This window comes from Amaranthus tricolor, chromosome 15, assembly GCF_026212465.1.
Source record: "Amaranthus tricolor cultivar Red isolate AtriRed21 chromosome 15, ASM2621246v1, whole genome shotgun sequence".
NCBI lineage: Eukaryota > Viridiplantae > Streptophyta > Magnoliopsida > Caryophyllales > Amaranthaceae > Amaranthus > Amaranthus tricolor.
In genome coordinates, this window is record NC_080061.1 from 3,621,342 (window position 1) to 3,693,430 (window position 72,089).

A 72,089-nucleotide genomic window follows, 5' to 3' on the forward strand; every position below is an offset into this window, starting at 1 on the left:
AAGGAAGCAAAGCGTATATGGAGTCAAATGACTGTACAATATAGTCAATATGTCTATATGTCAACAGATACGTAGGAATAAATTAAGTAGCAGCAAAAATGTTATCTTTCACATTATGAAAAAAATAATTTATTCCTTATGTTGGAATATTAAGCACAATTTATTCTTTGTGTTGGAATTATTCGGTCACCAACACGCCAACTACATAGAGATAGAGCTATTACATTAAGATTTTTCATATTATCACTTTTTATTATGTTTACTTTTTATCATGTACTTTTATTAAAATCGTAAGGTGATATGTTAATTATTCGATCACTTTGTGTTGGAACAAGCGATAATGATGATAGTTCAAAGCAAATTTTTAAAGGAGGTTTTACTTTCGTTTGATTAGATTACTGGTTCAAGCTCTTTTATAGCTCGTTTGCTTAAATGGTAGTGCAATTCATGTAATTCAGGGTTTATACTCTCTTTGGTGCCTCATTCGTAGTAATGATACTGTGGCAGCTGTGATTGCGTTGAGAATTTCATGCTACAGACATATAACAATGTTAAACAGAGCAAAAATATGAAAACCTTCATCCAACTTATTAATTGTGTACATGAACCAAAGCAAATTAACGTTAGAGTTTTTCGGATAATTTTCCAGGATTTTAAATGGCAGAATAATAGAACTCATTGACTAAAATTTAAAAAATGAGCTTAAAACTGTTTTTAAAAAAAAATTTTACAGGAGAGATTCTGCTTCTTAATCTTCTAGCTGCATAACTTTATTTTGGTTCTAGCTTTAGGAGTCCTATGTATAAGTACTATTGAATGCATATTTGTGAGACTTTTGTCATGGTGTTTTTCTCTTGAATTGGACTAGTTTGGTGCTGATCCTCTCCCTAAAAATCCATTCTGATGACTGCTGGTGAGTATTTGCATCAGAAAGTCCATTTAAATAGTAATTTTTAGATGGGTGAAGGAAGCTGCTGTGAAGTTCCCCTCCAAGCTCTTTTAAGTCTATTCTGCATTGAAAGTGACAATTTTTGTCTTTAGAAAATGATAAAAACCTCTTTTCTGTTGAAATTTCTATTTTTAGCTCTATTATTGTCATCATTCAGATGATTTGTATAAATGTATATTCTACAGTTGTTGACTTATTAGAGCTTTGACAAATAAGATTTGTGTAGGATTTTGTTTAGTTTTCTTGGTTGTCGGATGCTAAAGCTCAGATTAGCAAGGATATGCGTGACTATGGATTAGATTATATTTTTTCATGGAGATAGACATAGGAACTTCTTCTAAAACAGTTTGTTTTTGATGTTCAAATGACTCGAATGGTTGGTTTAGTATCTTAGGGAGGAAATGGTTTGGGAAGTGGAAATTAGACAAGAAGTACATCTAGTCATCTTGTGGCTGCAGGTTCTGTTGTTTTTATGGAATATTTTGCCAAGGGGGATTGATTTTACCATTCAGAAAGGAATTGATTAACCTTATTCAACATGAATTTAGCATACGACCTACGGGATGAAAACGCTCAAAGCAGGTCAGACGGAGAAATACTGAAGATAGAGTAGGGAGAAGGGCGCAAAGTAAAATAGAAATTAGAATAAGAAAGAGAAAAATAGAAATAAGAGAGTTAGAATTCAAATCTTATTCATTTCATATATCTCATTCGTTATTACAGTACAGGTATTTAATATTTATAATAACCAAGCCTAACAACATGATTACAAGATTCTTTTAGAATAATGTATTCCCTAACAAACTCACTTGACAATCCATGTCAGTAATGAGTCATTCTCCTGCTTAGTCATTACTTCCCTTTTAACATATTTGTCATGTCTTTGCCATTCATCACATATGTGTGCTGCAGTTTGAGAGGCTACTGAAATACCTTATATTTTTGTATTAGCTGTTTTCAGGAGATAATGTTAGTATCACTGCAATCCTGCTCTTATATTTTCAAATTTTAAGGATATAAACCTTGTGTTGTCAGGTGGAATATCTATAATCTTTTTATTATTGGATAACATGATCTAATCTTGGGAAGGAGAGACACTTCTGCAGTAATTATTATAACACCGAATTTTGTGGGTTTCCATGAAAAAATTTCTAATAAAGGCATGGGTGTTCTTAGGCGCAGATCTAGGGAGAAGCAATGATGTCAATTGACATCACTTAAATAAAAAAACAAAAACACATCATAAGGAAGTAGAGTTAGATGAGTTGGTTGAAATATAGTCTTTTAAAGTGATGTTGTGGGTACGAACCAACATCTATTTTGTTTCTCTAATTTTAAAGGGTTTAGATTTGCAAATGATTATTTTTCTGGGTTTGGTTGTGCTGGTTGACTCCTAACGCCCCCTCTGTTCTTTTTTTTATTTTTTATTTTTTGGGTAAAGGATTTAGATTTGTTAAGTTGGAATATTTACTTGTTAAGTTTTGATTAATTTTTCAGGTTTTGGTTGAAATGGGATAATCACTTTAATGGTATGTGAGGGGTTTTCTTTAGGGTTTCTGAGTGCATAAAAATAACTTCTAATTTGGAGAAATTTTAGATACGGAATATAGTAAGAACGTGAATTGGCAACGTCAAACTAAAATTTCTGATATTGCATTGAACGATGAAACAAAGTTGTTTACTGATCCGAAAAACAACGATCATCTTTCCATTGATTACACTTGCATTGAGACTGAAGTGGGTGTTTTTAAAACTATGGAAGAACTTGTAGGATAGGAGGTAAGGGAGAATGAGGAGTATGAGAAAGAAGAGAAGCATATTTTGAACTTAAATTGTTCAATTATGCTTATGTCATTTAAGGTTGTGTTGCTTGCTTGCTTTCTTTTATTAACTATTTTTTCTAAGATAATGCTCCTTTTTCAATTATTTTGAGTTGTGACGCTTCTGAAATATGAAAATTGGACAGGAATAATTGTCTTAACAAACATTATTGAATATAATTTATATATGTAAATTCTCTACTTCACTTGATTTTTTTCTGGATCCGCCTCTGGGTGGTCTGACATTTGGCATTATAGATGTGTCTTGTGAGTTGTGACACTTGTTCCATGAGCTTTCAGTTCCCATGATTCTTTTGATATTAAAATTTCTTTTGCATTATGATGCTTAAATTAACTTCAATGCTGTCATTACTCTGTCAATTGTGCAGGAAGTTCTAAGAATTAAGAGTGAACATCCAAATGACAACCATTGCATAGTCAATGATAGAGTAAAAGGTCGGCTTAAGGTTACTAGAGCATTTGGAGCTGGGTTTCTAAAACAGGTTTGTGATTTATATGTTTTCCTACTGTTTATTGTCAATGTTACTTGTATTGGTTGCCTTATTCCAGTGCTGTGATTCTGAAATGTCAAATGCTCTTATGAAATTAATTCATCCTATGTAATGAAGCCATTCCTTTGTATGGACACCTATCAATGTGCAGTATCAACAGTACACCATGCCTCTTTCCCTTGTTGAACTCTTAGTTTTTCTTTTCTTGCTGGGATAGTGGGAATGGGAATTTTGCTGCATAAATCCTTATTAACTGTTTTTGTCGCTTACACATCCTTGTCACAATATACCTCCATTTTTCCAGGCTTCTCAAAATGCAATCAAAGCATCCACTTTGACGAACAAACTACGCCAAAATAGCTGATTAATAGTTTTCCTTGATGCATACAGGTATGGATTTCATGACTTATTGGATATCCCACAAGGTGATCGCCGGAAGTACCATGACGATGTCACTGTTATGGTCATTTCTCTTGAAGGCAGAATTTTGAAGTCTTCTGGGAAATATCCTTAAAATAAGTTCATTTAAAAAGTAACATTGTGGCTCTTTTTATTCACCCAAGTGGAGATGGATACAACAAAATCGATAAGGGAAAGATCAAGTTGAACATATGTTCAGCCGAGGAGGTACCTTGGAAGGGAAATCTAAACTCAGTTCTCCTGAGTTTGTCCCAAAATAAGTCCTAGAGCTTAAAGGCAACCATCAAAAGACTGCAAAAAGGTACCCAAGAAGGTGACAGTTGGGCATGGAGAAAGTTCGAGAAAAAATACAGGTTGGGATTGTTGGGAATTTGAAAGGAAGGGGTTCCATTTTTTTTTCTCTCCATTGGCATTGGGGATTTTGCTTAGTTAGAGTAGTTACTAGCTAGAGGCTCTTTCATTCATTTTTTTTCTATGTTTTTTTTTTTTTTTTTTTTTTTGCCTTTTTTTTTTTTATTTTTATTTTAGAGCCTAAAAGAGGGGTATAAGGCTTAGGGGGAACAAAAGGAAAGGTTACAGAATCACTAATGTAATTTCTGTAATTTGGTGGGCGTAAAAAAGGTGAAGCATCTGTAATTTCAAGGGGTGTATTTTCACTAATATAATGTAATTTCTCTCCTAGTTGATATATTCTTTAAATTAGTCATGTCCCAGAAAATCTGAAGAAATCTAAACTAATTTTAGGAAACTTTATTGACAAATTGCAAGTTTCATAAAATTATCTCAATTTTTTCTGGCGAAAGGCTCAAAATCCTGTAAAACATCACCAATTACACTTGAATACAAGCTTTCAATTTAAATTTTGCATTTCTGTGCATTTGAGAATCTTCAGTATGTAATTTCCTTGGTGGTAGTGAGAATAATTTATAGTGTAATTTTTTTTGAAATGTAAAATGTCTTTTTTAATATTTAATAATTTTTTTCCCAAAAAGTACTTAATAAAAGAATTTTTGCCAAAAAATACTTAACAAATTTTTTTTCTATTCCAAAAAGTACCAAATAACGTTTTTCTTTAGTTGATCGTCAAATATAAAAATTGACCGGTTAAAATCAAAAATTCTTTTTTCCAACTTCAATTTCTTTTCGAATTTAATTTCCTCACCCATCTTCTTCCTCTACTTTTTACTCAAAATTTCTTTTCCAATTACTACCATTAATGTTTCTTTCATAGCAGCGTAGAATCAAGAGATTTGGTTTTGATTTGAAGCTGATTATATTATTGTTTGTTTCTTCAATTATCAATGGCATCAACTTTGGATGATACTGCTCAATTATCTAAGGATAACATCAAGGGTTTAGTTCTTGTTCTATCATCCAGTTTCTTTATTGGTACTAGTTTCATTGTTAAAAAGAAAAGCTTGAAAAAGGCTGGTGCTTCTGGTATTAGTGGTATTAGTGGTATTAGAGCAGTTATTCTTAATGTTCATTTCTTTTGCTTGCTTTAGCTACCATTTTTACTTGCTGGGTAATTATCATTTTGCAGGAGTTGGAGAGTATTCTTATCTATATGAACCATTAATGTGGATCCCTATGATTACAAGTAGCTAGTTCATTTTTTTTTTGTAAATTACGTTTGAGTAAAAAGTAGACAAAGAAGATGAGCGAGGAAATAGAAGAAAGCTTTGATCTTTTAACAAATGGGTATTTTTCAATTTTGATGAACCAATTGCATTAACATATTGATTGAATCAAGAATTTTTCGATTTTGAGTCAAAAGTAGAGTACGAAGAAGATGATTGAAAAATTGAATTGGAAAAGAAATTGAAGATGAGAAAAAAAAATTTGATTTTGACCAGTCAACTCTTATATTTGACGGTCAACTGAAGAAAAACATTAAAAAATTTTGTTAGGTATTTTCGGCAAATATTTTTTTATTAGGTACTTTTTGAAAAAAAATTTATTAGGTACTTTTTGACAAATCTTCTTTTCCAATATGAAAGTTGATTACCAAAAAGTTTTTTGTTCACAATTTTGTCATTATCATCTAATATCACATCTCCAAATAGCAATGTATTGTAATAATTTTTGTGAAGAAAATGAAAAGATCAAAGAAGAATAGAATGACCATTATATTAGGCCGTGGCAGATCGTCACATAATCTCACCGTGGTCTACTTGTGTGGACACGAGACACTCGTGGATTCGGGTCTACAAACCTGCGGGTCAAGAGCATTGACTTGCACATACACTTGGTGAGGTTCATTGTTTTCCAAAACCATATGGTAGCATGAAGATTAGCTCATCCGATATATATACAAATCAATAAACCACTATTTTTATCGATATAGGATCTTGTTTCACATGTAAAGTATCTTCAACACATTAAATTTGTCTTGAGATATTATACCAAATTTATAATAAATTTTAATGACCGTTGCTATTATTTATAACGACAAGCAAGTATACCATTAAAAGTCCATGATAAAAATACAAAATACCAAGTAACTTATTCCCTTCGTTATTTATAGTTGTTCTCATGGGTCGTTTTTCATTTGTTGTTCTAATGACAAATTTTTTTATTTATATTACAAATTTTAGACATTAACCTTGTTTATTTTTATTTTAATATTTTAATAATAATAATAATGATAATACTTATGGTTTCCTCATATTTTTCACTAAATTATTGTAATATATTTAATTTTATAATGCTTATGGTCCCACTTGTTTTCCACTAATTTTATTTAAATATTTTTTTAGTTGTTATACCCATATATTTTTTTTAATAACTCTATTTTAATACTATTTTTTTTACTTATTGTCTTTAGTTTTCCTCAAGTTTTTATACTTAACCAATAAAATAACATATTTATCATCTCAAAGATTACATTTTTCTTATTCCAGTAAATATTCCTTATCAAACAACTTTAAGGAACGGATGAAGTATTATTTTTCATTTTAGGATTTTTTGACAATCCTATATCAGTATATTGTATACTCATCCTTATTCACCTTAAGTGTCTCGTTTACTTTATCTAATTTGTTTTTATCCAATCCATTTATTCAATCCCTAATATATTTAATTATGTATAGCTAAATTTATAAAATGTTGATATTAATAAACTTACAATAACACAAATCAAATAAAATCTCAACTAACAATGTTATAACTTATAAATTAATATTAAATTAATAAAAATATAATTTAAAAGTAATTAATAAATAGTGACTAAAAGTAATTAGGACATAGACATAGACATAGACATTTAAAGATGGATAAGATGGAGTATAAACTTATGGTGTTGCATAGTTTCGTAGCATTTTAAATATCTAAGTCATCTAATCAATTCATTTATAACCACTTAATTTAAATGAAAAATCAATGTAAAGACGCCTTACTTGAATTTTTGGAGTTGACCCAACTTGACCCCAGTGTTAGCTGTCCACAATTATCTCTTTTCCATTATTTATCATGCGATGTTCTTCTTATTAATTGAACTCTTTCAAAATACAATTCAATCAGAAAAAAAAAATTTAAAAATCTCTGAGAGGTAAGAAAAGTGAAGAGAGAATGGTTGATTCTATACTTTATGGGTTATCTGAAGAAGCTTTGAAGAAACTGGGAGGTAGCGCACTGAATGAGATTGCCTCCGCTTGGGGCTTCAAAGCTGAGCTTGATAAGCTCCACGACACCATCACAACAGTGAAAAATGTGTTGTTGGATGCTGAGAAAAGGCAAGCTGATGAACTTGATGTTCGTGGTTGGATTGAAAGGCTTACCTTAGTTGTCTATGCTGCTGACGACTTGTTCGATGAGCTCAACACTATTGCATCTCGCAGACAACTCATGGGTGAAAACTCAATATCCAGGAAGGTACGGGCTTTCTTCTCCCATTCCAATCATATTGCTTTGGCCTTAAAAGTTTCCAGAAAAATTAGGAAGATTAGGGAAAAATTGGATGCCATAGACAAAGATGGTAAACAATTGAAACTTGTGCAATCTCTTCCTTTGGGTAGGAAATCAATGAAGAAGAGAGAACAAAGTTATTCATTTGTTGATGCCCAACAAGTTATTGGTAGAGATGCTGATAAGAATGCCATCTTAGATTTACTCTTAGCCTCTAGTTCCAATATAGACCCTCAAAATGAAGTGCTCCCTGTCCCTGTTATCTCAATTGTTGGAATTGGAGGCCAAGGCAAGACCACTTTAGCTCAACTTGTTTACAATGACCCTAAGGTTGAGAAATCTTTTAATTTGAGGTTATGGGTGTGTATTTCGGAAGTCCTTGATTTTAAGGGAGTTTTGGAAAAGATCCTCAGATCCGCAACCAAAGCTGAAACTCCAAAATTAGATATAGAGCAGTTACAAGCTATGTTGCGAGAGGCGATTAGTGGTAAGAAATACTTTCTTGTTATGGACGACGTTTGGGATGACAAGCGTGAGAAATGGCTCAAGTTGAGGGATTTATTGAAGATGGGTGGAGAAGGGAGTAAGATATTGGTGACTACTCGATCCAAGGAGGTGGCTAGAATAATGGACTCTCTTGCTATATACGAGTTACAGGGCCTAACAAATGAGAAATCCTGGGAGTTATTTGTTAACATGGCATTTGAACCTGGACAAGCTCAACAGAAGCCACGTCTTGTCAAGCTAGGGAAGGAAATTGTAAAGAGGTGTGCAAATGTTCCTTTAGCTATAAGAACTTTGGGGAGTCTTCTTTATGGCAAGGAGGAAAAGAAGTGGTCATCATTGATGAACACGAGTCTTGCGAAATTATCTGATGGGAACCAAGAAGTCAATGATATTTTAAGCATACTCAAGTTGAGCTACAATGATCTATGGTCTCCACTGAAGAATTGTTTTGCTTATTGTGCTTTGTTTCCGAAAGACTATGAGTTTAATAAGGAAATGTTGAAACAGCTTTGGATGGCAGAGGGGTTCATTGTTGCTGATTATGAAGGAAACCAGAGTCTAGAAGACGTTGCTGAGGATTATTTTCAAATTCTGCTGCAAAGGTGCTTCTTCCAGGACATAAAAACCGAAGAATTGGGGGCTATTATTGGTTGCAAAATGCATGATCTCATGCATGATCTTGCTCGAAGTGTGGCTGGAGCAAAGTGCAAGGTTGCAAGTCTAGAAGAAACAAGATTTGATGTCAAAATCATCCACTTGTCATATGCATGCCGACTGACTTCGTCTTGGAAAATTCAAGACTCCATGCGAAATATGCAGCTGTTGCGCACTTTTCTTATGCCAGAGCATAAGTTTGATGGCTCTCTCTTCGGCGAACTTATGTGTAAACAGTTAATATCGAGTTTTAGTTGTTTACGAGTGTTAGATCTCCACAGCCTATGGCTCAAAACTTTGCCAGATTCTGTAGGTAATCTAATTCACTTGAGATACCTCAATCTCTCAAAGACACCAATCCAAGAGCTCCCTAATTCAATCACCAAGCTTCTAAATCTGCAAACATTAAATTTATACCGCTGTCGGAATCTTGGAGCATTGCCTACAGGTATCAGAAAACTGGTAAATCTGAGGAGCCTTGATGTTGGTGACTGGGACATCAATCTCTTACAAATGCCTTCGGGAATAGGAAAATTGACTTTGCTCCAAAAGCTACCTCTTTTCAGAACTGACTATGAGGTTAGTAACCGAGCCAAACTAAGTGAACTAAAGCAACTCAATAACCTGAGAGGAGAGTTACACATTATAATATGTGGAAATATGGGAAATCCAAGCTTTGAAGCAAACGAGGCAAATTTGATCAGCAAGCAAGGTCTAGATAAACTGGAAATTAGTTTTACCTTTAGTGAAGATGATGAGGTTCTGATGGAAGGCCTCAAACCACATTCCAACTTAAGAAAGTGGGTGATAAGGTTTTATCGTGGTAAAAATTTTCCAAGTTGGGCAACCATGGATAATTTGAGCATTAGTCTTCCAAATCTGGTATGTATTTATCTTGAACATGGTGAATCCTCAGAAGTTCCCGTCTTAAGTCAATTATGTTTCTTGAAGTATCTTTATGTTAACCATTACAGCAATGTTGAATACATGGAGAATAACGATATGATTAACCAATTCTCCTCGTCACCATCAATGCCAACATACACAGAAACCATTTTCTTCCCATCTCTTCAGGAACTTCATTTGTCATGGATGGATTCTCTAAAGGGATGGTGGAAAGAAGACGTAGAAGCCGTGGTTAGAAATGATGATGCAAAAGAAGCTTCGTATCTTCAACAGGGGAATGAAATGTCAATGCTCTCATTTTCTAAATTATCAAAATTGAGTATATATCGTTGTCCGAAGTTGAAAACACTTCCACTTTGTCCTAATGTGGAGGAATTAAATGTAAGTGATATTGATGAGAGTCTCTTAGAAATAATATTGAAGATAGCAACAACAAGATCAAACTCATCGTCTCAAACTACATCAAGGCTTAAAAAATTAACGCTCTCAAATGCAGAAAAACTTATGTCCCTGCCTATGCATTGTCTCCATCAGCTTTCTTCTCTTACCATTGAACATGATCCTCATCTGAAGAGCACAGACACATTAGTCGAAGTCTTTGCACGACTATCTTCATCCCTCCGATATTTGAAATTCCGTTTTTGTACTAAATTGAGAAGCATCTCGAAGGGCCTGGGACATCTTACTGCCTTAGAAACGTTGAACTTAGAGTCTTGTTTTGAACTTGACCTTTCACCAAACCAACAAGAAGCAAATGAAGAAGATGAAGATGACATGCCATGGAAAGCCTTCAAAACTAATCTACGTTCCTTGAAGTTATTTCGTCTTCCTAAATTAGTGGACTTTCCAAGTGGTTTTCGGCATTTGACAAACCTTCGTTCTTTAGAAATAACATACAATGTTAATTTGAGGGAACTACCAGAATGGATAAGCTGTGTATCTTCGCTGATAAATATGAAGTTGTATGGATGTCCTGAATTAACTTGTTTGCCAGATGGATTCCGCAACCTCACAAACCTAAACAGACTAATGATTGGCAAATGCAGTCCAATTTTAACGGAAAGATGTAAAGGTCCAAATGGTAGCGACTGGCTCAAGATTCAACATATCCCTTTTCTTATTATTGATAATCAAGATGGGGTTAGTTCAAGTGAAATATATTCATTGGAAGATTAAACATTGGTTTTTTAAAAGTAGCCCATAGTGTTGTATTTGACAAATGTTGAAATAAATTACTTTTAAATTAACTTTTTCTAATAAGTTACAACTCAAATTAAGTAAATAGTTTTTGGAAAATTTTACGTGGTAAGTCTGAGGTATTGAGTTTTCTACGTGGTAATTAATTTTTTTTTTTATAATTTACGCGGTAATCCTAAGGTTCATCCAATTACATCTTCGTCACCCTTTTTATCAAAAAATGTTTGAAAATTTTCTTTTAGTAAGGAAGCCATGTTTGTGAGATTCAAAAATCATCCAAAAGATCACATATCCTTTAATTTCTTAACCTTGATTCCCCAATTTTTCAAAGTTTGAAAACGAATTTTGAACATTCAACTGAAGGTATTGATCAACTTTACCCAAAATTTTTCAAGGTTTTACAAGAATTTCGTTTGGTTTAGCAAGAAATAAAGGTGAGTACTTAATGTACAAGAATCTCAATTGTTGGTGCATGAATTTCGAATGTTTTTGGGCTTATTTTGATTCTTTTACCAGAATATTTCGTTAATGAATTGTTGTTGGTCAGATTTTAATTTGTTGCTGGGTCAATTGGATTGTTGAATTTTAGTTGTTGAATTTTGATTCCTTCTGGGTCTATTTCAATTTGTTGCTAGATCAATTGAAATTAGGGTTAGGGGATTAGGAGTTGGAAAATTAGAGAAATGGGAGAATTAGGGTTAGGAATTAGGGAAAATGTGATCTTCTGGATACGAATAGACGATTTTCAAACGTTTTTTTAGTAAAAAATGTCACGGAAGTTAAATTGGGTAAACCACAAGATTATCGCGTGGATTTTAAAAAAACTTTAGTTACCACGTGGAAAACCCAATATCTCAGGGTATTAGGGTACCATGTAGAATTTTTCATAGTTTAACCTACTATTTAATCATCAAACATTCAAAAATAATCTAAATTAATTATTTTTCCACAAATACCTATTTAATTTTTTAGTTTAATCAAGTTAAAAATCAAAAAAACCATACCCATTGTTTCAAATCGATGATACAATTTATTTACCCATGGTTTTAAATTGTTTCAATTAAAACCAAGTCAAATCAATGTTTTCTTATTTTCTTTCAAATATCACAACTCACTAAAAATACTATGTTATCTAACCAAGTCAAGACTCAAGAGTAATCATGTTCATACCCATTGTTTTACGTTGCAAGTCAAAGTACTTATATACGAAAACAAATTGAAAGAAAACAAATTGAAACAAATTCAACCAAAAAGAAATTTTTCATTAAAAAAAATTGAAACAAATTCAATCAAACAAATTACCTAAATCAACGGTAGAATTAAATTACTAATCAATTGAAACTCTAATAAATTCCAACAAATTAAATATGAAACCATAAACTTATAAATTTAAACCAAAAACCATAAATTAATTACAAATATGATTTGGGGTATGGTATAATTATCAATCATAAATGAACTAACAATATTTGACAATTAACAAATATAAGAGTTTTGAAATTTTGTCCAATAATTATTCTTTTGTCAACTCGAATCATCCTGACGCAAAAATTACTCAATGCCAAACAACTCAGACCGAAAATAACTTGATCTATACTGATTTTGTTCATGAATGATATATAATTTGTTGAGTAAGATTCGATTTCTTTCGCTGCCTCTATGAACTACAAATAATTGTAATTCTTCATAATCTTCATCTGTTCTTAGTTTTAATCTAGGAAGTTGAATAACATAATCTAATCTTCCAGGAATATTGCTTTTCTTCAAATGTTGTGATTCTCTCTCGATCTCTTCTTCTGATCGAGGTTCTGCATTGAACAATTCAACATTTCTGTTATGCTTGTATGAAGTATATGAGTTAGGTATGCTTGACAATTGACATTTACCCGACATGAAATATCTTATCCAGTCCAGCAGATTTGTCTATTCATGCATGCTCCTCGGGTTGAACACATGGCAGCCTTACATCGTATTCTACGGTATATACAAGGTACACTTGATTTCGGTCTACACTTGTATAAGTCTTCTATTTCCTCGTTGTTGTCGTACACAAATGCATACTGGGTCGGTTTTCTTGCTGGGATAGCGGGAATGGGAATTTTGCTGCATAAATCCTTATGAACTGTTTTTGTCGCTTACACATCCTTGTCAGAATATACCTCCATTTTTCCAGGCTTGTCAAAATGCAGTCAAAGCATCCCCTTTGACGAACAAACTACGCCAAAATAGCTTGATTAATAGTTTTCCTTGATGCATACAGGTATGGATTTTCATGACTTATTGGATATCCCACAAGGTGATCGCCGGAAGTACCATGACGATGTCACTGTTATGGTCATTTCTCTGGAAAGCAGAATTTGAAGTCTTCTAGGAAATATCCTTAAAATAAGTTCATTTAAAAAGTTACAATGTGGCTCTTTTTATTCACCCAAGTGGAGATGGATACAACAAAATCGATAAGAGAAAGATCAATTTGAACATATGTTTAGCTGATAAGGTACCTTGGAAGGGAAATCTAAACTCAGTTCTCCTGAGTTTGTCCCAAAATAAGTCCTAGAGCTTAAAGGCAACCATCGGAAGACTGCAAAAAGGTACCCAAGAAGGCGACAGTTGGGGATGGAGAAAGTTCGAGAAAAAATACAGGTTGAAATTGTTGGGAATTTGAAAGGAAAGGGTACCATTTTTTTTTTCTCTCCATTGGCATTGGGGATTTTGCTTAGTTAGAGTAGTTACTAGCTAGAGGCTCTTCTATTCATTTTTTTCCTATGTTTTTTTTTTGCCTTTTTTTTAATTTTAGAGCCTAAAAGTGGGGTATAAAGCTTAGGGGGAACAAAAGGAAAGGTTACAGAATCACTAATGTAATTTCTGTAATTTGGTGGACGTAAAAAATGTGAAGCATCTGTAATTTTAGGGGGTGTATTTTCTCTAATATAATGTAATTTCTCTCCTTAGTTGATACATTCTTTAAATTAGTCCCAGAAAATCTGAAGAAATCTAAACTAATTTTATAAAATTATCTCAATTTTTTCTGGCAAAAAGCTCAAAATTTTGTAAAACATCACCAATTACACTTGAATATAAGCTTTCAATTTGAATTTTGCATTTTTGTGCTTTTGAGAATCTTCAGTATGTAATTTTCTTGGTTTTAAAAATGTAATTAGTGTTGAGTTGTTTGGCAAACCGGAAATTAATGATAATATATCTGATCTGTATTTAACTTAATTAAGTAGGTTTGAGATAAGAGCTTATTATGGGTTCAATTTGACCATGTGAAAAAAAATTGTTTGATCCACTTAGTGTTGGGTCAACCAATTCTTAATATCTTCTTATTAATCTTATGGCCATTTGTGTTATATTGATATACTCCCCTTTTCTTTTTTTTTTATTTTATTTATTTTTTTTTTTGTTTTTTTTATCAAAAGTCTGCAATGGAACACTACGAATATTAAAAAATTAAGACAAAATTAAATTGTCTGGATATGATCAAAAGTGGAAAAAATTGAGAAAAATAATGTGGATAATAATCAACCAAAATAATGAAAACATTACAATTTATAAAATAGAAATATAGAAAGTAAAAGAAACATCCTTGGCAAACTCATACTTTTTCCGTTTCAAATTAGTTGTAATATTTGGAAAATAACACTATTCATTTATCACTCTTAATTTGTAATAACTTTTTAATTTATAGGTTAAAACATAGTCAAATGAGATCTTGCTTGATTCGTCTCATTGCAAAGATATTAATATCAAATTTTTATAATTATTTATTATACATAATTAGAGATATATATGATTAAATTATTGCATTGGGCTACGTGAAAAAGTAAACATTGCAAGTAAATAAGACGGAGAAACTACAATATAAACGAGTTAAAATCTAGAAGTTTGAAATTGGGTCAACAAAATTGCAGTCCATGTTAAAAAGCCTAATAAAGAATCATAAAAGGTTACCACTTTGTTTAGTTATTAGGATTAGATGGTGATAATGATAATGATTTATAGCGTATTTTTTCTTGAAATGTACAATGTTTTTTTTAATATTTAGGCTGGTGCTTCTGGTATTAGTGGTATTAGAGCAGTTATTCTTAATGTTCATTTCTTTTGCTTGCTTTAGCTACCATTTTTACTTGCTGGGTAATTATCATTTTGCAGGAGTTGGAGACTGGAGAGTATTCTTATCTATATGAACCATTATTATGGATCCCTATGATTACAAGTAGCTAATTCATTTTTTTTGTCAATTACATTTGAGTAAAAAGTAGAATAAGAATATGAGCGAGGAAATAGAAGAAAGCTTTGATCTTTTAACAAATGGGTAATTCTCAATTTTGATGAACCAATTGCATTAACATATTGATTGAGTCAAGAATTTTTCGATTTTGAGTCAAAAGCAGAGTAAGTATTGGAAAGCATTTCACAAATGATACAGTTACACCATAATAAGCAGTTAATATTAGGCAGTTATCACAATAGGCAGTTATTCTTATGTCAATTACATTAATCAAATAGATGCTCATGTATATATGTAAGATGATAAGAAGAAATTAAAAACAATAAGAAAAGATTCCAGAAATCATCAAATCTTCATGGTATCAGAGCCATAAGGTTTAGATCCGGGAAAGACTCATCTACCCTTTCTTACCTTGCAAATGGCGGATGTCTCAGAAGAACAAACTCAGCAAACCCTAATGTTACTGGAACAGATGGAACAAATGTTTCAAATGTTCCAGAAACTTCACAAAATAAACAACCAAACTAAAAACCCAACATCACTCAAAATTTCAGAAAAACTCACATATCACAACTATACGAAATGGTGCAAGCTAATGCACGTAGCAATCGGTGGTCGGGGGAGGCTCAATCACATCACTGTCCCCCACCACCATCAGACCCAAATTACACCCAATGGGAACAACGAGATGCAATGGTGATAGCATGAATTATTGAGAACATAGATGGGGACATTGTCAATCAATTCTTAGACTACACAACTGCACATAGCCTATGGCAAGGAATTGAAAGTCTCTTGGGATGTGGTAGAGACGAACTGCAAATATACGATCTCAGTTCAAAGGCAGCCACTTTAAAGTAAGAAAACGACACCATTGAAACGTATTACAGTAAACTCAACACTCTATGGAAAGAAATTGATCGACGAATGCCGAATCCAATGACATGTTCAAAGGATATCACAGAGTTTAACAAATATATTCAGAAACAGAGATTATACCAATTCCTCACTGGGATTAACAACAACCTAGACAAAGAAAGAAGGGACATCCTCAACAGTGAACCCTTGCCAATGGTAGAAACGGCTTATGCCTCAACTAGGCGAGAAACCACACGCCGGAGAATTATGAACGACGCCTCATCACCGAGAACCAGTCCCTCAGAGATTGGATCGGGGTTAGCCACACGAAACAAACCATTCCAGAGAAGCCGAGAAGAGGATGACCGGAGAAAACTCCGGTGTACTTACTGTGGTGGATCCAGGCATACAAAGAAGGGTTGTTTCAAAATCGTGGGATATCCCCAGTGGTGGGACGATCTACAGAAGAGGAAATCCGCCGCCAAGGCACCGGAAAGCCGGACCGGCGGCAAGGCTAACCTCAGCACCGCTGATCAGTCAACATCATGGAAAAGATATGGAGGAATAGGAAGCCGTAATAAAGATGAAGAAGACGCAACAATCACCATTGAACAAGGAGACAAATATGGTGAGAAACAGAGACGAAGAGAGAAGGACAACCCAGCCGTCAAAGAGGGAGAAGGGAAAGGGGTGGAACTATACCTACCACACAATACCCCATTTTATACTAAACAAAACCTAAACCCTACCTCAGCCGTCACACAGGGGGAAGGGAATGGGATGAAACCTAACCCACCATCTTTAAGCCCAATATCACCCTCCAGGCCCACTTCCTCCTCTAGTCCACAAAACACTATCTCCCAAAGCCTTCTTATTCATAACACTAGATCCCAATGGATATTTGACTGCGGGGCGACCGATACGATGACATTTGACCCCAATGATCTTTTATCCATCCATCCTACTAATAGAACCCACATCCAGACAGCTAATGGGGCGTGTGTACCGGTCGCCAAAGCTAGAGCAGTCCAAATCTCTTCCTATCTTCATCTTAAAAATTGCTTGTTAATTCCTAGTTTGTCTCATAAATTATTATCGGTCAGTCAGTTAACCAAGGACTTAAATTGTACTGTTATGTTAACCTCTGATAATTGTATTGTACAGGATGTTCAGACGGGGACGATCATTGAAAGTAGTACTAAACGAGGTGGACTATACTATGTCGATGAGGTGATTCAAAATGGTGGTGCAATGCTTGCTCATGGATCTCCTGCTCACCAATTGCGGACTTGGCATCGCCGTTTAGGTCATCCATCCTTAGGTTATCTAAAACAACTTTTTTCTTCACTTAGTAGGTGTACTGCATCCCTAGATTGTGAAACTTGTATCTTAGCTAAGAGTCACAAACAGTCCTATTTTTCAAATAATACTCGTGCTCCCACACCCTTTGATGTAGTGCATTCTGATGTATGGGGCCCCGCCCCACATACTGCTTCTCATGGTTTTTCATATTTTGTGGTATTTATTGATGATTATTCTCGAATGTGCAGGATTTATTTTTTGAAACACAAATCTGAGGTTTTTGATGTCTTTGTAAAATTCTATAACATGATTCTCACTCAGTTCCATGCAAAACCTAAAATCCTTCGATCAGATAATGGTGAATATGTCTCAGTTGCAATGAAACAGTTTTTCCTTGAACATGGACTTATTCATCAAACATCCTGCCCCGACACTCCACAACAAAATGGGGTTGCTGAACGAAAAAACCGTACCCTTCTTGAGATAGCACGGGCCCTAATGTTTGAAACTCATGTACCTGTACACTTTTGGCCCAAGGCCATTGCTACTGCCACCTACCTTACTAATCGCCTTCCCACAAAAATCCTCCAATTCCAGACCCCTCTTGCCACGCTCAATACGTTTACTCATGTCCCCTCTTCTCACTCTCTTCCTCCTTGCATATTTGGGTGTATTGTGTATGTCCATCTTCCATCCCGAGCTCGGATGAAGTTTGAACCTCGGGCAGTCAAATGTGTGTTTCTTGGGTATGGCACTACGCAAAAGGGCTATCGCTGTTATGATCCTATCAATCACAAACTTTATACCACCATGGACTGTGACTTCTTTGAACAATCCCCCTACTACAACCAACCTCGATCTCAGGGGGAGAGTAAGAGTGAGGATCTCAGCTGGTTGACTCATCCCTTGGCTGACAGTCGAGCTCCCGAAGAGCAAGTAGGCACTACCACCGATATTTCCACTGACATTGTTCTTGAATCATCTCCTTAGATTACCACTCCAGCCCCTGAGCTTCCAATCCCTGAGCATCCGGCCGAACAAGAGGTAACACCGAGTCCTACTACTCTTTCCATTGATACATCCACTGACTATATTGTGCCAAGGAGTGTTGTTGTTCCCAGGAAATATAACTTGCCACCTCGAAGTACAAGAGGAATGCCCCCGAAGAGGTACGACCCTGAGTATGAATCACAAAGATCTCGATATCCTATTGACAGACAAGATGATGAACAACTATCACAAACAGCTATTGCTTTCAATGCATCTCTTTATTCCAGTACCATTCCGAAAACCATTGAAAAAGCTCTCCAAGAATCAAAGTGGAAGCAAGCTATGGACGAAGAGATCATGGCTCTCCAGAAAAACGGAACGTGGGAGAAGTGCAGATTACCAGGTGATAAGAAGACAGTTGGCTGTAAATGGGTCTTCTCAGTCAAGTATCATGCTGATGGAACCATTGAGCGGTATAAAGCAAGGCTTGTTGCTAAAGGGTACACTCAAACTTACGGGGTAGATTACTCGAAAACATTCTCATCTGTGGCTAAAATTGATACTATTCGAGTCCTCTTCTCCGTAGCAGCAAATCAAGAGTGGCCTATGTTTCAATTTGATGTAAAAAATGCTTTCTTACATGGAGAGATTGAAGAGGAGGTGTACATGAAGTCACCACCCGGGTACTCAGATGGGTATAGTCAAGGAGAGGGGTGTCGACTTAAAAGAGCACTGTACGACTTGAAACAATCCCCTAGAGCGTGGTTTGGGAGATTCACTGCAGCAATGAGAAGATTTGGCTACAAACAGAGAAACTCAGACCATACTCTATTTCTCAGGCGGAGTGGAAAACAAATTACATGCCTCGTGATTTATGTGGATGATTTGGTGATTACCGGAAACGACTCCAAAAAAATTGATCGTCTCAGGAGCAAATTATTCCAAGAGTTTGAAATGAAAGATTTGGGACAACTGAAATACTTCCTAGGAATAGAAGTTCTAAGATCAAGGAAAGGGATATTCATTAATCAGAGAAAATACATTCTAGATCTCTTAGTAGAATCAGGCATGTTAGACTGCAAGCCAGCAGATACCCCTACGGTAGCTAATCATGGCATACAAATTGCTGAAGGGGCAGAAGCGGCAGATCAAGATCGTTATAGACGGATAGTGGGAAAGCTGATCTACTTATCCCACACGAGACCGGATATTGCCTATGCAGTAGGGATTGTAAGCAAGTTCATGCATCGACCTCAAGTGGAGCACATGGCAGCGGTCCTGAGGATCCTGAGATACTTAAAGGGAACCACTAATAACGGAATTTTCTACTTGAAGAATAATAATCTTGATCTTATTGGTTATACAGATGCAGATTGGGCTGGTAATCGGGACGACAGGAAGTCTACTTTAGGATATTTCACTCTTGTTGGGGGTAATCTAGTCACCTGAAAAAGTAAGAAACAGAAGGTGGTTGCTTTGTCCAGTGCCGAAGCAGAGTTCAGAGGGATAGCAAAGGGAGTTACAGAGATTCTATGGATTAGGAAACTCCTAGGAGAGCTAGGTTTTCACCAAACACAGGCAAGCCTTTTATATTGTGATAACAAAGCAGCAATAAGCATCTCCGAAAATCCAGTTCAACATGATCGAACGAAACATGTAGAGATCGATAGACACTTCATCAAGGAGAAACTAGAAAGCAAGGTCATCCGTCTTCCCTTTATTAGATCTAAAGACCAACTAGCCGACATTCTCACAAAAGCAGTTTCATCACAGGTCTTCAGTAGTACATTACGCAAGTTAGGCATCGGTGATCCCACGACCTAACTTGAGGGGGAGTATTGGAAAGCAGTTCACAAATGATACAGTTACACCATAATAAGCAGTTAATATTAGGCAGTTATCACAATAGGCAGTTATTCTTATGTCAGTTACATTAATCAAATAGATGCTCATGTATATATGTAAGATGATAAGAAGAAATTAAAAACAATAAGAAAAGATTCCAGAAATCATTAAATCTTCAGTAAGAAGATGATTGAAAAATTAAATTGGAAAAAAAATTGAAGATAGAGGAAAAAAAATTTCGATTTTGACTAGTCAACTTTTATATTTGACGGTTAATTGTAGGAAAACGTTAAAGTACTCCTGGGAAAGGAAAATAATTTTGTTAGGTATTTTTCAGCAAAGATTTTTTTTATTAGGTACTTTTTGGAAAAAAATTTATTAGGTACTTTTTGACAATTCTTTGTTTCCAATATGATAAAAGTTGATTACAAAAAAGTTTTTTGTTCACAATTTGGTGATTGTCATCTAATATCACATCTCCAAATAACAATGTATTATAATAATTTTTGTGAAGAAAATAAAAAGATCAAAGAAGAATAGAATGACCATTATATTAGGCCGTGGCAATTCGTCACATAATCTCACCGTGGTCCACTCGTGTGGACACGGGACACCCGTGGGTTCGGGTCCACAAACCTGCGGGTCAAGAGCATTGACTTGCACATACACTTGGTGAGGTTCATTGTTTTCCAAAATCATATGGTAGCAGGGAGATTAGCTCGATCAAATATATATATATATATATATATATATATATATACAAGTCAATAAACCACTATTTTTATCGATATAAATCTTGTCTCACATGTAAAGTAATTTCAACACATTAAACTTGTTTTGAGATATTCTACCAAATTTATAATAAATTTTAATGACCATTCCTATTATTTATAACGACAAGCAAGTATACCATTAAAACTCCATGATAAAAATACAAAATATCAACTAACTTATTCCCTTCGTTATTTATAGTTGTTCTCTGGGTCATTTTCTATTTGTTGTTCTAATGGCAAAACTTTTTATTTATATCACAAATTTTAGATATTAACCTTGTTTATTTTTATTTTAATATTTTAATAATAATAATAATGATAATACTTATGGTTGCCACATATTTTTCACTAAACTATTGTAATATATTTTATAATGCTTATGGTCCCATTTATTTTCCACTAACTTTATTTAAATATTTTTTTAATTGTGATCCCCATATTTTTTTTAATAACTCTATTTTAATACTATTTTTTATTACTTATTGTCTTTACTTTTCCTCAATTTTTTATACTTAACCAATAAGATAACATATTTATCATCTAAAAAATTACATTTTTCTTATTCCAGTAAATATTCCTTATCAAACAACTTTAAGGAACAGATGAAGTATAATTTTTCATTTTAGGATTTTTTTGACAATCCTATATCAGTATATTGTATACTTATTCTTATTCACCTTAAGTGTCTCATTTACTTTATCTACTTTGTTTTTATCCAATGCGTTTATTCAATCCCTAATATATTTAATTATGTATAGCTAAATTTATAAAATGTTGATATTAATAAACTTATAATAACACAAATCAAATAAAATCTCAATTAACAATGTTATAACTTATAAATTAATATTAAAATAATAAAAATATAATTTAAAAGTAATAAATAAATAGTGCCTAAAAGTAATTAGGACATATACATACACAATTACACATTTAAAGATGGATAAGATGGAGTATAAAGTATAAACTTATGGTACTGCATAGTTCCGTAGCATTTGAAATATCTAAGTCATCTTATCAATTCATTTATAACGAAAAATCAATGTAAAGACGCCTTACTTGAATTTTTGGAGTTGACCCAACTTGACCCCAGTGTTAGCTGTCCACAATTATCTCTTTTCCATTATTTATCATGCAATTTTCTTCTTATTAAATTGAACTCTTTCAAAATACAATTCAATCAGAAAAAAAAAAAAAAAAAAAACAAAATCTCTGAGAGGTAAGAAAAGTGAAGAGAGAATGGTTGATTCTATACTTTATGGGTTAGCTGAAGAAGCTTTGAAGAAACTGGGAGGTAGCGCACTGAATGAGATTGCCTCCGCTTGGGGCTTCAAAGCTGAGCTTGATAAGCTCCACGACACCATCACAACAGTGAAAAATGTGTTGTTGGATGCTGAGAAAAGGCAAGCTGATGAACTTGATGTTCGTGGTTGGATTGAAAGGCTTACCTTAGTTGTCTATGCTGCTGACGACTTGTTCGATGAGCTCAACACTATTGCATCTCGCAGACAACTCATGGGTGAAAACTCAATATCCAGGAAGGTACGGGCTTTCTTCTCCCATTCCAATCATATTGCTTTGGCCTTAAAAGTTTCCAGAAAAATTAGGAAGATTAGGGAAAAATTGGATGCCATAGACAAAGATGGTAAACAATTGAAACTTGTGCAATCTCTTCCTTTGGGTAGGAAATCAATGAAGAAGAGAGAACAAAGTTATTCATTTGTTGATGCCCAACAAGTTATTGGTAGAGATGCTGATAAGAATGCCATCTTAGATTTACTCTTAGCCTCTAGTTCCAATATAGACCCTCAAAATGAAGTGCTCCCTGTCCCTGTTATCTCAATTGTTGGAATTGGAGGCCAAGGCAAGACCACTTTAGCTCAACTTGTTTACAATGACCCTAAGGTTGAGAAATCTTTTAATTTGAGGTTATGGGTGTGTATTTCGGAAGTCCTTGATTTTAAGGGAGTTTTGGAAAAGATCCTCAGATCCGCAACCAAAGCTGAAACTCCAAAATTAGATATAGAGCAGTTACAAGCTATGTTGCGAGAGGCGATTAGTGGTAAGAAATACTTTCTTGTTATGGACGACGTTTGGGATGACAAGCGTGAGAAATGGCTCAAGTTGAGGGATTTATTGAAGATGGGTGGAGAAGGGAGTAAGATATTGGTGACTACTCGATCCAAGGAGGTGGCTAGAATAATGGACTCTCTTGCTATATACGAGTTACAGGGCCTAACAAATGAGAAATCCTGGGAGTTATTTGTTAACATGGCATTTGAACCTGGACAAGCTCAACAGAAGCCACGTCTTGTCAAGCTAGGGAAGGAAATTGTAAAGAGGTGTGCAAATGTTCCTTTAGCTATAAGAACTTTGGGGAGTCTTCTCTATGGCAAGGAGGAAAAGAAGTGGTCATCATTGATGAACACGAGTCTGGCGAAATTATCTGATGGGAAACAAGAAGTCAATGATATTTTAAGCATACTCAAGTTGAGCTACAATGATCTATGGTCTCCACTGAAGAATTGTTTTGCTTATTGTGCTTTGTTTCCGAAAGACTATGAGTTTAATAAGGAAATGTTGAAACAGCTTTGGATGGCAGAGGGGTTCATTGTTGCTGATTATGAAGGAAACCAGAGTCTAGAAGACGTTGCTGAGGATTATTTTCAAATTCTGCTGCAAAGGTGCTTCTTCCAGGACATAAAAACCGAAGAATTGGGGGCTATTATTGGTTGCAAAATGCATGATCTCATGCATGATCTTGCTCAAAGTGTGGCTGGAGCGAAGTGCAAGGTTGCAAGTCTAGAAGAAACAAGATTTGATGTCAAAATCATCCACTTGTCATATGCATGCGGACCGACTTCGTCTTGGAAAATTCAAGACTCCATGCGAAATATGCAGCTGTTGCGCACTTTTCTTATGCCAGAGCTTAAGTTTGATGGCTCTCTCTTCGGCGAACTTATGTGTAAACAGTTAATATCGAGTTTTAGTTGTTTACGAGTGTTAGATCTCCACAGCCTATGTCTCATAACTTTGCCAGATTCTGTAGGTAATCTAATTCACTTGAGATACCTCAATCTCTCAAAGACACCAATCCAAAAGCTCCCTAATTCAATCACCAAGCTTCTAAATCTGCAAACATTAAATTTATACCGCTGTTTGAATCTTCGAGCATTGCCTACAGGTATCAGAAAACTGGAAAATCTGAGGAGCCTTGATGTTGGTGGCTGTTACAGTATCTTTAAAATGCCTTCGGGAATAGGAAAATTGACTTTGCTCCAAAAGCTACCTCTTTTCAGAACTGACTATGAGGTTAGTAACCGAGCCAAACTAAGTGAACTAAAGCAACTCAATAACCTGAGAGGAGAGTTACACATTATAATATGTGGAAATATGGGAAATCCAAGCTTTGAAGCAAACGAGGCAAATTTGATCAGCAAGCAAGGGCTAGATACACTGGATATTAGTTTTATCTTTAGTAAAGATAATGAGGTTCTGATGGAAGGCCTCAAACCACATTCCAACTTAAGAAAGTGGATGATAAGGCGTTATTTTGGTCAAAATTTTCCAAGTTGGGCAACCATGGATAATTTGAGCATTAGTCTTCCAAATCTGGTATATATTTATCTTGAATTTGGTAAATCCTCAGAAGTTCCCGTCTTAAGTCAATTACGTTTCTTGAAGTATCTTTATGTTAACCATTACAGCAATGTTGAATACATGGAGAATAACGATATGATTAACCAATTCTCCTCGTCACCATCAATGCCAACATACACAGAAACCATTTTCTTCCCATCTCTTCAGGAACTTCATTTGTCATGGATGGATTCTCTAAAGGGATGGTGGAAAGAAGACGTAGAAGCCGTGGTTAGAAATGATGATGCAAAAGAAGCTTCGTATCTTCAACAGGGGAATGAAATGTCAATGCTCTCATTTTCTAAATTATCAAAATTGAGTATATATCGTTGTCCGAAGTTGAAAACACTTCCACTTTGTCCTAATGTGGAGGAATTAAATGTAAGTGATATTGATGAGAGTCTCTTAGAAATAATATTGAAGATAGCAACAACAAGATCAAACTCATCGTCTCAAACTACATCAAGGCTTAAAAAATTAACGCTCTCAAATGCAGAAAAACTTATGTCCCTGCCTATGCATTGTCTCCATCAGCTTTCTTCACTTACCATTGCAGGTGATCATCATCTGGAGAGCACAGACACATTAGTCGAAGTCTTTGCACGACTATCTTCATCCCTCCGATATTTGAAATTCACATGGTGTACTAAATTGAGAAGCATCTCTAAGGGCCTGGGACATTTTACTGCCTTAGAAACGTTGAACTTAGAGTTTTGTCTTGAACTTGACCTTTCACCAAACCAACAAGAAGCAAATGAAGAAGATGAAGATGACATGCCATGGAAAGCCTTCAAAACTAATCTACGTTCCTTGAGGTTATATCATCTTCCTAAATTAGTGGACTTTCCAAGTGGTTTTCGGCATTTGACAAACCTTCGTTCTTTAAAAATAGAAAACATTAATCATTTGAGGGAACTACCAGAATGGATAAGCTGTGTATCTTCGCTGGTAAATATGAAGTTGTATGGATGTCATAACTTAACTTGTTTGCCAGATGGATTCCGCAACCTCACAAACCTAAACAGACTAATAATTGGCGATTGCAGTCCAATTTTAATGGAAAGATGTAAAGGTCCAAATGGTAGCGACTGGCTCAAGATTCAACATATCCCTTTTCTTATTATTGATAATCAAAATTGGCTTGGTCCAAATCCAATATATTTTTCATTGGACGATTTTTATAATAATGTTTAAATATGGAAGCGGTGCATGTTCTCAGATCTCTAAAAATTGTAGTCATTAATATATGTCAAAGTTTATTATACCTTCACATTTGTATTAGTATTCTATTAATGAATGTTGTATTAAAATTCTATTAATGAGGATGATGAGTTTGTCCCAAAAACAATAATTTTTATTTCATTTGAAGACTGTGTTTTTATTAGAAAATAAGATAAAATTTCCTCTCAAAAAAATAAAATTTTATCCAACAATTTCGTTATTTTAGTTAAGATAAAATAGGTGTTGGTGGATCTAAAAAAAGCAAGTGCTATCAATAATTTATTTTAAAAAAATAATTTAACTGTTGAGATATAATGTGAAAGGTAATTAATGAATATAGTGTGAAATGTAATTAATGTATTTACCCTAATGTGAATGCATTCAATGTAATTGTGGATGAACTTGCCTATAAATATGAAAGTTCACCATTGTAAAAACTACACCAATGAGTAAAAACATCTCTATCTTCTAACTTTTACTCATTCTACTTCCTCCTTATCTCTCTAATTAATATATTTATCTCTCTAAGTTTTAACACGTTATCAGCACGAGCTCTACCCTTAATCATCAACAAGGTAATATTTTTAAAACCTAATTAAGCATTTTTTCTTCATCGGTACCCACAAATGGACCAACAATCAAATGGTGTCAACATCACCATCCAAGGTGTTTCTAACACATTTTTATATTTTATAATTGAGCATAATTCCATACCTTTCACTACAAACCCAGCAAGGACTGATTTAAATCAGCTCCGACATAATAATCTCAATAACACTAATGGTCCACCAGTACCACCAACTCGTAATTCACATGTACGACCAATTAATAATCCACCGGTTCCACCGACTAATAGTCCACCGATACGACCAACAAATAATTCATCAACACAACCAACTAATAATGCCCCAACAACAACAACTGAAAATAAACCCTCACCAAGTAATAAAAGAACCAAAGATGATGAGGGAGAAACAAGTACTAAACGTTGCAAGATAAATTTAAATGACCCATAAAATAATTTATTGGACAATACGTCACCTTTACGGATGACAAGGACACTTTATTGCTTTTGTTATTATTTTATTTTATACCGCCTATATGGCTGGTTAACTTTTTTTCTTTTTTACCGCCTAAATGGACGGTTAGTATTATTATTTCTTTTGTTATTCTTTAAACCGCCTATATGGCTGGTTAATTGTTTTTCTTTTACCGCCTAAATGGACGGTTAGTATTATTTTTTATTCTCGTATATTTATTTGTGCATTTTTTTTATTTGCAGTATTTGCATTTATATCCATGTGCATTTTTCATTTACCTCTTACTTTAAGTATTTCTTTTAAGTATACATAAATAATACGGTATATTGTACAATTTGGGATAACCCTCTATAAAATAGGATTACCCCAATTTTTTTTTACCACATACTCCTTATCCTTTCAAAAACCCTCCTTCTCCTTCTTCCTTCCACCGACAATGTACCACCATTACAAAAATAATCCATCTTCTTCCTCTTCCCATAATTTTAGATTTGAAGAAAATTTTGCCAAACTCAAATTATATATCTCCTTAATTATGGGCTTGGTGGTCCTTCTTGTAGCATTAGGAATTATAATAATTATGAAGAAATAATTTATTTTGAAGAAGAAGAAACAAAATGCACATGTTTTTCTTTGTCATATTTTCTTTTGTTTGTTAGTGCATTTTGTATGATAAATTATACTAATATATTATGTAAATGTTATTTCTTTTACCCTGTTTAGCATTTATTGTCTTTGATTTTTTTTTTCGTTCTTCTCCTTGTTATTATTATTATCATTATTATTCCTCTTGTTCTTGATTTATTCCTAAATTTATTATCTACAACAAATTCATAACAATAAACCAAGGGGGAGAAGATTATGAAATTAAAACATCATAATTTTTCTAATGGTTTATTATTATGAAAATATAAGAATTATTGCATCGTCATATACTTACAAAACAATTATATATTATGTAGCAAGTATGGCAGAAATTACTAAAAGGCTATTCAACATATTAGACTTAACTGGACAAAAATTCTTAGAATGGAAAGAAGATGCCATCATGAACTTAGAAGCTCAAGGGCTTGAACATACTGTATTGGAAGTAAATGAAAAGGATCCAATAGATGGAACTCAAGCTACCAAAATAAAGGTAGCTACAAATCAAGAAAAGGCCAAAGCCTTAGTCCTCTTGAGGCATCATATTCATGATAGCCTTAAATCTGAATATTTATTTATAAAAGATCCCAAAACATTGTGGGACTCTCTTGTTGAGAGATTTGATCACCACAAAAGGGTGCTTCTTCCACAAGCTAGCCATGAGTGGAAGAATTTAAGATTTTCTGATTTTAAGACTCTTAGTGAGTACAATTCAACATTATACCGAATTGCATCAATGTTGAAATATTGTGAGCACCCGGTGACTGATGCAGAAATGATTGAACTCACATTATCTACTTTTCATCCATCAAACATTATTCTGCAACAACAATATAGAGAAAGAAATTTTAAAAGATATTCAGATTTGAGTGTAGTACTCTCATTGGCTGAACAGCACAATGATCTCGTCTGGAAAAATCATAATATGAGACCTATTGGATCTCAAGCTATCCGTGAGACACACTCTACTAAAACACATGTGCCTGAAGCACATGCTGTTGAAAATAAAGGCCGTAGAAATTACTATAACCGTGGTAGAGGACGCGGAAATTTCCGAGGAAGAGGACGAGGACGAGGTCGTAGAAATTTTTATGGACATGGTAGAAAGTTTCAAGGATCCGGTAGAGGCCATTTTCCCCAAAATTATCAAAATGATCATTACAATAATAATTCTCGAAGGGGAAAACAAGTTGGCTATCACAATAGAAATAGCCATCAAGAAGGAAAAGAAAGCATTTGTTACAGATGTGGCATGACAGGGCATTGGTCACGTACATGTCGTACTGCCAAACATTTGGTTGAGCTGTATCTAGGCTCCCAAAAGAAAAAAGGAAAAGGTGTGGAAGCAAACTGTAATGAAGCAAGCACCTCAATGCCCAATGTCGATCCTTATAATAAAGCAACCACGTCGATGCCTAATCTTGACCTTTCAGACTTCTATTTAGATGGCGATGAAAATGATAAAGAATACGAAGAAGATATTTGAATTTTTTTTTCTTAATAATGTTGTGGCACTTATTTAGTTATATATCTTTCTATATGCAATCTCCTTTTTCTTTTTTATGTATTGATATCACCTTATGTTAATGAAATTTTATTTTAACTATCTATTTATTTAACATGAAGATATGGATCAGTTTGAAAATGGAGTCAAATATCAATGCCTCCTAGATAGTGGAACAACTCACACTATCCTAAAGCACAAAGAATATTTTTCTGAGTTGAAAATGGTGAAAGCAGATGTCACCACAATCTCTGGAACCACTACACTAATAGAGGGATATGGAAAAGCTCAAATAATACTTCCTAATGGGACAAAGCTAGTAATTAATGATGCTTTATATTCGAGTAAATCTCGACGAAATCTCATAAGTTTCAAAGATGTACGCCAAAATGGTTATCATTTAGAAACAATGACCGAAAATCATACTGAATATTTATGTATCACTTCTGAAAAATGCGGCAAGAAAAGCATTCATGAAAAATTACCAGCATACTCATCGGGATTATATCGCATTAACATAAAACCGGTTGAGATAAACATGGTGTCTAACCAGAAGTTAGATAATAAAGAAATGATAAATTTATGGCATGACCGATTGGGTCATCCTGGTGTGGGAATGATGCGAAAAATTATTGAAAATTCAATTGGGCATCCAATGAAGAAAATGAGAATTCCCCAACCAAATGAGTTATCATGTTCTGCATGCTCACAAGGAAAATTGATAATCAGACCATCTTTAAATAAAATTGCTACTGAAACTTCTAAATTTCTAGAAAGAATTCATGGAGATATATGTGGGCCAATTAATCCTGCTTCTGGGCCATTTAGATATTTTATGGTATTGATTGATGCCTCAACACGATGGTCACATGTAAGTCTCCTACAAACTAGAAATGTGGCATTTGCGAAATTACTTGCTCAAATCATTCGATTGAGAAATCAATTTCCAGATTATACAATTAAGCGAATAAGGCTTGACAATGCCGGAGAATTTACATCTCAAACTTTTAATGATTATTGCACATCAATTGGAATTGACGTAGAACATCCAGTAGCTCATGTTCATACTCAAAATGGTCTGGCTGAATCATTGATTAAAAGACTTCAATTAATAGCAAGACCATTATTAATGAGGTCGAAATTGCCATCATCTGCGTGGGGACATGCAATAATACATGCATCGTCATTGATAAGATTGAGACCAAGTGCTTATCATAAATATTCACCACAGCAATTAGTGCATGGTCGAGAACCAAATATATCACACTTGAAAATATTTGGATGTGCAGTATATGTCCCTATTGCGCCACCCCAACGTACAAAAATGGGTCCACAAAGAAGGATGGGAATTTATGTTGGATTTGAATGCCCATCAATTATCAAATATTTAGAACCAATGACCGGTGATTTATTTAATGCTAGATTTGCAGATTGTCATTTTAATGAGACAATATTCCCATCCTTAGGGGGAGAGAAAGTGGACCCAAATAAGAAGGAAATAGATCTCACATGGAATGCAATGCATTTGAAAATATATGATCCAAAAACGAATGCTTCTGAACAAGAAGTTAGAAAAATTGTCCATAATCAATATATTGCAAACAGATTACCTGATGCATTTGTAGAAACAAAGCAAGTGACAAAATCATACATTCCTGCCGCAAATATTCCGGCACGAATTGAAATTCCCACTGATGACAAAGCCACTGAAAATGAATCTATTGCACGCCGGAAGCGTGGAAGACCACTTGGTTCAAAGGATTTGAAACAAAGAAAATCCAAAAGGTTGAATGAAATGGCAAATGTTATCAATATTACTTCTTCAATGAATTGTAAAGAAACAAGTCTTGGAGATGAGGATGAAAATCTCAGAGAAGAAGAAAATAATAATATCAAAGATAACAATGAAATTTCGATTAATTACATTTCAACTAAAAGGCAAATAAATCGAAAGAATGTTATTGTTAATGATGCACTTGCTCATTCAATCGCCACCGAAATAACACTTGATGAAAATGATATAGAACCAAGAACGATACAAGAATGTCGGCGTAGGAATGATTGGCCGAAATGGAAAGATGCTATTCAAGCGGAATTAAAGTCACTTGAAAAACGAGAAGTTTTTGGACAAATTACACAAACACCAAACGGTATAAAACCGGTCGGCTATAAATGGGTGTTTGTAAGAAAAAGAAATGAAAAAGATGAAGTGGTCAGATATAAGGCACGACTTGTAGCACAAGGTTTTTCCCAAAGACTAGGGATTGATTATGAAGAAACGTATTCTCCAGTAGTAGATGCGACTACACTAAGATTCTTGATAAGTCTAACTGTCTCAAACAGTTTGCAAATGCGACTTATGGATGTTGTGACCGCATATTTATATGGTTCACTCGATACAGACATTTATATGAAAGTCCCTGAAGGACTTAAGTTGCCAGAAAACCACCAATCACGAGAAATGTTTTCCATAAAGCTGAAAAGGTCACTTTATGGACTAAAACAATCTGGAAGAATGTGGTATAATCGTCTTAGTGAATATCTCCTGAAAGAAGGATTCAAAAATGATCAAATCAGTCCTTGTGTATTTATTAAACGGACTCAATCAGGATTTTCTATAATTGCAGTTTATGTTGATGATTTAAATATCATTGGAACTCCCAAAGAACTTGAACAAACTGCAAAATATTTGATGAAAGAATTTGAAATGAAAGATCTTGGGAAAACAAAGTTTTGCCTTGGATTACAAATGGAGCACCTAAGGGGTGGAATCTTTGTGCACCAATCCAACTATACAGAAAAAGTGCTAAAAAGATTTCATATGGACAAAGCTCATCCGCTGAGCTCTCTAATGATAGTACGATCATTAAAACCAAAAGATGATCCATTTCGACCTTGTGAAGAAGACGAGGAGATTCTTGGCCCTGAAGTGCCATATTTAAGCGCAATTGGAGCTCTGACGTATCTAGCTAATAATACAAGACCTGATATTGCTTTCGCTGTTAATTTATTAGCTAGATATAGTAATTCACCAACACAGAGACATTGGAGCGGAATAAAACATTTGTTACGCTACCTTCGAGGAACTAAAGATCTTGGACTATTTTATAGATCAAAGCAAGATGCTACACTTGTTGGATATGCGGATGCTGGATACTTATCAGATCCCCACAAGGCTAAATCACAAAATGGATATGTATTCACATATGGAGGCACCGCAATATCTTGGAGATCCACGAAACAGACACTGACAGCTACATCATCAAACCACGCAGAATTGATTGCCCTTTATGAAACAAGTAGAGAATGCGTTTGGTTAAGGTCAGTAATTGGTCACATTCAAGAAGAATGTGGGATAAACTCGATAATAAATTCTCCAACTGTAATCTTTGAAGATAATACCGGGTGTATTGAACAAGTTAGTGGAGGCTTCATAAAAGGGTATAGAACCAAACACATAGCACCAAAACTCTTCTTTGCACATGACCTCCAGAAGTACAAAATAGTAAAAGTCAAACAAATTCAATCAAGTGAAAATCTTGCAGATCTATTCACAAAGTCCCTTCCATCAAAGAGATTCGAGCAACTTGTATATAAAATTGGAATGTGTCATCTACGAGATATACGTTGAACTCAGGGGGAGAATCATATTTACTGCACTCTTTTTCCCTTCGTTCAGGTTTTTATCCCATTGGGTTTTTCCTGACAAGGTTTTTAACGAGGCAGTATTAAATAGAAATATTGTAATAATATTTTACTCTTTTTACATAATTAGAATGCATTCAAGGGGGAGTGTTCAGATATAATGTGAAAGGTAATTAATGAATATAGTGTGAAATGTAATTAATGTATTTACCCTAATGTGAATGCATTCAATGTAATTGTGGATGAACTTGCCTATAAATATGAAAGTTCACCATTGTAAAAACTACACCAATGAGTAAAAACATCTCTATCTTCTAACTTTTACTCATTCTACTTACTCCTTATCTCTCTAATTAATATATTTATCTCTCTAATTAATATATTTATCTCTCTAAGTTTTAACATTAACATTGTTTTTTAAAAAGTAGCACATAGTGTTGTATTTGACAAATGTTGAAATAAATTACTTTTAAATTAACACTTTCTAATAGGTGACAACTCAAATTAAGTAAATAGTTTAAGGAAAATTTTACGTGGTAAGTCTGAGGTATTGGCTTTTCTACGTGGTAACTAAATTTATTTTTAATGCACCCGGTAATCCTAAGGTTTATCCAATTACATCGTCGTGACCCTTTTTACCAAAAAATGTTTGAAAATTGTCTTTTAGTGCGAAAGCCATTTTTGTGAGATTCGAAAATCATCCAAAAGATCATATTTCCTTTAATTTCTTAACCCTGATTCCCAAATTTTTCAAAGTTTGAAAACAAATTTTGAACATTCAATTGAAGGTATTGATCAACTTTACCCAAAATTTTCCAAGGTTTTACAAGAATTTCGTTTGGTTTAGCAAGAAATAAAGGTGAGTACTTAATGTACAAGAATTTCAATTGTTGGTGCATGAATTTCGAATGTTTTTGGGCTTATTTCGAATGTTTTTGGGCTTATTTTGATTCTTTTACCAGAATTTTTCGTCAATGAATTGTTGTTGGTCAGATTTTGATTTGTTGCTGGGTCAATTCGATTGTTGAATTTTAGTTGTTGAATTTTGATTCCTTCTGGGTCAATTTCAATTTGTTGCTAGATCAAATGAAATTAGGGTTAAGGAATTAGGAGTTGGTAAATTAGAGAAATGGGAGAATTAGGGTTAGGGAATTAAGGGAAATATGATCTTTTGGATACGAATAGACGATTTTCAAATGTTTTTTTAGTAAAAAATGTCACGGAAGTTTAATTGGGTAAACCACAGGATTATCGCGTGGATTTTAAAAAACCTTTAGTTACCACGTGGAAAACCCAATATCTCAGAGTATCAAGGTACCATGTAGAATTTTTCATAGTTTAATCTACTATTAAATCATCAAACATTCAAAAATAATCTAAATTAATTATTTTTCCACAAATACCTAATTAATTTTTTAGTTTAATCAAATTAAAAATCAAAAAAACCATACCCATTGTTTCAAATTGATGCTACAATTTATTTACCCATGGTTTTAATTTGTTTCAATTAAAAACCAAGTCAAATCAACGTTTTCTTATTTTCTTTCAAATATCATAACTCACTAAAAATACTATGTTATCTAACCAAGTCAAGACTCAAGAGTAATCATGTTCATACCCATTGTTTTATGTTGCAAGTCAAAGTACTTATATACGATATAATATACCCATATGAAGTACTTAATTTATAATTTAATCAAATCAAAAGGAAACAAGAAATGAAATACATATATACAATATCCAATTTAAAGAAAACAAATTGAAACAAATTCAACCAAAAAGAAGTTTTTCATTAAAAAAAATTGAAACAAATTCAATCAAACAAATTACCTAAATCTACGGTAGAATTAAATTACTAATCAATTGAAACTCTGATAAATTCCAACAAATTAAATATGAAACCATAAACTTATAAATTTAAACCAAAAACCCTAAATTAATTACAAATATGATTTGGGGTATTGTATAATTATCAATCATGAATGAATAAACAATATTTGACAATTAATAATTAACAAATATAGGAGTTTTGAAATTTTGTCCAACAATTATTTTGTTTTGTCGAATCGAATCATCCTGACGCAAAAATTACTCAATGCCAAACAACTCAGACCGAAAATAACTTGATAAAAATACTGATTTTGTTCATGAATGATATATAATCTGTTGAGTAAGATTCGATTTCTTTCGCTGCCTCTATGAACTACAAATGATTGTAATTCTTCATAATCTTCATCTGTTCTTAGTTTTAATCTAGGGAGTTGAATAACATATTCTAATCTTCCAGGAATATTGCTTTCCTTCAAATCTTGTGAATCTCTCTCGATCTCTTCTTCTGATCGAGGTTCCGCATTGAACAATTCAACATTTCTGGTATGCTTGTATGAAGTATATGAGCCAGGTATGCTTGACAATTGAAACTTACCCGATGTGACATATCTTATGCAATCCAGCAGATTTGCCTATTCACGCATGCTCCTCGGGTTGAACACATGGCAGCCTTACATCGTATTCTACGGTATATACAAGGTACAGTTGATTTCGGTCTACACTTGTATAAGTCTTCTATTTCCTCGTCGTTGTCGTACACAAATGCATATTGGGTCGGTTGCCCTAACATTCATCTCTCTATCTCGGGTTTTTGTGTTTTTCTTAGTAGCAATCTTATTTCTTGGTCCTCCAAACGTCAACCCACATTGTCGAAATTCAGTGCTGAAGCTGAATATTATGGTGTTTGTTATAACTGATGCAAGAAAGAAAGCGTAAAGATTGACAAAATCAAAACACGCAGAATTTACGTGGTTCACCGAATTTATGTCGACTACGTCCACAAGGAAGAGAAAAATTTTATTACTTGAGGAAACCCAGAATACAAATATTGGCTAGGTTACAGAAAATAGGAGTTTATAAATTACTCCAAAACAGAAAACCTTAGCCAAACAGATTTTTTGGGATGATACAAAACTAATGCCCAAGACTCCTTTTATAAGGAGAACAATAACAAGCCTTTGTTATTCTTCCGATGTTAGAGTTGAATACATATCAATATTAGAGTTGACATTGTGACATTGATGATGGTGGTGAAACATACTTTGAGAATTTTGGGTATTTTGAGAAACATAATAAGATAAATTGGGATATTTTCAGGAATATAGTAAGAAGAATTTGGAGTATTTTGAGAAAATGGAGGAATGAATGGAGGATTTTGATACTGAATTTGAGCACCTTGATTGTAAGAAGATTTTTTCCTTGGTTTTTTATTTCATGGATTTCTTCCATAATTTGGGTTATTTGAATCCATATTTTTTTGGGATTTTTGAAATGATTATTTTGGTATTTTTTTAACCAAAAAAATACCGAAAATATGAACAAAATATGTAAAAAAAAATTATGTCAAAAAATATCAATATGGGTCTCATTTTATAGATCTCGAAAAAATATGACCGTTGGTATAATTTTTTTTTTTAAAAAAAATTATTTTAATGTGAAAATAGCCGTTAAAGGGAAAACACGGCTATTTTTTCATAGCCAATCAGAAGAGGCCAAGTGGCGTGCATCTGGAAGGCGTGTCAGGGCTGATGCAAGCAACTTTTCGCGGCCCAATCATCTTGCAACACGTGGCAAAATCTTTTGAAAAAAAATGGGATGACCGTTCTTTTGAACGGATCATCCCTTGAAGCTTTCCTCCAACCTTTTCCATGACCAATCTCAAAATAGATTACCATTACTAGCATTTTTCTTATTTGTTGGGTCATGTGACCCAATATTAGGTCACCATTAAAGATGGCCTAAGGCAAAATTTGACTATTACGTGTTTGCCAATTGACGGTTTATGCTTGGCTGTTCAATGGTTTGATTGTCTCGTTTAGCCAATTGTTATGTTAACTTTTTTTGTTAATTGGTAACTTTTTTAGTGTTATATTTTAACTATAATTTCCCATCAATTTATAAGAAAAAATATATTCATGTGGGATTGTATTAAATTTGTTATATATATATTTTCTAAATATTAATTTTATAGAATTTTTAAAAATTTACAATTAAAATTATTTAACTTTTAAATTTACGTATCAATTTTTTCTTAAACAAATGGACTAACTAGAACATAATAACAATGTGGGTTATCATGTTATGCCCACAAGGATAGTGAGGTTATTGAGTTGGGTTTGTTCACCACTTAAGCCATCCTCCTATATTCAAATTTTTGAAATTTTTAAGTGAAAAAAAAAAAATTAATTAAATAAACTAACTTTCAAACTATTTTAAAAAGTAAGCGTCCGTACCCCAAAGCTGTGCTTTGGGGCTGTTCGCAGTTAGTAATTGCGAACAGGTTAAAAAAGACAAGCTAGCTGTTCGCAGTTACTAACTGCGAACCAAAAAAAAAAAAAAAAAAAAAAATTTTTTTTTTTTTTTTTTTTTTTTTTTCTGTTCAATTATCTGTTCGCAGTTACTAACTGCGAACAGCTATTTTGTCTTTTTCCTGTTCGCAGTTAGTAACTGCGAACAGCTAGTTTGTCTTTTTTGACCTGTTCGCAGTTACTAACTGCGAACAGCCCCAAAGCATAGCTTTGGGGTACGGACGCTTACTTTTTAAAATAGTTTGAAAGTTAGTTTATTTGGTTAATTTTTTTTTTTTTTCACTTAAAAATTTCAAAAATTCCCTATATTCAAAGTAAAAGAAGTGGGCCGATCATACCTCAACTCATTGACTAGTTTTTTGCATTTGCAGCCTGCAGCACATGAAAATCACAAATTTTTATATGAAACGGTTTCATTTTGAGACGTGCTATATATTTGAATTAAATAGCTCAATAATAACATGAAAATACTACAAAATGATGAGTGTTACTTCAATTTATTATATAAAAAGAATTAAGAGAAAATTCATACAAGAAAAGGGAGAGATGAAATTAACTTTTTATGAAAATGCGATAATCAAACTTTTATTATAGAGGTAAAGTAACTTACTAAAACAACTCATAGTTCTAGAAAACTACACCCTTTAAACATCTATCTTTACAAGAATTAAAACCAAAAGGCTGCTAGGTTAAATATATCCTCATCTAATACCCAATAAAACTAATATCCTAAAATTATAGAAGTATCACAAATTTTAAAATTAGACAGTTTTACGATATGACCATTTCTAACGGATTGGGCTAACGTACACTTACAACCTTAAAATGATCATTTATAAACTTAAAATGCGCAATACAATATTTTAAGTAACCAATTATAACCTTGAAATGAGCACTTACAATTTTAAAGTGATTAAATATAATTTTAGTGATCACTTACAATTTTAAAGTGATCAGTTTAAACCTTAAAGTGATTATCTATAACTTTATATTAGTCACTTATAAACTTAAAGTGACCAATTATTACCTCATATGTGGTTTCATCCTAGACTTGCTTAAAAAGTATTATTATTAATTACCATAAAAATTTAAAAATTATTTAAGGCATTAACTACGTTAAATGTAATGGATAATATTAATATTTAAATAAAAAATCCATATTTTTTGTTTTCGTCTATCACTCGTAAAATGTTAAGCTTAATCCTCAATATCACCAATTTTGGCCTACTAAACTTCTTCTAAAACAAGTCCACCAAATATAATACCAATGGAGTACAAATTCAAATTCAAATGAATATTATAGTACATTTTTTTTACAAAAGAAATAATATATATTTATAAAATATTTTACACCTCCAATTATTAAAACTATTTTTGTGAGAGACTGATTCTCTATGAAATGACCTCAAATAAAGAATTTATATTCTCATAATATATATCATATAGGCTATTTAATCCAAATATAAAGCACATCTCTAAACGAAACTGTCTCATACAACAATTTGTAAAATTTTTATTTATTATTCACAAAACTTATAAAGAAAAGTAAAGTTGTCAAAAAAAATGGTAAAGATATGGACCAGAAACACGCATCCAGGTAAAGCCCATTAAGACTAAGTAATGCCCAACTCATACTCATACAACAAAGGAAAAAATAAAATAGATAAGCTAAATTATTAAAAAAAAAAAAAGCAAGAAATAAGACAAAAATTAATTTATTTCTAAAAATAAGCGTCTAATTTTCAAATCTGAGGTTTGGTTCTGTTCGCAGTTAGTAACTGCGAACATGTGCTTAATTTTTTAAAAAGGCAAAAAAGTTGTTTGCAGTTATTCACTGCAACACAAGGCTGTTTTGACCTTGTTCGCAGTTAGTAACTGCGAACACCATCGAGCATAATGGGCCTATTACTAACTGCGAACAGGGTCAAAAAAGTCAACAGCCTCGTTCGCAGTTAGTAACTACGAACAGCTTCTTTGCCTTTTTAAAAAATTAAGCACATGTTCACAGTTACTAACTGCGAACAGAACCAAACCTCAGATTTGGAAATTAGACGCTTATTTTTAGAAATAAGTTGATTTTCGTCTTATTTTGTATTTTTTTTTATAAATTAATTTATCTATTTCAATTTCTCTACAACAAAGACTAATTCAAGACCCAATGATTTTCCTCTCCAAAGAAACATAGCCTGACTAAATCATAACCATTTCAATAAGAGCCATGCAAGAAAATTGTCTTGCACTCCAAGAAAGCATCCATATTTTGTTGAAGTTGAATGCTGAATTTGAATTATTCTTAAAGCTATTATTTATTATTCCAAAAGCCACATCACTTGGTTTATAGTCATTATAGGTAAAGGCGGACCTAAGATTTTAGCGATACTTGGTTCGTATTAGTTATGCTACGTGATAGCCTGATAGATTTATTATTGCGTACTCATTCTTTATGTGTTGAATGATTGAGTACATTAAATAGCTTACTCTACCTTTTTTTTTTCTGTTGTACTCCTTTTGAAAATTTTAGCGTTTCTTTGAAATTTGATGAGGCCAGGACAACTCGTGCCCTGTGTAGATCCAACTCTAATTATAATCTAAGGTAATATTTTCAATTACAATGGAACGGTCTCACTCATTTTCATGAAATTTAAACTCTAATTCACTTGTCAAAAGTTCTTGTTTTAAAGAGCTTTATCAAGCTACCAAAAAGTTGGACTTTGTTTGGCAATTGGACATTTTAGTTTTGTACTTTCTCCGTTTCAAATTAGTTGTAATATTAGCAAAAATGACACTATTTATTCATCACTCTTAATTTGTAATTAGTAATCTATAGGTTGAAATATAGTCAAGTGAGATATTATTTGATTCGTCTCATTGCAAAGATTATTAATATCAAATTTTTATAATTTTTATTATTCATAATTAGAGATATTAAGGTGTGAAACAAAGATTATTACTATTTATTCATTGCAAAGATTATTACTATTTATTCAACTTATTTTTATATGTTAAACTTTGATGAAGATTACCTCAAATTAATGTGTGAAACAAAGAAATTAACAACAACAACATATATAAAATTGACTTATTATTGTAAGTTGATAAATGAAGTGGGATAATTAATTTTATTCAATGATGTCATAAACTTGATGCATGTGCATGACGTAAGTATAGTTCACAGAAATAATTTTATTGATAATTGAAAGAAATTGACATGCTTGATCTGCACGTACAAGTCTTGCATGTTACGCTTCTAAATGCAACATTAAACATATTATTACATGCATTCGTATTTATGAGTGCTTTTCAAGTTCAGACTATCATCTGTTCATATTTCACTTCACCGTGTTGAATATTATTTATAAAGATTTGATAGAAACACAATAAATTTAATTAGCAAATGAGAAGGAGGTGGTGGTTGTGGTTAGTTGGTGATTTGAGTGGCGGATTTTGAATCATAAATTAGAGAAAATTAAAGTTGTTATCTCAATAAGAAAATTAGAGGGCTAAAATTTAAGCTTTCATCCTAAAGTTTAATTAAATTATACATATAACCATATTATTAAATTTAAGTCGTAAATCAGGAAGAATCCTTATTCTCTCCTGCCCTCAAGAAGATTCACCACTGGGTGAGGTGAATTTATCTTATTAATTTAAAGTTCATGTAAAAGTATTAGAATGATTAATTTAATTCGAGTATGATTCGATTCTAGTGAACCATACAAAAGTAAAATTGAATAAACATTAAATTCTGTACATGAACGTCAATTCTATAAAGATAAATTCACTTCATAGACTTTAGATTTATTTTTACTAAATTTAATTCTCTTTTGATATAACTTTAATATATATGCATGTTTGATCATCATTAAAACACAGTTAAAATAAAAAGAGTAACACATTCGAATATAGATAGATTTAATAATAAGTTTAAGGACCAATAGAATCACATTCTACTAAATTAGATTTATTTTTAGTAAATATATATATATAGAAGATGTTATAGAGTACAAGTTTAACCCTGTGCAAATGATCGAAATTTCTTAATTTAATCGTGACTAATTTACTATCATCTTCTCATAAATATACAAATGATATTATATTCAAAAATATATCAATGAAAGAGAATATTTTAATATGTTCATGAAGAATTTCTTGCTTAATATTAATGGAAATAAATATTTATTGATTACTGAATATTCAAGACGTAACTGCGATACTGTGAGATTAACGACTTAAGTACATATTATAATATAGAGCATAGACATAAAAGGATAGATAGAATTTTGCTTTGAGGTGAGGATAAAAACTTAATTCAATATGTACTTAATATTATGACTTATAATTTAGTATGATTTTTACAACTAATTTTACTAAAGTATTGGACAACTAGTTTGACGATGGATTTTTTAGTCATATTCTTTTTATGGATATGAGTTGCCGCCTTCTTTCCATCTATAAATATTAATTATAACTTTTTATGAGCGTGATACACTAAGTATGATATATTATGATGATCATTACACAATTAATTTCTCAATTCACACACAGATGTATATATTGTTTAGATTAACGACTTTAGAAGTATATATTATAGATCGATTTTCCACAACTAACTAATTTTGGTGCAAAAGTGATGAGTCAATCGAAAATTAAGCTTATTGGACATGCAAAGTCTAAAGATCACCAAATATAACTTTTATAAATTATAAGGAAGCAAATCGTATATGGAGTCAAATGACTGTACAATTTAGTCAATATGTCAATATGTCAACACATACGTAGGAATAAAGTAGCAGCAAAAATGTTATCTTTCACATTATGAAAAAAATAATTTATTCCTTATGTTGGAATATTAAGCACAATTTATTCTTTGTGTTGGAATTATTCGGTCACCAACACACCAACTACATAGAGCTATTACATTAACATTTTTCATATTTTCACTTTTTATTATCTTTACTTTTTATGATATACTTTTATTAAAATTGTAAGGCGATACGGTAATTGTTCGATCACTTTGTGTTGGAACAAGCGATAATGATGCTAGCTCAAAGCAAATTTGTGAAGGAGGTTTTATTTTCATTTGATTAGATCACTCGTTCAAGCTCTTTTATAGTTGGTTCGAGCATGTCAAGGAACTAATTTAACCAAAAGCTTAAGCTGATGATTAAAGCCCCATGATATGTTATATATTCTAACACGCCCCCTCACACGAGACCCCATTGGGCTAGAAGTGTGGATGCGCATAGGCGCTGAATATTCCACTTTAAATGAGGGGTGGTTGAGATTCGAACCCGTGACCTCTCACGTTGGCTCTGATACCATGTCAAGGAACCAATTTAACCAAAAGCTTAAGCTGATGATTAAAGCCCCATGATATGTTATATACTGTAACAGAGCAACTTCTTTGCCGCCTATATGATTCATGTGTCCGATCCTCAATACACTAATGCATTCATAACTTTATTAACTCCCATGCTTTATCAATATACCAAATAAACATGTATTATTTTGAGTCTTTAACATGAAAGCACATGTACTCAAACATATTACCTGTAGTTTTTATAAGTTTCTACATTTTTATTTTTGATGCTATTCAATGTATAATTTTAATTTTTAATATCTTTAATTTTTTATGATATAAAATTCTAAAAAAAGTTAATACTATGAGAATATTGATTAAGACGAATCAAATAAGATTTCAATTTACTATGTTTTATATTATACATAAATAAGTATATGTTAAATAAAATTAATTGATAAATAATAATTGCTAAAAATTGTATGTTGCAACGATTAAAATTCATAGAAAATATTAAACTAACGACTCTATTCCAATTCTTCTCTATACATAGCACAAAATACACCCATAATCTAAGATACCAAGACAAATTGAGCTAAGATATTGACTCAAGTTACATTTACAACTTTTTTATTATCCATAAAACAAAACAAAACACTTCATAAATGCAGTGTTAATGTGTGAATTTTTAACGATGTTTTTCTTCTTGTTATTATATACTCCCTTCGTTCTTTTTTATCTTCCACATTACTATAACGGGTAGTTTCAAAAGTTCTTCCACTTTAGAATACTTTCTATTTTTAGAAAGTTTTTATCCCACTTTTACCCCTTAAAATCCCCCTTTTCTTTTAATATACCCATTTTCTTTTATTTATAATTATTTTCTCTCATACTTTCAATACAATCATTACTTCACACTACTATTTAATTAAAATAATACCCACTACAACCTCATACTTTCAATACAATCATTACTTTCTATTTAATATGTGTGAAAAACCCAAAATAGAAGATAAAAAAAACAGACGGAGTAATAATTTGTTTTATTATAAATTTTCATAGATTTCCTTCTTATGTTATGTTTAGACAATGTACTTTACTTTTTAGACCTGAATGAGTTGGAAAGCTTTTTTTTTTTAGATTGTTGAAAGGAGAGAACGTGAACAAATAAAAGTAAACTTTAAATTGTAATGGTTATTGATCAAAGGTCAAGAATTGCGTTTTTTTTCAAAATGGTCCCTTTTTTGTGTGATTTCTGATTTTCTTAAAGTGCTTTAAATACTTTAGTGAGATGAAGGTGTGGGTGAATGCATTATACGAATTAGAAAAAGATATGGTCACAATGGAACCATTTTGTTTAGTTTATATAATAACCATAATAACTAAAATGTCTTAAATATTTTGAAGGTCATATGCTAATTTGGTGAATTTTATTTTAGAATAGGAAAAGTCAATAAAATTATGAAATTAAAGTATAGAACATAAGTGATTATGCATATTATTATTTTTTTTTTCCTTGAAATGCCTAAGCTATAAAATACTATTCTTCAATTCTATCTAAATTTAGATAATTTATTTTGATTTATCAGAACTTAGTTTTCCTTATATAAACTTATGTAAACTTATCAGACTATATATTGACGGACAAGGACAAAAATATCAACTTAGAAACTTTATTTTTTCAAAATAAGTAAAATATCATAAAATAACAACTTTTTAAAACAAAATAATAAGTAAGATATGTAAGGTGATCAAAATGTTAGGAAGAAAAAATAGTTAAGGGTTTTCTTAAAAAATAGTTGACTTTTTAATCAAAATCTATAATTAAGATTAGATATTATACTAAAAAAATAATGTGCAATAAAAATTTCTCTAAGGTATTAAATTATTTGTTAAAAGTCCATACTGCTGACAAGGACATCTAACCTAGCAGCCTCCCTTTTTTCTCTCTTCTCTCTTTAAAAAATCTTTAATCTCAATAGTTAGTTTGGAGCTATCATTAACTTTTTGGTTGATAGTAAGTTTTTAATTTCTCTGTTTTAAGCTTTTTCAATATGATTAGAATAAATTTTTATTCTCTCCCTACTGGAGAGTTGTTCTACTCATTCATTGGGTTGATTCTACCCATATATTGGGTTTTAATCTCTCTCCTCGTGAGAGTTTGGTTATGAATTTTGGTATCTAATTGATTTATTAGTAGAGATTAATGCGACAATGCAGCATACATCAAAATTGCAATTATTATCAACTACGTCAAATTCAATTCTATATCAAGACTACAGCATATCGAAAGACCCTCTCCTTTTTAAGGCTGTATCAAACAGCGATGTGGAAAAGGATATTTAGAATTGTCAAATCTCATACACAACGATTGTAGTTTTGTTAATTTTGAACTATTTTTTGTTAAAGTTATTATGTATTTGTTAATTTTTATTTTTGTAGATGTCGTATAATTCTTTATTTTAAATTAAATATTATTAAAAAAAAAGGGTATTAAATTATTTAATAGAATGACATCCTTAGCTTTAACTGACGTTTTGCAAATTTGTCCGGACGTTTTGGACGGAGCTAAGGTGTTATTTATAAATTAGAAGTCCAAATAAATGGGAATCAATCGTGCATGCTAAAGCGACTACATCTATCTAATTTTATTAGTTTTAATTGCAACTTTCATATTTAACAAATCTAGGCCCATCCTAATATACATACCACTATTTGCTGAGGTGGAGTCATGGTCGGAGCTCTTAAGCGCCAAAACTAGAACGGAAGCAATAATTCAAAAAAAAAAAGTTTTATATGAATTTGGTTTATATTATTGTAGTAAACACTAATTTTAAAAAACAAAAAATAATATATTTTTTTAATTGACACGTGTAATCAAGTTCAATTATTAGAAATTATTTTATATAATTAAATTGGTTCACACTTACTTAAATAGTGTGAATTAAATCCATAATATATATTTACTTTATTTTATATCGTACTCCTATAAAATTACTTTTGACTGAAAATATTGAAGAATGAATAAGTGATATTGGCTTTCACTAAAACTACATGATAAAAGTTAAAATAAATCTGTGGATTAATTAATTGTGGTTAGAATCATTAAGCTTACTAGGTGCCTTGCAAAGAAATGATTGGAAGAATATTATTTAGGAGTAATAAAATGTAAGTGAATGAATTGGTTATATATTTTTTGGAGTACAAATTTACGTACATTCCATTATAATATAGATAAAAAGTGATAAAATACAAGTAAAACGGTTTAAAACTATTGAGTACAAATATTAATTTTCACTAAAAGATTTGATAAAAAGTGAAATTTGTAAGTAAAATGGTTTAATATATTAAGTTAATTTATAAGGTATGTTGTCAATAAGTTGTTTAATAAAATATTTTGTTAGCAAAAAATAACTAGAAGGAATTGAACACACAATCTCATAACACCTTATATTAAGATATATTTTTTAATTTTAGAAATACTTTTTGATAATAATTTTTTATTTTTTTGAATTTTAAGTTTGTTACATTATTGTATAAGTCATAATAATATAGTAAAATCTAAAGGATAAAGGAGTGAATATCTCCTAGAATATATACTTTTTGAAGTGTAACTCCATATTAGTACTAGTTTTTAAAAGTTCTTACATTTCTGTTTCTCACGCTATCCAATACACAATTTTAATTTCTAATGTTTTTAATTTCATATGATTAAAAATTTTAAAAAGTTAATATAAGACAAATCAAATAAGATTTCTTTTGACAATGTTTTATATTATATAAAAACAAATATATACCACATAAAATCAATTAATAAACAATAATTGCTATATTAATTATAAAAACTTTAAAATTCTTTCACCATAAAGTATTATACTTCCTTCATTTTAAAATACTGGCAACTAAATTATTGTCTCTAATTTCAACACTCATGCATGAGAGCGTAGATTTTATCCTTTTTCCGACCAATGACCATAATAATAAGATTCATTTCGGCAGCGTAGTCCACATTATGACATTACCGTGTTATTCATAGCCGTGTCTCACGTTTTCCAATCTTATACTACTATATTGACTTTTGGCACTATATGGGACTACTACTTCATGTTAAGTACATCATCATCATCATTATATAATTTTTTAAATAATAAAAATATTGATAATAATCTTTTATTGATTCCTCGCACACTACAAAGCAGTCTATTTCAAATATATTATTTGACTAATTACTTTGATTAATATATTAATTGTCAAGTCAATTGTCAACTATGTCCCACCTTTCACTAAATTAATATTCTCAATCCTTAAACATCGCCACCCTTTTCATTTTATCGCCACCTCTAATGAAATTATGAATTTGCCCCTAAACTTTAAAAAAATTACGAATTTGTCACTGGACTTAAAATTTCTTATATATATACACTCTAACCTCACTAAATAACTCCTTTATCACACTTAAAAAAAAATTACAACATAAAATTTTTGGAGCAAAAACTAAGAAATTCATTCCGCAAACAAATAATCGAGGTAATTTTTATTCGAATCGTATTATTTTAAATTAAAAAAAAACGAAAAAAATGTAAAAAAAATATAAGGTAGTCGTAGGAAAACCGCGAGCCCACCGCGGTTCAGTAGCAAGAAACAGTCGACTCGACCGCGGTGGGCTCGCGGTTTTCCTACGAGTGCCCCATTTTTTTAATTTTTTTTGTTTTTTTAAAATAAATGTTATTAATTTTATTTATATTATTATTATTATTATTATTATTATTATTATTATTATTATTATTATTATTATTATTATTATTATTATTAACTTTTTTATATTCTTTTAAATATTATTTTTATTATTTTTGTTGGTGATGATGTTGTTGTTGTTGTTGTTGTTATTGTTATTGTTAGTAAATTTTTCTTTAAATTTATTTTTAAATATTGTTTTTATTGTTAGTGTTATGATTATTATTATTGTTTGTGTTATTATTGTTATGATTATTATTAATGTTAGGTTTTTTTCTTCATATTATTATTATTATTATTATTATTATTATTATTATTATTGTTAATTTAGAAAATTAATTACAATAATAATAAAAATAATAATAATAATAATAATAATAATAATAATAATAATAATAATAATAATAAATATGTTTTTACATTATATTTGTTGATAATGATTAGTTAAATATTGTTGTTGCTAATTAATTATTGTCTTTTGTTCATGTGGTTAATTTAACGTAACGTTTGATTATGTTTATTTATTAATAATAGTTAATTAAATTATCAAAAATTGCAGTAAATGGCTAGTAATCACGGGAAAGGAAAGGGTTTTTTTTTAGAAACTTGCTTAGCGGGAATAGTTCTAGGCCTACCCTGCTTAGAGGGGACCCTCATGAGAGGGAGGTGACGGGTTCTACTAGGAGGGCTAGGCAGGAAGAGGCTGCCAGACATAGTGAGGCCCAACGGTCGAGTACACTGAACCAAGTGCGCACTCGTTTTGATGACCAGGCTAGCAGCCTCTAGAGTAGTTGGGGGTTTCTAGTGATGATGATAATGATGCTGATGATGTTCAGTTCCAAGGTGCCGATCTTCGCCCAGTGGACTGGACTGTTGTCCGGGGGCCCGACAGGAGATTTGCACGTGCCGTTCCTAGTTCTTCAGGCGCATCTGAGCGTGCCGGACATATTCTTGTTGATAATGAGTCGCCACGGAGGAGCAGGCGCTCACAGTCCGCTGGAACGGACTGGTTGGTCACATCGCCCTAGCCCGGAGGGCCCACAAATACGTGCTTGATACCCAGCTATGGCGGGCACATAGCTAAAGTTATTTTTGACGGCTCTCGGCTCTGAGCGTACGTCTTCGGTTCTGTAATGCCGTAGTAGAAAGAAGTCGTTGGAAGCGATCATCGGACTGCGGGATATGAGCGATGCGCTTAACGATGTTCTACCTGCTACTCCCCTCCGCCGGCTACCATACGTTATGCACCAGCATATCGACTGTGCTTTGGTATCGGCCTTCGTGGAGAGGTGGCAGCCGGATACGAACACCTTCCACATGCCATGGGGGGAGATGACAATTATGTTGCACGACGTGCAACGCATATTGGGCATAGGTATTGAAGGTTCTCTACCGGCTGAGCCTTCTGAGGGGGAGTGGCAAGTCGGTATTACTAATCTGTTTGGGGAGCCCATGTCCGAGCTACGGCGGAAAGGGATATTCACCAGCGGTTCGTCAACGTTGCTGAAGTGATGCAGTTGTGTCATCGGTCTCGGGCTATGGATACCCAGTCGACAACCTACTACATGGTTATTGTCGGCTTTACCCTGCTGGCGGATAAGACCAGAACCGGCATGCAACCTCACTCGATACTTGCCGTCAATGTCGATCAGGATGAGATCGCCTGGGGTGCGGTGATGCTGGCCTACATGTATCGCCAACTGGGAATGGCATCTAGGGCTAGTTGCAAGACCATTGCGGGTTGCCTCACATTGCTCCAGACATGGATATACGAGTACTTTCCCGCCTTCCGCCCTCATCCTCGCCGAGCAGATGTGCCCAATAAGACTAGGGCGGAGATGTGGTCCACGCCCAAGCCAGGTCGTGAGATCAACAGGCTGAAGGACTGCAGGAGTATATTGGACTCCATGATAGAAACTCAGGTATTGTACATCACATCACATTTTCTTATGCATGTTATTTTAATTTTAGATTATTTTTATACGTTAACTTGGCTTGTATGCAGGTGGAATGGACTCCGTACATGACTTCTCCAAGAGCATTGTTGAATGAGCACCCACGCACCACCTTCATCGGGGGTATCACTTGCTTTGATATTGTAGAGGTGTATTTTCCGGAGAGGACAGTGCGACAGGTCGGCTTTGTGCAGGCTATTGCCCCCCCTCCTCTGAGAACAGCCCAGGCTGTACGACCGGCACACGGTACCTACTCCGTGACCTTTGCTTCTCCGCCTGTGTACTTGGAGGCATGGAGTAGGTTCCCCTATAGTGCCCGCCTTGGTGATCAGGCACTTCGTCGGGCATCTGTTCCATCAGAGGCTGATCCTAGTTACGTTGACTGGTTCAAAGTGTGCTCCCACCCGTACGTCGTCCCCGGCGAAGGACTGAGTGCCGGTTTTGGTCCAGCTGAAAGCAGATTGGAATACATTAGTTTTTTGAATTTATTTATTTTCTATTATGTCGTTGTGTTATTTAGATGCTGTTTAATATCTTTTTCCTTTTTTTCAGTTTCTGAATGAATGGCCGAGTCGAGTCGCGCCATTGGCGAGACTACCTCCTATTGCGGAAATGACCCCCCCCGGGAAAGTCATGCTTTAGATGTATACCTTAATGATGTTAACGATTTATTTGCCGAATGGAAAGCTTTTAAGAGGCATGGCCCTTCATAGTTTGTATTTAAACTAATTTACATTAATGCGTTTATTTATTTACATCAACGCTTTTTACATTAAATTTAATTCATGTTTACATCAATGCTTTTATTAGTTTACAACATTACTATACATATTGAATTTCATCTACAATTTCTATAGTAATGACGTACACAATAGAATAACTATGGACTATCTACAAATTGAATCCCATCTACAATTTCTATAGTAAAACTGAATAATGATTTACACATCACGTTACACTATGGACTATCTAAATTTACAGCATCTTTAGTGGTGTTATTACATTGTGGTGGTCGTGGCCCGCATAGTTTATTTCAAAGCATAATCCTACTAGTAAAATGTGTTTCTATATGTTTGGAAAAATTTTCAACTACTTCTCTCCAACGTTGATGGACTGGCGGCAGTGGAGATGAATCGTCGTTCATTAATAGTTGAACAAAATGATTTCCAATCACCCAACATATATGTATAACTTTATTTATACTATGCACGCCCGATGCTTTCCTTAACGGAAGAACCAAACAGTTATACAGCGGATTACCGTCAGCCGAATCATAATAAGCAATGCCAATGTTAAGAAACGTTGCTGCAGAGTATAATGCCATCGGTGTATCCATCCAGTGAATATAAGGAGCAGGTCCATTGCCGTGTGAACCAATTCTGAATATAGCATCGTCTAACAACTCCTGCGATAGATATAAACTTAGGTATTGGTCTCCGTTCATTTGCATTTCCATACACATAGCACGTCTTAAAAGAGGCCATGCCTCCTCACCTCCCAACTCTGTGGCGGCAATAGCTCTAAATCCACAGTTACCATCACCTAAGACATCAATCCAATTAAACAAGTAAGGAGGAAGAATGTGCGGAATGTGATTAGGCCATGGAAATAGTGAAAAATCACGACCTCCTGGATCATCTGCAATTATTGAAAATAAGGTTAGTGAGATTAAGCTGTAACAAACTAATTTAAATAACGGAAAGGAAAGTCGTGTACCGGATAAGTTGAAACTAAACTTAATTCCAACTGAGGATTGTGTTTTCCGACAACTAGATCTCCCGCGGGATGAAGATCTAGACCCTCGACCACGAGAAGATGATCTGCTATATTCAAATGCGCTTTTATTTCTTTTAAGGGTTTTGATTGTGGTTGGTCTTCCTTTTCGAGGTGGACTTGCGTAAGGCTCAGGTATATCGGCTCCACCAGGGTGTAGTTCATACTCAAGTGCCTGAGACAAGCGTCGTACAACTGCGAGATCAGATTTTAGGACTTCATCGACCAAAGATTGAAAGTACTCTTTGTCATCGGCGTTCGCGTATCGTACTCCTTCGTTGGTGTCATCTCCTACCTCTGTGTACGTTAAAGTACTCTAGAATGGATGAATGTCATCCAAATACAAAGCACCTTGTGAACCGATGGACATATATAAATAACAAGCACACAGCAATCCATGGGTGCGTTGAAGTACATAACCGCATTTGTTAAGTACATAATCACCCAAATCTAACATACATTTATGCTTGGAGCAGCTGCTCCAAGGCATAGATAGATACATGGCGATATAAAGGTCTAAAGAAATGTTTTCGTAACGACCTTGCTACATAATTCATGGATTTTTGTAGTGCTTGTCGGATTCTGGCTTGCTGGTTTGTAATCTGTGCGTGTGCCCTTTTGAACAGGGTATCAAATGAGCTATTACTGCTACCAAGATAATACTTGAAAGACGAATGTTGGCTTTTAACTCTGCTGGTAGTCTGGTTACCCATGTGTAAACATTCATTCGTCCACGCACGCACAAATTTTTCTCTAAGTGGAATCCATGTTCTAGCCAAATACCGAACAACCTTTTTGTTCCTAACCGACCAGGTAGTGACGATGGATTGCCATCTCTGTTCAAATTCGTCGATTGTAGAACTTTCAACCAAGGGGTTCCATCTACTTTTCCTGAATACCTGCCTTGTTGATTTCTTTTCCCGCCACACAACTTGTCCACCATGTTCTCAACGTCGTTTGCAATACGCCAAATGCATAACAAATGCCGCACATCTACATTAAACACAACATTGAACGTAATTAAGACATATTCAATAAATAGAATGACAATAATTAATCAACAAAACCTTTTTACCTGGGAAGACGTCACGAATAGCTGCAGATAAACCTTCGTCTCGATCGGTTACAATGACGCTAGGAGTATGAGCTGTGCCAAAAATATCTCTAAATCCCTGCAACACCCACAAATATAACACAGCTGCCTCATCTCGCATCAAACAGAACACAATCAAGAAGTTGTGATTTGTTGGCGTCATTCCTATTACTTCACACAGAGGCCACTTTTGTTTGTTTGTTTTGTACGTTGTATCTATCAACACAACATACGGCCACGTACGTATCATTTGGATAGAGGTAAGATTTGCAACTAATAATCTGCTCAGTCCCCCTTCATTATCCAAGTCTGTCCAGACCACGTAATTAAGTTGGCCATATAAAGACAGTGTTGAAGGGGAGTCCTATCCTTCATCTCTTCCCTCCTTGTTGATTGCCTAACATTATAAATCTAATTCATACTAGTAAAAAACCAGAAAAATTTTCTCTAATACAAGTCATGATAAAGGTCGGTTTGCATGCCGGTTGCACTAAGCTGTCGTATGTGCTCCCGAATATCTACATTGATCCTATTTACCCTTACATGACCATCTCTGTACACTAAGAACGGGTGGTTATGTCTTCCTTTTTCACCAGGACACACCCTTATCGTCCAAGGTCTTTCTCCTGGTTTACAACTACTTGCTACAATAAAAAATTTACACCCACAACTTCTACTTTTAGAACCAGGTCGGGTAGCATTATCTAGATTATGTAAATCACCCCTAATATTACCATAGCGGTGACATTTAAATACACACTAACACTAGAACGTCCTTCTTTTTGTTTATAAGAAGCACGTGTAAATTGAAAACCAATTGTTATTGCTATCGCATCGGCCCTACTATGTAATTCATCTAAGGAATCAAATTCCCTATCCGTAACAAATCTACCAAAGTAATCTACGTTGTCTCCTAAGTTTTTAAAGTCCTGCAAATTTGAAATATGAAACAAACCATACATTAGGTCATTAAAAAATTATACATACAAACATTAATAATAATAACATTCACTAATATATAAGAATTATAAATTACTTTAATAATTAATATTAAAATATTAGTAATACAAATTAATATTAATTAAAAAATTATAATTTACTTAAATAATTAATATTAAAATAATAAAAATACAAAAAATATAATAAAATAATTGTAATAATAATAAAACAAATTAATATTAAATAATAAGAAAATAATAATAATAACATATAATTATAAGTTATTTAAATAAATAATAACAAAATAATAGTAATGTTAATAATATAAATTACTTACATTAATAATAATAATAATAATAATAATAATAATAATAATAATAATAATAATAATAATAATAATAATAATAATAAAATACAAATAATATTAATAATAATAATAATAATATTATAATAATATTAATAATAATAATTTACTAAGACGTATAATAATTTAAATAATAATGTAAATAAATAAATAAAAAGTCGCACAAACACCGCGAGCAAACCACGGTGGAGTCGCACAAATCGAGCGAACAGTCGCATGTTTTGTGCGACTGAACCGTGGTCCACTCATACGTTTTGTGCGACTCAACCACGGTTCACTCGCCTAAATTTTTCGACTTCCTTTTTAGAAAAAAAAATACACCGATTCAAATCGATTAAAGTACGTATCGGATCCGATTCATAGTCGCTTTCATTAGCCATAGTAAATCGATTCCAATTAACAGCTTGTTTAAAATCGAAGAACGTTTTTAGAGAGATAGTACTGTGTTTGAATTCGTATATCTACAAGGGCGCGTCTGAAAATTCAATATATATAGGGTCGCGATAAAAATGTTCGAGATTATGTTTAAACTTTAAATTTAATGTTTTAAAAGTGATAATAATGTTATAAAGTGCGATTTACAGTTGTTAAACAAATTTTAAGTTCAAGGGAAAATTCGTAATTTTATTAGAAGTGGCGATAAAATAAAAAGGGTGGCGATATTAATCAAAATGATGTGATAGTTTGGATTTCTAGTAGATGCTGGAATGTACTTTCTCTACCTGTTAATAATTATTGTTTATTGGTAATAGTAGTATTATTTTTATTTTAATTTTAAAAAATAGGTCCTTGTGTTAATGATCATGTAATACTAGAATTATAGAAGTCTACTGATTAACATATTAATATGTTTTACTTGGTTGTTTATCTTTAAAGTATAGTTGATATTTGGCTTTTTTAGTTTATGGTCAATTTTTTTTGATTTTGAATGTAAATAATTAAATATGCAATCTGAATGTGATGAGATATTTCTATATACATTTAACAGATTTCATGAAAGTAACTATTTCGTTAGTTTTTTATTTCAATTTACTATATGATTTATAACATAAGAAAATTATAAAATGAATTTGGGCAATTCAAATAAGGAAGGGTAATTTGCACAAGTCCAAAACAAATTCATTACATAATAATAGTTAATCTACAGTATGAGTTATATTCCTCAAGTTTGAAAAGCGTATACGTGATACACTCTCTATTATGTGGGTAAAATTTGATAGTTGTAACACTCCTTATTATATATGAGCGTCTTTAAAATATTTAGTCTATTAAAAGGGTCAAAATAAACCTCATTTGAAATGAACATCTAATTAAATGCTTTATACTTCGTCTATAAGACCTAATAACAAATAAAGCTCTACCATGTCAAGGAGTCAATTAAGCCAAAAAGGTTAAGCAAATGGCCAAAAAATCTACTTCCTCACACCCTTTACACGGAGAAATTTTGTGCTACATACAAGTATGAATATGACACATAATCTTCTCATACCTAACACCAAATATTTATTTGAAATGGATGATAATGAGATTTAAACTCGTGACCTTTTATCCTGTTATCATATCAAATGACGAACCAATCAAGGATACTTGTAACATCCTTTATGCTTGGGGTTTTAGGGCTGGTGGGACAAAGTAGTCTGCAATAGAACCAATAATGTACCTAAGTGCGATTTATAATGTGGCTTGCAATGCATCAAAGGTTGAAATCTAGGGACCAGTTGATTGGTACTCTAGATTGCACTAATCTATCCCCAATAGTCTAAAAGCAATAATCACCTAACGGCATGTGTAGTAGGTGGTATTGAATGGTGATAATAGAAATGAAAACTAGTGTAATTTTGGTTGAAAAATCTCTTGCCTTAATGGTCATGCTTGTCCAACTTCAATCATCTCATTTTCTTTATAAATTTCATTCAAATGCATTACCATTGGGAGATATGGTATTAGGTGGTAATGAAAATTTGTACATAAAAACCTTTTTATGATCAAAGTTTCATTACCATGGGAATGACATGAAAATTTTAATGAAATTTTACACTATAAATCATTCTCATTATCACTATTTAGTACCACTAACCAAACGGACTGTAAATTTCATCCTGTGCCAGCTCAGTAGGACCTGCCTTGAGGAGGTGTAGATTGGCCGGTGAAAAAATTGTTTGCCTTAAATGTTTCTTTGAGATTATCATTTAATATAAGAAAAATAGAAAATAAAAATAGAAAATAAAAGAAGAATATGAAGAGAAAATATTTGAAGCCCATGCAATGAAGAGTAACTTTAACATATCCAATAATTTGGTGTCGAGCTTTTATATGAGACTCCATAGAATTATGTGTAAATAAGCAAAATTGTTGTACAACATTATCTTCTCTGGTAAAAGTGAAAAATTGTAAGATACCACCAAGACTATGGTAGAGCGAAGGATCTTCATATAATTGAGTGAGCATGAGTTTTTTGGCTTTTGTGTGGCCATTAGGGTGGGACATAGTTTGCATGACATCATGCCAATGTAAGCGTTAATTTTAGTAACAGATTTGAATTGAGATAAAAAAAAAGTTCACTAGAATGTTTGATAACAACAATAGCTAAGAAATAATGTAAAAGATTCAAGTCTTTTATGGAAACTCGAAGCTGAGTGACTAAATGAATGATTTTCTTAATATCATCCACATAAGAAGATAAGCAACACAAGAACTTTAATGTACCATGCTTTGAAGATAACAAGATTGTCTCATTGATTGATGCATGTAAATTGTCTCATTAAGATTTCCATGAAGAAAGACATTCTTAACGTCTAAGTGATGAATGTATTATGCAATGGAGATAATATATAACAAGACTAAGAATTGTACGGATGGTCGTTGGCTTAACTATTGGGCAAAAAATATCACTACAATCAAACCCAACCTGTTAATTGCATTTGCATTATTACCAACAAGACAAACTTTATGACGCTAACAAGTGTCATCAGATTATTTTTTTTTTCATGTCTAAAAATCCAAAGAGATGGGAGAACATTGACATTGGGTTGTCATGAAACTAAATCCCACGTCATATTTTTAGTAAGAGCATTGTATTTCTCAATTACGAATTTAATGTTAATTTTCATTATAAAATATTATTGAGAAAGTGACACGTAAGCAATTTTAAAAAATGATGACATCAGTAGTGTTTTGTTTTAGTAATAGTTATAGATTATAGATTTTCCACTACCATCGAATATCACTTTTGCATATGATATTAATAATAGATATAAATAAATTTTGTGAAGAAAAGAAGATAATGTATAACAAGTATGATTATAAACCTTGTCAAGTGAACATTCTAGGTAAATAAAATTACAGTTTCATTACCATTCATACGTTTAATGTCAACAATCAAAATATAATGTAACACCCAAATTAATAATTTTTTAGCAATGCAAATCACTGAAAACTACACCAAAATCTTCTTACATCACTACTTATTATCGTGTGTGATTATATAACTACTATATATTTATGATCTCATCCCTATCATAACAATTATCAATAGTAATATATATATTTTTTAAGTATAAAATACGCCGAAAGAATAAAAGAATTAGATGAAAATTAAATATTATGCTTTTTCGTATTTTGCTGTTCAACTAAGATAAAACTATCAACAATATTATTATTAAGTATTCACATTCACATTATCCTTAATTAACTTTTCCTTTTCTGGCACGAGTATCTTCATGCCTTCTTTAAGCTAAAGACTATGAATAGTGGACAATGTCTATCAAGATTATCACTTTCTATTAGCTTCTAATACATTGCTTCAGGACATTGATTTACAAGTTTTAATGATATTTTAACTTATAATTCAGTAATTTAATTTTGTTTAGGCTTTTCAAATGCGTTTCGATTCTTCTGTTACAAATCACGCTCCAATGCAATTTCCTGTCTGTTTTTCTTCCTGCTTTTTTTCATTGACAATTTGTGGCAAGCAATTGCTTTATTTTGTAAGGACTTAATTGAAAATTGTACAAACTTTTGCGTAAGGATAATATATATATGGGTAAAATTTTAATGATGATTTAGGTATGAGTATAAATTAAGTTGGTTGTTATGGGTAGATATGATCATACAAAGTTTTACCCGTTATAGGTAGTGTCTAGGTTGGTCGGCATGAGCTTTTAGGCATTACCTGGTATAGTAAATTATTGATTAAAGAAAATTTGAATTTATCATATTGAAATTTTGTGGTTTGAATAAAAATGAACGTATAATTTTGTAATAAATGATATTGGTATAAGGCACATAAAACAGGAAATGGAGCGGATATGAGGCGGGGACTGATAAGGTGGATATAACCGACTAACTATGATGAGTAGTAGCTCGAGTGTTTCAACTGGATACATACACATGTGGGAAAATATGAGTATTAAGATTTACCTGTCATACGTAGTGGGTAGGTGGTGGACATGTGTATGTTGGAAGAGATACTTGACCCCCACTTGTCCCCCATTTTCTAATTTCTTCTTTGTATTAAATTATTTGTGGAATAGTACATCGTCCTATTTACTACATGAAAAATAAGAAAGTATTGATAAACATATAAAATAAAGGAAAAATTACCGTGAATAATATAATCTTTTGTTAATTTTCTTATAATAATACAAACTTTTGATTAAGTATGAATAATACCAACTTAGGGGAGTTTTTTCTTAGAATAATACTAACTTTAGTTTATTAACTAATTTACCAATTTTTTTTTGTCCTATACTCTCCTGTAGTTTGATTTCTAACATTGGTTAATTAAAAGTTATTATTATTATAGGGAAATTAGCAAAATGTTATAAATTCCTGGTAAATTTTCCTAAAATATAAATAATTCAACTCCAAATTAGTATGAGGTCACTTGGCAGGGTGCTCAAAAATAAGTTTGTGCAAAGTGAGCCCAAAATGAACAATATCATACTAATACAAATTATTTATGACCGGTGGTCTTCTCATAGGTGCACAACATTAGCGCTTTGCATCTAAGCCTCCTTCTCAAGGGCATTCCAGTGCCTTTGGGTCGCCCCGAATTGCTATTGGTCAAGTTGCTCTACCAACTACTACTGCCGAATGATTCGGGAATCCCGATCGACGTCGTTAACAGTGGACGTTCTATGATTTCGCCTAGGGCAGTATCAAGTAGTCTCGATTTCCAACTCAAAAGCCCTCGGTTGGGCCCCCTCCATCATCAGTACGGCCGTGTATCACCTCCTTAAGATCTTCTATTTTTATAAATTTTGATAGGTAAATCTAAGTATTACCATGTGGATTTTAGAAAAAGTTTGTCTATCATATAAAAAGTCTAAAATCTCATGATAGTCAGGTGAAAATTTTCTTTTTTTATGTTTATTATTTTGTTGAGTGGGTATTGTATGACATCGTGCACACTAAATAATATATATGCACCAACCTTATACTTAGGGAGTAAGGGTTAGAGAATGTGGGTTATTAAAGTGAAAAGTAGAGAATGAAGAGTGTACATTAACCGGTGAATAAAAATATGATTAACATCGGTGAACCGTGGCGCACAATAAAAATATTTTACACTAAATCCATATTTGACTTATTTATATTTTATTAGATGACTAGACAAATTGTTAAATATTTCGTAACTCTGTCTGCGTGCAAAAGCTACTATGCATTTATAACATTAATCTTTGTGAGTTGGTTCATATTGCACAAAATCCCCACAATATATTCAAATCATGCTTAATTTGATTAAAACCTTGTTATTTTATGGAGCTTAAAGTTTTGTTCACTTTTAAGAAATTTTTTTATAAATTAAACTAATTTATAATTCAGGAAATAGTACAAAAAAATAAACTTAATTAATAGAGAAAAATGAATAATTTATAAGCTCAAAGAAAATCTTCCATATAAAAAAGCTAATCTAAGCATATAAATATGTTAAATTAAAAAAATAAGGTTAATTGAACAAAACCTAAAAACATTGAATGAGATGATACTTATAATTTGGTTAATGATCCACATTAATCTGTCTCTAAACATTGGGAGTATAAAACTAAAAAGTTACTCCTATGTTTCACTTAGTTTGCCTTATTTTCTAATTTAATATTTCAATTTATGATAAATTAATTTGCCTGATTTCTATTTTTATATATAACATTGCTTGATTTTTATTTTTATATATAACATTTTTACTTTTACTTTCTATATTCACATTCTTATTTTATTATGCTAAATAGGACAAATAAGCTGAATAGCACAAATAAACTGAATAAAAAGAGTAACATTTTACCTTATTGTGAAAGTACACTTCCATAATGCATGTCATTGAAAAAAATATTCAAAGTATATAAAAGTCAACAACCCATGATTTATTTATTGATATAATAAAGAGTAAGAGGGCATGAGTAAAGTCCCATAATTAATAATTAGCATAGAACACTAAAAAATGAATCTGATTCTCATATCCAACAGACGCGGCCACACACAGGATGGAAGCTAAGTGGAAATTATAGGCACAAACTCACTATTCACTATTCACTAGTATTCTGTGCAACAATATATTTAAAACGAGTGTACACATGTTACATGCTTTAAGTAAAATTGTAACAAAAAATATTTATTGGGCATGCTTATTGGACTATGATTAACTTCTCTTAAAATATCTCATTTTACGAAGTTCTTATTATCATTTTTAAATATAATGATCATATTTATTGTATTCCATTAAAGAATATGACTTTACTAAAGAATCTGACTTCATCAACAATATCTATTAGAATACTCAAAATTATGGTGTATTTAAATAATTATGTAGCATCTATTAAGTTTGCATTGAACATCGTAGCACTTGGAAATTTAGAGATGGTTAATAAGTGAATATTGTAATGGTAACTAGCAATGAAGAATAAAGGGTTTAACCGACCAATCAAGTCACGTATCAAATATTGTTATTTTATTACAAATATAATTTTGGTATTATTTTTTATACATGTGATCTTGTAATTAAGTTTTAAAAAATTATTATCCGAAATTTCTGTAATTACACCTAATAAAACACTACACTAACAACAAACCAACACAGTAGCAGTAAGTGATGTTGTAGTTTTAGGGTCTGATTTGTGTTAGTTTTTGGTGAAGACTTAAAGAGGTACGTACTATCCAGTTTCTACCTACTGATTTCAACGTGGTACACTGATGGAGTACTCTATTTAATTTGCTTGCTGTCCTTTTCCTTGAGACTTTTATTAGGCACTCGAACGTGATAATAGTATCACTCATTCACTCTTATGGCCGGTGGTCATATAAACGAATATTGATAAGAGATTTCTTGGAGGAAATATAATAAAGAAACGAGGACGGCAATAAGCCAATAATAATAGTGTTTTTTTATTTTTTATTTTTTATTTTAACACAACAATAAGTCTTATAGAATATTAGGCTCACATAATCTCACCGTGGTCCAATCGTGTGGGCACGGGATATCCGTGGGTTCGGGCCCACAAACTCACGGGTTAAGAGCGTTGACTTGCACATACACTTGGTGAGATTCCTTATTTCCCAAAACCATATGGTTCATTGTTTCTTAAAACCTTGTGGTAGTAGGAGAAGTAGCTCACCCAATATATATACAAGTCAACAACCTACTATTTTATCAATGTGGGATCTTGTCTTACATGTGAAGTATTTTCAACATAAAAAACCATCTTTTCGTGAGACCACAAGTATGTATAAGTGTAGTCTAATCGGTCTAATTTTAATATTTTACAATTCACGATCACTAAATTGAGCAATTTAAGGTCGTATTTATACGGTCGAAATTGGCGCCTTTAAAAAGATATAACTGATCATTTATAATTTATTATTTGAAAGTCTAAATTTATCACTTAAAAATTATAATTGATCTCTTAAAGGTTTTAAAAGACTAGTTTAAGATTATAAGTTATAGTTGATTATTTTTAAACTTGTTAGTTATTAAGTTAAAGTGTCCTACTCTAATATTATAATTGATAACTTTATATATAATGAATCACTTTCAGGTTTGAATTAGTTATTTTACGGTCAAAATTGATTATCTTAAAAAGGTCATAATTGTTTCATTTAAGGTTATATACTTTAAGTTGAAATTAATCATTTTTATGTCAGAATTGAAAATAGATCAGCTCGTATATATTTGGTCTTATTTTAAGACAGTCTTTTCTGATAGTTTGTGTGAATAAAATAGACTAAGGAAAAAAAAAAGACTCGATGAGATGAGATCAAACCCATGACCTCGCCTGGAAACGGTAGTATATATATTCAAAGAGATAGACCTGATCATCTAGCGATAGTTTTGTAAGAATGACTCGGTTGCCTTTCTCATTAATGTTAATGTCAATATATACAAGATTGTCACTATATTTTAGGAAATTAAATATTTCCTAATATTTTACAAAATCACAAAGATTATACAAAATAATGCAAGAAATCAAAGAGATATTATTTAAAAATAATATCTATAATTTTTATGGTTTGAATTAGAATTCTCTTTATGCAATCTTTAAAGAATTAATCAGAATATCAATTACCTAATTTAATGGTTGAAAATTTAAGATTAACTTTTGTGGAAAATTAAGAGGGTTTTTAAAATTATTATATATCTTAAGTATTAAAAAATGTCAAAATTTTAACATAAATAATAAAGAAAAAAAATATTAAAGAGGAGACCAAGTATAAGAAACCAAAAATAAGAATTACTTGACATTAAACTAATTACAATATTTATATGGGCAATATTAAGCTTGATTTTGTCATGAACTATAATCTAACAGCATATACTTGTTTTGAAAAACTTATTAAATGCTTAAATATAGTTAGAGGCAAAGCCATTGCTTAGATAGGAGAGGTCGAAATTTTTTCATATTTACATCACAAAAGAATTTTAGTCGAAGGACTGTAAGTTTCTAAGATTTTAGGATATTAATTTATTTTATTATATTGAAGTCGAGACGATGGTCAGATTTAGCCTCTTGATTTCAATGATTTTGTTTATTTTATTTAGGCATGTTTGTCAAGACATATATTGAAATCTATCTCTAAAGGCGCATAAGTAAAAATTATAAAAAGTTAATAAGATCCCACTTAATTATATTTTAACTTATAAATTAAGAATAAAATACAAATTAAAAGTGAACCGTAAATAGCGTTCGAAAACCAAATGGAACAAAGTCTAATATCTTAAACATAGTTCTATATATTTGTGGATCAAATCCCCTTATACACTATATTTCCTTTGATATTGAAGTTGATATTGATGGATGGACTATGTTCGACTCTGGCCTTAAGCCTGGGTATATCCGATTTTTATTAAATGGTTTATTATATGAAAAATATAGATAGGAAGGATATATATTATAAATATAAATAAAATCTCACCTTAAATTTTTTGCTCCACATGTAAATGTTTCTAATCATTGAGCTATAAACGCTTTTGATAACAATCAGATCACGATTTTTACAATTCAGAAAACTAGATATCTAGATATCTTTAAGTGTCAGGGTGTCACTAGTGGTGTGACATTATTTTAGTTGAAAATGATAATCTTGCATGTGACGTGATTCTAAAACAAATGTGCATCTTAATGATTTAAAAATTAGATCAAAAAGTTTGGGTCATTAGATAAAAAATTAGGATAATGTTTGTATGTGTACATATTATTTAATTAAGTCGTTTAAACCATTACTAGCTCTAGCTAATTAATATAAGATTTTATTATTATAAATACTGAATAGCGTGATTTTTTTTATATATATTTCAACTTGTATCATTCTATGTGTTATTTAATATTATTAGGAGAAAATCAAAGTATAAGTGTATTATTCGTATCTATCAAAAATCTAAATTTTTATTTTTTATAAGTTAAATTTTTTACTTTTCATTTTTAGACAAAAAAATTATAATTTGGTACCTAATAAGTTGGGATGCTAATGTGAACATGTGAAAAAAATAATGTGTGAATTTTGAAAGACAAAATGTCAATAGTTTCACTTTTATGGTTTAAACCACAAAACTTTATTTAATTTGTAATATTTATATTATCTTATATGATACATTTATAAAGACAAAAAAAGAGATGATCAGCTCAAGTATAGAATAGTCTTTTCGTCCTTCTAAATTTATCACTATACACTTAAACATTCTCAATTAAATTTGTGCAATATTGCAAATTAAAGAAAATAAATGAGTAATAATACGTTTTTGTGATATATAACCTATAGTGCACATTTTTATACGTATAATTTATTAATATGTTCCTTTTTATTGGTAAATATTTTTTTTAAAAGAGTTATACACTAACCCATGCATATATTTGTAAGGTCATTTTTTTGTAATTCATTTGATTTCACCAACTTTTTTATCTTTTTATTTTGATAATGAAAAAAAAAGTTTGAAGCATTCATAAATTATAACTCTAAAAGTTAGACTACACCTCTCTAAATTTCTAAACTATAGAAAAAGAAATTCAATGAGGTTGACTGGTGAAATAATTTATCGAACAATTTTAATTTATTCATCATAAATAGATGGTTAAGTGATGAAATCATAATGCTAGTATTTGCAAAATTAACTGGTTAAAATAATTTATTATTATAAATAAGTTACTTTTAACAAGCTGCTTTTAGCTAGCAGCAGATAAATAAAAATAGTTGTTCAACTCATCAGATACTAACTTTCAGCCGTTTTGACAAAACCCAAATAATGTATTTGACCATTGGACAGAATTTGAACAAATTTAAAATAGGACTATGATATATTGAATTCGTCGGTCACATTTAACAAAAAGTTTGTAGGAATACTATTTCTATCAAAAATATAGATAATATAAGGAACAACTTTATCACTTTACTGCAAGGTTTGGAGTTTGGTGGAAGATTTTTCTACGCAAATTAGTTGCTCTTAAAAATTTGGAGGGATGAAAACGAATTACATCGTATAATGTATAATTTGACCAAATTCTACATTGATTTATTTATTAGTTTTACTTTTCTGTTCACGGGTAACTAAAATTGATATTATGTTTATTATCCAAGTCGACCAGCATGAAAATTCATACAGTTACAAAATTAAAGGACACTTCATGCTAAGAACAAAACCACAAATATATGTAATGCAAGTATTTTACTTGATATATTGGTTCTATTACAAAAACAACGTAACATTCACTACAATATAATAAATATATTAATGGGATATATTTAGCGACATTTAATTTTCGCAACATAAAAGTTAGTGACATTTCTCATAAATGTCACTATAAACTATAGTAACAATTACATATGTCACTAAAGGCCGAATAAAATATCACTAATCACTTTATAATGGAGCTTAAATTAAACCCAACAATTATTATACTAAAAATATAAATTAGTGACATTTTTATTAATCACAATAAATTCTATGTCGCAAAAAGATAATTTTGTTATAGTGAATTTGTATGGTACAATTGATCAGGGTAAATTATGACCATTGGTTCATTTTATATATATATAGGCCCGAACAATATTTAACAATATTTAAGTTTAATATTAAATTATTTAGTTAATTTTGGATACTAGTATAGTATATGTGTTGGGAGTTGATAGATATTTTCATGTAAGACTGATTCTATCTTCATTTTTAATTTTTTTTAAAGTGTTTGAAATAATTAATTTTAATTGAATTTGATTAAACATTATTTCATTTTGTTTAGAATTTGCCCGTAATAGGATTTAAATATTACATACTTGATGACGGTGGATTTATAAGTAATGGTGTAATACTAATACGTTTAGAACAAATCAACAAAGTTTATCTTAAAAAATAAACCGGGAAAGACAATGTATTACAAGGCAGCAGTTTGTAGTAGAAATAATGTATGATAATTGTCAGACAGAACATAGCTAGCTTAAACTGAATATAGAGAACATTAAACATAGACAATATAGCTTTTGACTTGAATTGATACTAAGGAATTACGAAATTAACTCATTCAAACTTTTTATTGTATTACTCCATCAAAGCAGCTTCGCAGAAATTAATATCCTTCATATATTTTTTTCTTACCTTTCCATTTTTTTTATCATATATATATTTTTGAGTGTTGTTATTTACTTTTTTTTAAAAATATATTTATATATTTTTTATTTTTAGTACTGGATATATTAATGAAAGGAGAATATTAGGTGAAAATCAAACTGAAAACTTTTTTCTAAAAGTATAGTATTACTCTCCAAATGAGACTAGATTGTCATTTACTAATTAGTTTTATTTGGGGATAATTTGTTTTATGTGCATGCAAGTGTAGATTTCGTATTCGCTATGTTCTTGTTTCAAATACAAGTAAACGTGTAATTAGTCATTTTCATTTTTATTTTGGCATCAGCAAAAAGAATAATAATAGTATAATATTTTAATAAAAATTAATTAGGAAAAACCGATGTAGAAGGAAATTAAAAATAATATTCAAATGCATCTTTATTTTGGTCCAAAATTATTAATATTTGTAGCTTGCCACCTAAGATAAGATTTTTTTTCGATAAATATCTTAAATTGAAATTTTTTTGTTTGAAATTGAAAAAAAATTAAAGGGATGGTGAGCTCAAAGGAGATAATTTATTAAAATAAGTAAAAGTAGTGTAACGTTGAAGTTGTTTACTTTTGTACCGAGGAATTTCAATATTTCATACTACAAATTATATAAATAAAATATTTATACAAAAAACTTTGACAAATATATGATAAAAATAAAAATTAAATCAAATAAATAATAAAGATAAATAAAATAAATAATAGATATATATTAAAAATATATTTATAAACATAAGATTAATAAATAAAAAAAAGAAAGTAAAAATCTGGATTAATAAAAATTAAATAAAATAAAGTACTAAATAATAAACTCAGTTTCAAATTTTTAATCAATAGTCAACCTTAAAAAATCTGAGAGCAGCAGAGGGCAAAATCTGTAGTATCTCATACTAATTTTCTGCTGGTCAATTGAAACCGGTTCCCGGTTCTCGGTTCACCTTACGCGATTACACGTAACACAGGCGTTCATATTATTCAGATGACGTCATCCCTGCTATTATAATTAATTATTATTATTATTATTATTATTATTATTATTATTATATAATATATAGTCCCTCTTATTCATTGATTTAGGAATATTTTTTTATTATAAATGCTCTTTAAAAAAATAAAATTTTTTATCAACTTTTAAGTGGTCCCTCATCTCTCCTTGATTTTAGTGTGAAATTAAAATGTCCCTTTATCTTTGAATAGGAGGGGTATAATATAATACCCCTTTATTTATCATAAATGGCATAGACGTAATATTAAACAATTTAATGGATAATTTGGTGAATATAAAATTTAAATTTGCCTATATATATTCCCCACTGAATAATTTCATTGATGCTTAAGACTAGCAATCAAATTCCCTCTGCAAAATTCCTTAAGCTTTTAAGAATGGCGCAAGTTAGACATATGCCTATTAATTCTTTCCTTCCTTCACAGAGTAATCTACATAGTTACCAAAATCTTGGGTCTGGGTTACGGTGCGGGCAATCCCCATCATTAAAGTCCAGAAAACGGGTCTCCATCCGGGCTTCTTATGTTCAAGACCCAACCGAGAATACAAGGATCCATTTGTCTAATCTTGAGAAGTTGTTACAAAAGGAAGCAGAGCCCGAAGTGAGGCCCGTTGATATAACAAATCAGCAGCCTGAGAATAGCCGTGTGAAGAGAATACTTGATGGGCTTAACTTGGCCCAGATATGGCCTGAGGGAATACCGGGCCGGGGCGGCGAGATAGCCGCTGAGATGTCTCCCCGCCGCTTGGCCCAGATTCAGGAGTTGTTGCTTAAGCAACAACCGGAGTATTCTCCCAGGAATCATTTGGGAACCCAGTGGAGAGAGTATCATGGGAGTCGGGATTGGGAAGGTTTAATTGACCCTCTCGATGAAAATCTTCGTCGAGAGATAGTCAGGTGTGGTGAGTTTATTCAAACTGCCTACCAATCCTTCCACTCTGATCCCGCTACTACTGAAGAGGGGATCAGATCATGGAAGGAGATTGAGTTATCAGATAAATCATATAAAGTAACTAAAAATTTGTACACCACATCATCTATTGGTTTACCCAAATGGGTAGATAATGTGGCACCCGATTTAGGGTGGATGACCCAACGATCAAGTTGGGTCGGATTTGTCGCCGTTTGTGAGGACGATCGTGAAATTGCAAGAATGGGAAGAAGGGATATTATTATCTCACTTCGAGGAACTGCCACGTGTCTTGAGTGGGCTGAAAATTTTCGGGCCTTACTCACTCCAATGGAAGAAACATCAACATTTGAAGCTCAATCCCCCGAATCGGAAGCTAAGGTGGAATGTGGGTTCCTAAGTTTATTCCGAACCAAAGGAGAATATACCCCAAGCCTAGCCGAGGAAGTGGTACAAGAAATTAGACGATTATTAGATTTGTATAAAGGTGAACAATTAAGTATTACCATAACCGGACATAGCCTTGGGGCGGCTTTAGCCCTACTAGTCGCCGACGCGATCAGCACTTGCGCCCTGGAAGTCCCTTCAGTGGCGGTTTTTTCTTTTGGTGGACCCCGTGTAGGAAATCGAGCCTTTGCAAACAGAATAAAATCTAATAATGTAAAGGTCCTAAGAATAGTAAACAACCAAGACATAATTACAAGAGTACCGGGAATGTTCATGAGCGATGAGCTCGACCAAAAGTTAAGAGATAACCCTCAAATTTCAGGAGTACTTGAATTCCTAGATAATAAATTGCCATTAGCTTACTCTCACGTAGGAACAGAGCTAAAGGTTGATACAAAAATGTCACCTTACTTGAGACCAGACGCTGACGTGGCATGTTGCCATGATTTGGAAGCATACTTGCATTTGGTGGATGGTTTCATGGCATCAAATTGCCCATTTAGACCGAATGCAAAACGGAGCTTGTTTAAATTGTTAAGTGAACAAGGATCTAATGTCAAAAAATTGTATACAAATAAAACTAAGTCTTTGACTTTAAAGATTGAGAATAATGGAGTGGTAGCCATGTCTAATTGTTTGGCTAGCCATTCTTTACCAAATAAATAAAAATTAATTTTCTCTCCCAAACAAAACCTAAATATTGGGAGAGAATTTTCTATTTTTGTTCTCCCTTTTCTTTTATCTACTAATTATTAATTTAAACTGTTTATATTTATTATTATTTAATTATCCTAAAACTAAAAAAACTTACAGAAAATCCAAAATTAGTGAATAAGTTATTTTTTAACGGAATTTTACATAAGCTTGAAATTTTTTTATTATCATGGAGAAAAAAAATTTTCACCTATGACTTTTCACTATAACTCTTTATTATGTAGAATTTTTCAATATTTTATAACATCTTTTTAAACATATCCTTTATTTATTATCTATTATAAAATACCCACACTTAAAAATGATCATGGGTAAAAGACGCTACAATTAACCTACCAACTATAACTAAAAGGGTTTGAGTCTGAAATTTAGAGAGTCAATTATAAATGTTAAGTTCAATAACACTAAATGAGTATGGGTCTAATGTTTAGACCTAATGAACTTGACCCTAACCCACACTACTTCACTAGGAGTCTAGGACAAACTTGCTTCAAATTTAATATATGAAAAATTTAGACCTAGACCCAATTCATACATTATTTTAAATCTCGTTAGTTGTTAGACCTTAAAATCATAAAAAAGTTAGGAATTAGAATAATAAAGTCAATTTCCATTTAAACTTTATTTTGAACCCCAAACCCATGAAACCTAATTAGTTGGATCTAAGTCTAAATATGCTCTAATGGTTTGCATTTGTGCTATAGCTAGATCCAATGCAAACCCACATTCAGCCTATGCCTTATAAGAAATCGTCTTTCGATGAGATGATCTCAAAACCAAAAGTTCATATTTCTATAATTTGTATTAATTGAATAATTAGTGCATGTATGATATGCGTTTTCGAGTGAACCTCATACAACAATTTGTGAAAATAATACTTCTAAAGTATAATCAGCAAGCCTTGTGAGAGATCGCCTTACCATGAGACCAGAGTAGTCCAATTAGCCCAATTTTTTAATTTTTATAATACACGATCACTAAATAATTAATCAATTTAAGGTCATAATCGATCAATTTAAGGTCATAATTGATACCTTTAAGGTCACAATTAATGTCTTTGAAAGTTATAACTGATTATTTATAATTTATTACTTGAAAGAAAATTGATCGCTTTAAGATTATGAATAATCTCTTTTAAGTTATAATAGACTCGTTTGAAATTATAATTTCTAATTAATTACTATATAGATGATCACTTATAATTTAACACTATAAGCTTTAAATTGATCACTTTAAAGCCATACAAAATCTATTTAAAATTATATATTTTAAATTTAAATTAATTATTTTTAAGTCAAAATTGAAAATAAATCGGCTCATATATGTCTGATCTCACGGACAATATTTTATGATAGTTTGTGAAGTATAATAATACCATATAGTACTTGTCTATACGTAGGTGGGAGTAGATGTTGTCACTCATCACCAATTGAAAAACACACCCAAACTTTCCTCAACTTTAGGATTAAAATGCCCATCAAGTTTGATCAAAGTTGTTCAGCAAATCGGTGGCTCAATTCCCAAATACTACATTGATTGGGGTTTCGATTTTTCAGTTACTATAACACTTTGATTCGGGTCGGTTCAATTACGGGTCTATTCGAGTACAGGTCTATACCGGGTTAACACCACACTGGGTCGGTTTCGGTTTCGGATCAGGTCAATTCGAATCAGTTCTATATCGGATTAGTTGAATACAGCTCGGATCCAAATCGGTTAACTGAAATTGAAAGTAAACCGAAAATGTGTTCCTTTTGCAGGTTTATCGAACTGATATTACCCGACCCGAAGTTATACCCGAACCGGTTGACAATCGAAAATGGAAAAACTGAACCTGAGTTGTAACCGATTTTTGTAACTGACACATAACCGTTAACCGAGATTACCCGAACCTAATAATGATCGACCCGAGTCATATCCGACCCGAATCATGCTCGAAACTGAACTCAATACGGCTAAAACCGACTTAACTCGAACGAAGTTTAAATCGAACTGCTATAAACCTAAACCAATTTTTAACATAGAAGTATGATCGACTCATATTCAATTATCTTATTAGTTATTCTAATAAAGTGATAAGTATTTTAATAAAATAAATTTTTTAAATACATAGCTTCATATATTTAGAGTTAATAATCAATGATCAATGTTTATCTAACTACTTTTAATCGAATTAGATGAAAATTGATAGAACTTTATAATTTTATTTCCGGTCAAACAAGTAAAAGAAACAATTTAATATTGATCACTAATTGATTTGCATTTTTAACTATTTTGCTTTAAGTGAAGGAAACCTTATCATCAATTAAAAAATGGCTAACAACTTAATCTGATACTGACTCGATCAATAGTAATTAGTAACTCGTAATTCATGGTCGAATTCTACTTGAAAAATACCCGAACCCGATCTGTACCCCATAAAATCGAACCAATTATTAACCGATGACAACCCGAGACTGATTGAAACTCGACATGAACTTCAACTGACATCGAACTGATGCTAATCCGATAGCTCGAATAACTAATCAGCCGAATCGTGACTAACCGACCCGACCTGAGTGTGACCCGTCGTAACACGTATTCGAAATATAACCGATCCGAAAAACACATGAACCGAATAACACCCATCTGAGTGTGACCTAATCACCCGATTGAATACCTCTATTTTTAGCTAAACTAAACTTAATGAAGCAAAATTAATATTATTTTTTAATATCAATATTTGACTCAACAATATCAAACTTATTTTAGCTAACCTAAACTAGATATAATTAAATCAAACTTAATTTAGCTAAACCAAGCATAATTAAGTTGTATCAAACTCATTTAGCTAATCTAAATTCGATTCAGTTAAATCAAACATTAAACCTACTTATTTTTTTTATTAAATTAGATTTGATTCAGCTAATTAAACTTAATTTTAGCTACATAAAACTTGATTCACCTTAACCATAATTATCTCTAGCTAAACAAAATTTCATTTAGCCAAATTAAACTTATTATAAGCTAAACTAAACTTGAATAAGGTGAATCAAATAAGGTGAATCAAACTTAATTTTTTGTTGAACTAATTTGATTCAGCTAAATCAACCATTTATTTATGCTAAACCAAACTTGATTCAGCTGAATCAAACTTATTTTTAGCTAAATTATACTCGATTTAGCTTTATCAAACATATTTTTACCTTATTTTTAGCATCATTAGAATTATACTTGGTATTAGTATGTATTAGTATATATTAGTATTTATTGATTAACATGTAAGTGTTAGTATTTATTATTGTTAGTATCGAACTCATTTATGGAGTATATAACTAATAACTATACTTAAAAAAAAGGTTCAAATGACTATTTATGTCGGACTTTTAATCTATTAAAAATATTTAAATTGGTATTCTTTATGAATAGGATTGACAAAACGAACTTACACAACATAAATTAGCAATTCTGTAATCTTATATTACCTCACTAATTTTGATTTTTTATATTCTCTTTTATTTATAAATATCCCTATATTTTAATCTACAATACCCAGTTTTTAATTTCTGTGCCAAAAGCAAATGAGGTCGTATAACAGGAACAAAGTTTGATATAATGTTTTTAGACAACGAACATAACAAGACTATTTATAATAATAATAATAATAATAATAATAATAATAATCCTGAATCCTCAAGATCACTTTTTCATCCATTTGCAAATAGTCTTGGAGTCTTACAGACTTACGTACGTTATTGGCTTATTGCTTCAAGTTCAACACTTACCAACGTTCTTCATTCCCACAGGCCACAATCCCATCCATTATTTCCACTCCTTAAAAACCACCTCTTAA

General features: G+C 32.0%; 3 protein-coding genes across 4 annotated transcripts; all 3 read left to right on the plus strand.

The window, feature by feature from the left end:
- Positions 1-7,086: 7,086 nt before the first annotated feature.
- LOC130800724 (putative disease resistance protein RGA3) lies at positions 7,087-10,921 on the plus strand. 2 transcript variants are annotated; one of them, XM_057664327.1, is made up of 2 exons: positions 7,137-9,650; positions 9,743-10,921. In XM_057664327.1, the coding sequence occupies exons 1-2, from the start codon at positions 7,272-7,274 to the stop codon at positions 9,749-9,751; spliced, it is 2,388 nt and encodes a 795-aa protein (XP_057520310.1). In that variant the 5' UTR covers positions 7,137-7,271; the 3' UTR covers positions 9,752-10,921. The 2 variants fall into 2 exon arrangements, with proteins under 2 accessions (XP_057520309.1, XP_057520310.1); XM_057664326.1 differs by having other exon boundaries at positions 7,087-10,921.
- An 11,098-nt stretch (positions 10,922-22,019) lies between these two features.
- LOC130800725 (disease resistance protein RGA2-like) lies at positions 22,020-25,857 on the plus strand. Its single transcript, XM_057664329.1, has one exon. It carries the CDS (start codon positions 22,113-22,115, stop codon positions 25,704-25,706), a length of 3,594 nt encoding a protein of 1,197 aa, XP_057520312.1. The 5' UTR covers positions 22,020-22,112; the 3' UTR covers positions 25,707-25,857.
- Positions 25,858-66,513: 40,656 nt separating this feature from the next.
- On the plus strand, positions 66,514-68,261 carry LOC130800726 (phospholipase A1-Ibeta2, chloroplastic-like). The gene has a single exon (XM_057664330.1). The coding sequence runs from the start codon at positions 66,563-66,565 to the stop codon at positions 68,207-68,209; it is 1,647 nt and encodes a 548-aa protein (XP_057520313.1). The 5' UTR covers positions 66,514-66,562; the 3' UTR covers positions 68,210-68,261.
- Positions 68,262-72,089: the final 3,828 nt, after the last annotated feature.

What these genes read in the sequence shown, in the direction of transcription:
- LOC130800725 (XM_057664329.1), top strand. Translation starts at nt 22,113, where the DNA reads ATGGTTGATTCTATACTTTATGGGTTAGCTGAAGAAGCTTTGAAGAAA.
- LOC130800724 (XM_057664326.1), top strand. Translation starts at nt 7,272, where the DNA reads ATGGTTGATTCTATACTTTATGGGTTATCTGAAGAAGCTTTGAAGAAA.
- LOC130800726 (XM_057664330.1), top strand. Translation starts at nt 66,563, where the DNA reads ATGGCGCAAGTTAGACATATGCCTATTAATTCTTTCCTTCCTTCACAG.